This window comes from Amblyomma maculatum, chromosome 4, assembly GCF_055883805.1.
Source record: "Amblyomma maculatum isolate TAMU_Amacu chromosome 4, ASM5588380v1, whole genome shotgun sequence".
Taxonomy (NCBI): Eukaryota; Metazoa; Arthropoda; class Arachnida; order Ixodida; family Ixodidae; genus Amblyomma; species Amblyomma maculatum.
Window position 1 is genome coordinate 94,553,561 of NC_139347.1, and position 72,089 is coordinate 94,625,649.

General features: G+C 45.2%; 1 long non-coding RNA gene across 1 annotated transcript; it reads right to left on the reverse strand.

Annotated features, from left to right (window-relative positions):
• Positions 1-15,210: 15,210 nt before the first annotated feature.
• LOC146191687 (uncharacterized) lies at positions 15,211-52,826 on the reverse strand. Its single transcript, XR_014706362.1, has 4 exons — positions 52,643-52,826; positions 52,316-52,394; positions 25,265-25,346; positions 15,211-15,512 (listed from the first exon to the last, which is right to left on the reverse strand). It is a non-coding gene; the product is annotated as an uncharacterized LOC146191687 (long non-coding RNA).
• Positions 52,827-72,089: the final 19,263 nt, after the last annotated feature.

Below are 72,089 nucleotides of genomic sequence, written 5' to 3' on the forward strand. Positions count from 1 at the left end.
TTCACCGAAGAATATCGGCATCTCAACAAGGGCACGACGATCGCCTTTCTCGACGAATTAGCGGACCTCAAAGATGTATTCACCCTCCACGACCAAACGCTGGAAGACGCACCGGACCTATTCCGTCAGCTCACGTTGACATCAACCCGGCATTGACCCACAACAGGAAAGACCAGATTCTCAGTCTGCTTCGAAGCTACGGGGAGTGCTTCTCATCGTCATCGAAGGTACGACAAACACCACTGGCCAAGCATCGCATAATAACGGACGAACACGCCCGACCTCTGCGCCAGAGCCCTTATCGTGTATTGCCGCGAGAACGCCAGGCCATTCGCGATCAAGTTCAGGAAATGCTGCGTGATGACGTAATCCAGCCATCGAACAGCCCCTGGGCGGCACCAGTCGTTTTGGTCAAGAAAAAAGACAGCACACTTCGCTTCTGCGTTGATTATCGCCGCTTGAATAGCATAACGAAGAAGGACGTCTACCCGCTTCCCCGCATCGACGACACTCTCGACCGGCTCTGCAATGCAAGGTATTTCTCATCGATGGACCTGAAGAGCGGATATTGGCAAATTGAGGTCGACGAAAGAGATCGCGAGAAGACCGCATTCATCACACCGGACGGCCTTTATGAATTTAAGGTGATGCCATTTGGCCTCTGCTCCGCACCAGCCACCTTTCAACGAGTAATGGACACAGTCCTGGCAGGCTTGAAGTGGCAAATTTGTTTGGTATATTTGGACGACGTTGTTGTCTTCTCGTCAAACTTTGAAGACCACCTAAAACGACTACAGACAGTGCTGGAAGCCATCAAGTCATCGGGGTAACGCTAAAAGCAGAGAAATGTCACTTCGCCTACGAAGAACTCCGATTGCTAGGTCACATCGTTAGCAAGGACGGTATTCGCCCAGACCCGGAGAAAACAGCTGCAATCGCACAATTCCCACCGCCTGCCGACAAGAAAGCTGTGCGCCGATTCCTTGGGCTGTGCGCTTATTATTGACGATTTGTCAGAAACTTTTCGCGGATCGCCGAACCGTTGACGTAGCTTACAAAGGCTGACGTACCTTTTAAATGGGAAGCGCCGCAAGGAGAAGCCTTCGACGAACTTAAGCGCCGCCTGCAATGCCCTCCTGTACTTGGCCACTTTGATGAAAACGCCGAGACCGAAATTCACACAGACGCGAGCAGTGTAGGCCTAGGAGCCATTCTCGTCCAGAAGACTGCCGGACAGGAAAAAGTAATCGCCTACGCTAGCAGGTCTCTCACAAAAGCCGAAGTCAATTACTCGACGACCGAGAAGGAGTGCCTTGCGATCATCTGGGCTACTTCTAAGTTTCGTCCATACCTATACGGCCGACCATTCAAGGTGGTAAGCGACCATCACGCGCTCTGCTGGCTGGCTAATTTGAAAGATCCTTCCGACCGCCTTGCCAGATGGAGCCTACGACTTCAAGAATTTGACATGACTGTAGTCTATAAGTCGGGCAGGAAGCATTCCGACGCAGACTGCTTATCCCGCGCTCCCGTCGATTCTCCACCGAAGGACGATGACGATGACGCCTTTTTGGGACCGGTAAGCGCCAGCAGTTTCGCAGAACAACAGAGATCAGACCCTGAGCTGAAAGCGCTAGCCGATTACTTGGAAGGAAAGACCGCTTCCCCTCCTGGTGTGTTCAGGCGAAATTTATCATCCTTCACGTTAAGCAATGGCCTCCTCGTGAAGAAGAACTTTGCACCCAACAAGACCGCGCAGCTTCTCGTAGTGCCTAAAACCCTTCGGCAAGAAATTCTGCAGGCGTTGCACGATGAGCCCACAGCAGGCCACCTCGGATTTGCGCGCACGTTGCGTCGAATCCAGGAGAAGTATTACTGGCCGCGACTGCCTGCCGAAGTTTCCCACTATGTGAAGACGTGTCGTGAGTGCCAACGACGCAAGACGCCGCCGATCAGACCAGCGGGACTACTAAACCCGATTCCGCCCCCAATCCTGCCCTTTCAACAAATTGGGATGGATCTCCTCGGCCCCTTTCCATCTTCTATGGGTAACAAGTGGATCATCGTGGCCACTGACTACCTCACCCGTTACGCCGAAGCAAGAGCACTACCAAATGGTACCGCGGCAGAAGTCGCCAAATTTTTTTGTCGAACAAATTCTCTTGCGACACGGCGCCCCAGAAGTGCTCATCATGGACAGGGGAACGGCGTTTACGGCAGAGTTGACGCAAGCCATCCTGGAATACAGTCACACAAGCCATCGACGAACAACTGCGTACCATCCCCAGACCAATGGCCTTACGGAGCGCCTGAACAAAACGATCGCGGACATGATCGCTATGTACGCCGACGCTGAACACAAGACCTGGGACAACATCTTGCCGTACGTGATCTTCGCGTATAACACGGCAGTCCAGGAGACGACTAGAGCGACCCCGTTTAAGCTTGTGTACGGCAGGGAGCCCACGACGACGCTCGACGCAATGCTGCCGCACGTAACCAACGAGGACAACCTTGACGTCGCCGCCTACCTGCAGCGTGCAGAGGAAGCTCAACAACTCGCACGGCTGCGTATTAAAGACCAACAGCGCACCGACAGCCGACGATACAATTTACGACGACGTCACACAGAGTACAATCCAGGAGACCAAGTGTGGGTTTGGACACCAATTCGCCGTCGCGGATTAAGTGAAAAGTTGTTGCGTCGATACTTTGGACCATACAAAATACTTCGCCGCGTCGGACCACTGGACTATGAAGTCATTCCCGACGGAACGTCAGCATCACAACGGCGACGCGCACGCCCAGAAATTGTACATGTTGTGCGACTGAAGCCATATTACGCGCGTTAAAGAATCTGTGGTGTTTATGTTTAAGTTGCTTCGTTTTGGAACATCGAGCCGATGTTTTTTTTTAAGGGGGGAGTAATGCCGCGAAACCTTCAAAACAGTATTTGTTGTTTTTTAACAGCCACCGGCATACAGGCTTATCACTCTGATTCTGGACCGCGTATCAGTTCCGTAATCTTTGTTTGTTAATGCTCGATGTCGCGAGTCACACCTTTATCAGTTTTGTTGTAGCGCAAGATGCACCGAGATCTGTCTTGAAGGTTCCGGCCACTTGGGTGTCTTTCCACAATGTTACAGCCCGTGCTGGTAGCTGTTTGCGACGTTATCTAAATTGTTCTGTGCAGCCTTTAAATTGAGCGTTGCCGAGTGTGACGAGCAATCTTTGTCCGACGACCGACGAGCACGTTTGTTGCTATCGCAGCCGCCGAGTTGCTTAGTTCTTTTGCGGGCGCAAGTCAGCCCCAATAAAGAGTTATCTGAGTACCATCACGCCTGTGTTTTCTTTTGGCGTGTACGACCTTGTCACCACTACGTGACGATATATTTCGGGCAGATTGCAACCAACACCGCTTAGAATATTTTTTGTCGTCTGAATGAACAATGACTCACGACAGAGCTGCGACGCTCTTTTCTTTTGCAACCACGCTTGCCTGTTACCAGTCAGCGTTGCGGATAGCAGATACCGAATGTATGGCAAACGCGCTCCAAGCCACCTACAGATTCCTCACGTCATCCTGTTGTGCTCGAAGCCTTCATTCAAAATCTCTTGTCTCTTCTGACTAGCCGATGAACACAGCTGTGCAATCTGAACGTGGGATTCGTATAGACGCTTGCAGAGTTTGCCCTTTTGAGTTGTCCCCTTCACAAGCACCAATTCACCTCTCTGTTTCCACGCTGACACATGCGCAGCCTGCACGTCGTAGCAACGTAATAAACACACCAGCGTTTCACTTCCAGTTGGAACATATGGAATCGCAGCCCGGTTTTCGGGTGCCTGCGGTCAGCTTCAGCGCAGGACGGGAAAGTTAGAGCTTGACGCAGTCAATAAAAAGTCGAGGTGGCCCAAACAAATAAATCCTGGCGTACGTGTGTGCAACAATTTGCCAGTGTTCTTTTCTCGCATATACTTTCTTTTCGATGCAGGATAGAGGCACCCAGGGAACGCTCTTGAGAAACAGAGTGAATGAAAGCGAAATGAAGGTGGTAGTGGCTTTTGTTGGTTTCTGGGGAGGATTCTTCGGAGGCGAGTACATCCAGGAATAAAAGATGACCACCGACTTGTTGAGCAGTAATGTGTATCGCTGGTTTTACTCTTCAAGTGTAGAGTGAAGACATCCAGTGCTTCTTAATCTTCAGGGAACAAGATAATCGTGCCTTTTTTTGAGTAAAGCTGGGGGGATGAGTGAACGGTGATATTTCACAAAAACTGAGATCTTCCATTGTTTACAAAAAAAAAAAAAAAAAAAAAAAACAGTGCGCAAACGAGATGACACGGAGGGAAGAAAGACGAACACAAGCGCACTTGTGTTTCGCTTGCTCGTGCTTGTGTTCTTATTTCTTCCCTCCATGTCGTCTCGTTTGCGCCCTGTGTTTTCTTTTTTTTTTTTTAAATCATGCATCAACTAGCTCTCCAGAGCGTATTATTCCGTTGTTTAATTTGCCTAATTTGCTACAGTGACAGAATGCTGCTTTGTGCACCTGCTTGAAAGCACAAGCAGCTAGCTTAAAAGTAAAGTAAGTGCTTGAAAGGCAGGAACAAAAAATTCGAGCCATATTTTGTACGTCTGCTACAGACCGCTCTGGCAGCGTAGGGTCATTTTCAAGGGCGGAAGTCAGCAATCCACGGCAAGGTGTATAGGCACGCTTGTAACACCTCATTCTATGCAACCCCGTGCACGCTGAATCTCATGTGCGGAGTGAAAAAAAAAAAATGAAGTTTCATTATGAAATGAAATGTGCGGCAAAATTGAGTACTTGTCGCTTATGAAGAGATTTCAAGCCGAGTAGAAACTTTGATATTTGAATCGAATTTGCTGTTCTGATTACGCAAGGTGACGCAGGTATTTATACAATATTGTTACTGTCATTGTGCAGGTACCCGGGCCTTGTAGGTGTGCGGCGATGTTGAAAACGTTTCGACAGAGTGGTTTATGTAGCCTTACCCAGCACTTGTGTCTTCAAGAAAAAATGCCAGGTAGTACAAAATCTCAAAACATTTCTACTCTACTTTTGGTTTCTGTTCTATTGTAAAAGTTGGTAACGAGCCTTTGATTTTGTCCCAAATTTTCATGCACCGAGTTGCTAGTATGTATAGCCCTTGCGTAATGCGGTTTTCACACTGTACTGTCACGTGTTCGTGGCAATGCCGAAGGTAACAAAGAGACTGTGGTTGTAGAGGAGCTCTTTACTGTGTTGACTAGCGCCCAAAAATAATTCCGTAACTCGATGATGGCGATATAAGCAAGCGCGCTCGGCAGTTTTCAACTACGTATGGCATTCGCCCTCTGCTCCGCTTAGGTTTAAATTCAGCGAAGAAATGTATAAATAAATCAGCATAATGGGGGGTGGACTAGAAGGATCAATATCTACCTGTGAACATACGAGAGTGGCCGCAAACATTAGCCTTAAATCATAGTGCATCTTGCTTTGTAAAGAACGTGATAAAGCTGCGTATCGACAATAGAGAGCACAATATTCTTTCAAGCGCTAGCTACAAGAGAAATCATAAAATCATAAAGCAGATCAGTCAGTCAATCAATCAATAAATCAATTTATCAATTATTCAATCAATCAAAGAACCACCAATCGATCAATCAATCAATCAATTATTCAATCAATCAATCGGCAAGCTTTATGGGCCATTTTAATCCGAATACACTTTTTTTATTTCAAAAATGGCATCACCAGAGTGTGCCGGCAGAGCTTGTCACTAGAGCGTGTCCACACGAGCTGACACTTGACATAAAAAATATTCGCGCCAGGAATCGAACCGCCGCCCTTTCTAAACTGTCCCAGCCGAGCGAGCAAACCACTACTCTGAGCCAAATTTTTGCGAGCACACGCATAATTGTCATGTCTAGCTTTCGGACGCTGAAAAGCATTGAGGGAACTAAACAAATAAAATATCTAAAAACCAAATAAAAGAATGAATAGAAATAAAATATATTATAACAGTAGATACAATTATTAATATAGAACAATTAAAAGATATTTAAAATTGAACAATGATGATGTACAAATTCTTTCGCGTTTCTCCATCTACAAAGACTAAAGTCCACGCCTGGAATTTTTGTCCTGAAGATACAAATTGATGGGTTAGGAACAAAAAGCTACTAACGCGGTAGCTTGGTGAGGCCAAGTGTGGTAGTGATGATGTGGCAGTTTTCGGTGCTTCGTAGGTCCCAGTCGAGTGTGGTGGCGCGTTCATCTCTCAGGGTGCATTTCTAGTCGAATTCGCGAAAGCTTATCGTTGATTTCTTTCTCACTTTTGGTCAAGCTGTTCCCTTTCGCATTAAATATATCATTGACTAAAAAGTGGCCAATACTCTCTTCCCTGATAAGAGTTCGGGCTGCCTCCAAAGAGGAAATGGGGGTGGGCTGCTAGGTGGTGAAATGTTGCTGTTTCTGAGTCAATGTAACAAACGCATACTCGTAGCTCTTAAGGCTGAGAACTCTTCTTAAGTATATAAATTCCTCCCCCTCCCCCTTCTCTCAAAAGAAAAGGATAGCGAAACTCTTTGTCATAGTGTAATTCACTCGGGAGAACGCCATTGCCATGTCACATAGTACGAGTGTCTCAAATTCCCCGAGAGGCAGCAGTTTACGGCCTGCTTGAACAACTGGCTATAAGCTTCTCTCTCTCCCTTAAAAACGTTCCGCAGGGGCAGCACCGATAGCACGCGATATTAGGGAGTGAGTGGTTTTCCTATGGTACCTACTTGCTGACCTCAAGGTAACGCTTTACGAGAAAACAACGAAGGAATCCCGGCCGGCGGAGACATGGACGACGCCAGTTAGAGGCTTCCGTTGTATTGGTACAGCTAGGTGCGCATGGTAAGCATGTTTATGATCAGACAGTGCTCTGTTTTCTGTGAAAAATAACCTGGTGTTTGTTATCAAGGGATGCTAATCTGTTAGCTTGAAAGAGTATTAAACTTTACGGCGCCTCTAACAAAAATTCAAAAATTTGCTACCATATTCTCAACATGAGTATATATTTATCCCTGAACGTGCATGTTTTCTTCTTTCTCAAAAATTAGATGGCATTGTGCCCCTACACTCTACATTCTGTTGAAACCCTGCTGCATATTTGTCACTGTTACCAAGTGCATTTAGCGCTCAAGAATATCCTATATTGAAGTGTGCTTGTAGTTCTTGCATGTGTGAATAAATTCAGAAACATGTTGTTTTGGCATATTATCTTATTCTTCGGACTTATGGTGTACATTATGTGTTTAAAATTTATAAGAACTTTTACATTTTTACCACCTTTTTTTGTGCTGCACCAATGATTGCCAACTTCATGTTTCTATACTTTCTTTCTACTTCTTTGCTTTTCTACTTCTCTTTATTTAGCATCTTCTAATATTACTCGCTCTGTTTAGAGTTTGAAAATATTGTTTTCCTACGTGCGTTACGAGTAGGTAACTTATGTAAAAGTAATGCGGTAAATTGCTGCTACTAGAGAAATGCAGCCTAAATACGGAAACACATAATTAATGTGTCAGACGCAGTATATGTTTGCGGAAATCGCATTGTCTTACACGTCACAGAAACGTGTCTAACATGTTTCAAATGCTACGTTGTGAAAGAAGGAAAACAGAAATATTCTCTTTCAAGAACACGGAGAGATTTCTAAGGTTCTTATACGTAACGATTGTGGGCACATGTTTTTGATTACCCGAAAGAATTGGCTTCGAAGCGCGCCCTCATTTTCGTAACAGCTGCTGAAAGGCTAACATTACAGCTGTCTGTATTCTCATCGCCTTTTATGTGGCACGCTCTGGGCCAATGTAGGGAGAAATCGAATGAGATTGACGAAATTCAGAGAGCAAATACAATTTTTTTAGGAAAAGGACCGACGTACGTCATTTTCAGCGTGGTCGAAGGAGCGCATACAGAAACTCTGCGCAAAGGCAGTGATTTACATTGAACTACATTTCACATTTTGATTGAAGTGCAGTGTGTAAAGGCCCATGTGATGGGCTTTACGTGGGTGCCATTTTTTATAAACGAAGTACCACCCAAAGCTAGACCGGTCCATTCTATTCAATATTTGCTGAATTTGCTGGAGTATATTCCTTATTCAGTATTTGCTGAAGTCAATATTTTGTGGACCCCGTTTCAAAGACAACACTGATACTAAGAAATGTTTGGACAAAGGAATCGTAAGCTGTTGTTTGAGGTCATGAAATGCAATTTTCAGATTCCATTCAATAAAATTTCGCGTTCTGGATAATGTTTTGGTTGGAGCACTTGAATAGAGATTTTATGAACAAAGAATTTAAAACAGAACATCCAAATATTCCTGTATAAGCTGCTGCCTAGCGAACTAGGCTTATTGGTGATTCATGTTAGGTTATCTGCGCAAACACCGGTTAAGAGAATGTGTTACTGGTGTGTTGCTCGTTGTGTCGTCCTCTTCTCCTGTGTTCCCGTCACGTTGTTTACGCTGTTGTTGACATAATGCCTACCGAAGTCATTGTCCAATAAATATTGCCTATATTTTTTGTTGTGCCTGAAGAACTGCAGGACATATTAACAGATTATTTTTCTATTTATACATCAGGTAAAAATGCTCCTTAGGTGCATCAAAAATGTGATCGTGTTCAGTCTTTCTTTCATTGTACTCCGCACAGCTTGCGGTGAACCAAAATACAACACAATAAATTCCGACATCACTATCAATTAAAAAGCTTAAATATCAGCCTTCCGTTAACTGACGAAACCCGACGCCACATTTTTATAACTCTTATTAATCCGCAAGATATGGTTACGCCTCTAGGTGATAGCGGTCGGTAAAGTATAATTTTTTTTTCTTGCCTCATGCCAAAATGAAGCGCGTTATGTGAAAGGCTAAAAGAAAGCTACAATTCAACAAAGAACCAAAAGTGATAAAGGTGCACATACCTGAGTAAGTAATACATGCAAGAGGCAAAATAGCAACCGGCCACTGGACAGACGCAAGCTAGCTGCTCGTGCGTATATATACAACAGGGCGTCATGCTGTGCAGCTGAAATCATAAGCATCTTCTCAAGTATCCCATGACCAAGAGAAGCCGGAAGCAGACTGCAGTTTTTCTGCAGGTTATTCTTTTTTTTTTTTGTTGGCTGGCTTGGCTTGGTATCCACTTGCCTTTTTTCACTGCTTTCTAAGCGTGAGATTTCTTCCAGCGGTTTGCACGAGCTCGTTATGTTAATAGCGCCGCTGATTACAAGAAGCCTTGGGCCGAGACGATCGCAAACGAGCAAACGAGGTATTTCTTTGTGTACACTAAGGAACGCTAGTTACACCCAGCTATTTTTGTGATTCGGTTGTGGTCGTTTTTACACCCCAGTACGCCTTCATATAGCACCATTAAAAAACGCGCAGAAGAACGAAATCGTTTCATGAAATGCAAAAAAAAAACGTTATTCATAGTTATTTTATTTTCGCATTCATGACGAAAAAGGTATATTAATAAAGAACTGTTTCACAAAATGTAAAAAAAAAAATGGTTATTGCACTATTCTTTCTTTTTCCCATTTATGACGGAAAATTTATATTATTCAATCAAAGCTCGGAAAAATGGTGATCAGCCTAAGGTTTAATATTAGAGTAGCAAAAACCTGAATAGGAATTGGAAACTAAAACTCTAAGAGGTAGATTGAAAACAAAAGTTTGTAAAAGTTTCTCTTTGTTGAACTTCAAGCAAGAAAAGGAGTTGACCACATTCGGACCGGTGATACCTGGAAGACATTCGTATCAACGCCTCCGGGAACGGATGCAAAGCATCGGATGTCTCGAAGAGAGTGAGAGGGGTCTTTTTCGTGATATGGTAGAATGCGGCGCCAGTACGTACGGCTTGGTGCGTTATAGTACGATGCGACATGATAGGACACCAAGGTGCTGTGGCGTATTTTAAGTTAGCGTATGTTTAGGTACGCTGCAGTTTGCTGGGTTAGTTTCAGGTGTGCAAAATGTGTAAGGAAAATAATAAAAAAAGATGGGTTTCTTAATGAACTGCACGAAAAAGATGGGGACATTAAGGCCTGTAATGACCCACCTACATTGAATAATTATGACTTCGACCTTTGTTGCACTACTGAAAGAAGCTGCTTCACAACTTTTCATAAAAACCTCTAACGTTTGTCTAATATGTGCATAGTGAATTTCTCATATGATACATTATTTTCAACTTCATTTACAGTTTTATAGTTTATTACACACGCACATTAAGCTTTGCTTGTACAGCATACCTCAATTTGCGAGCGTCCTATATTTCGCGTGCACTTTTTTGTGTACGTTTTCGTAACTAAATATTTTCTGGCTTTCTTGTTTTGTGAAACAAGCGTTTTGTTGTGTTTTCTTAATAGTACTAATATTCACATTTAACGATATTGATTGCTACTATTTATATATTCTTGTGAATTGTCGATTGCACTTACACTTTGTTAAGTAATGTTGCAAATCTGTACAACTGTAGCAAAGTGCTAAATGAACATCGTCATTAATCCTTTTCAACCCTTTATCCTCTGTGGCTGAAGCTGAGAGTAGAGATTTTGTATTTGGTCTGGCCTCTTGCCTTATGAGCTAACGGTCCAAGCAGTGTTCGTACATATAATTTGGATTTGGTCAATAATGTTCTTTGGAGATATGGTGTATCCATAATATTTGCTCTGTGATAATTTTGATCTCTGCGTTAGTTTCAATGGGATTAAGCTTTTAATGCATAGACGATAGATGTTACACTATACGAATTTAAGATCAGTAAAGAAACAGTGGAATTAGAGATGACTGATTACTTTCTTTATGGTTGGAAAACCATGTTGTGTGGTGAAGTGTTGCGTAGAATGGCAGGGTACAATAAGGCACCATAAATGCAGTATGGTGTATTATGGTCTGGTATAGTACAGCATGGTACGATCACATGCGAAGATTTTTACACTGACATTGTGATCCAGTGCTCTAACTGAGATATGTTTTTAGAGTGCTGCTTCTAGCTCCTGCAACAAGCATATATTGCTGCATATACAGGGGATAACGAGGGGAAGGAGCTTGTCGCCCATTATGAAAGAAAACCGAACAAGGGTCGAGAACGTCAGTTCGGAAGTCAACGTTTTGAAAAGGTCACTTAGTTTTAATTTTAACGTCCGAACTAAGGCTCCCGTTCATGATTTGTTCGATTATATTTCTGTAGAATTGTATTATGGTACGCGTGCTTTACAGGTTTACTGTGTTCTACAGCACCGTACCAAATATTCCACTCTAAGCCCAAAGCCATAATGTGGTCTGGGAAAAAAAGGGTAGGTTTTATTTTATGATAATTTTCACTTTATCTCGTCTCTGGATACTTGCTCCTGCGGTTCCCTGAAGTAGAATTTTTTTTTTGTTTCGCTCCCATCTGAGAGCACCGTTCGAGCTCGTGTTCCAGGAACACCTTCTCAAAATGTGGCCCCCCTGGTGCTGGAAATACCTCACAAGAGTTACGGCCCACTCCCGAAGCAATGGCCACCATGTGATATTTATGGTTTCGCGGAATTATTCACTCGATCAGTAAATAGCATCTCTCCCACCGTACGTGCGAGACAGAGCGAGCAATCCTCTAAACGTAAGATTCGCTGCACAGTTTCTCCTGTGCAGGGAACATTTTTGTAATTTGTCGATATAGCTTTGAAAACTCATCTAAAGATATGGTGTAGAAGAGCGTTTTGCGCAGTTTTGAGTCTGAAACTGGGCGAAATACATCAGCTTTCATTTGCGGTGCAAAAGATGACACTCCGTGGATGGCAAACTTTTCCTGGCTACAAAGAGCTTTCTTTTTTATTTCAAAGGAAGTGGTTACAAGCGTATCAATTCCTAGTGTAGTACATTGGGAGATTTAAATAATTATTGTTTCGGGAGCTAACCTTTTTTTATATGCTGCCTGATCCACCTAAAATCTACAGAAAGTAGGAATCCTAAAAAGTGCTGTCGAACTGTTGATTGTGCTTGGTGTACGAGCGAGGGAATCCTGTTTCTGGAGCATGGAACGCTTCACATTGTGATGCTGACGGCGGTCCCATGCACTCACACTGCCGTGCCTTTTGTTCAAGCTGACTGAAGTTGAAGCAAAGTGCACCTTTTTAAGGCCCAAATGAGCATCCTGGTAAGAATAAGGTTCACACGTCAGAATGAAAATGAAAGAAATCACTTTTTATCTTCGACATCGCTTATTGTACATTACAAAAGAATGCGACGAATACCAAAGATAATAGCGACTACAAAAACTGGAAGACCGCAAAAAGCGCAAGAGTTGTACTCTGCTCTCAAAGTTAGTGGTTAACTGTGTAAACAAAATCGTCACAGGTATTCTATTCCGCTATGAGTCGCTGAATGGCCGTGGGTTTTAATATGATATGCATATCCTTCGAGTGAAAAACGGATAACCACCATGCTTTTTACCTGCGTCCGAAAACAGAGCCTACGAATGCATTGCAGCAAAATACTTTTATCGAACAGAACAACGTTATGCTGAAAAACGCGTGGAGAAAAATATATACCAAAAGTGACTGGAGTCTGTAAAAAAAAAGGTCCCCCCCCCCCCCCCCCCCCCCATGGAATTGCACAATATAAAGAAGTAACAACTTGATCTCCATTCACTATCTTCTTGCTTCAGCAGGCTCAACGTTCATATTTGCTGTATTCTTTCTTTCGTCTGACTGCGGCGTGTTTATTTGAGGTTCAGGGAACCCAAGCTTAAGTTTCTTCGCGCGATGCCAGCGCCGCACCTCCCCTGGCGGCAAGCGTGGAGGCTACTGCGCAGAAGCCCGTCGGGCGCTGCGGTGGCGGCTGCAGTACGTAGGAGCAGTAGTACGAGCGCGTACGCACCCTTCAGTCCGAGCGGGGAGTAGGAGGAGAGTTGCGTCGAGCGCGCGAAATCTCAGTTCGTGGATCCCCTTGTCCGGACAGTGAGAAAGATTTGATTTAGTAGGTCTCGGATGAAGAATATTATCATCCTTGCCTGCTATGAAGAATTAGCTGAGAGGTGGACCTGTTAATGATTCATTCAAAGCTGCCCGTGCACGGCCACCGCAGCTTCGTACCTGCATGAGTGCAAGTTCCAGATTTGCAAGGGCGTCTTCCATCTCACAGGAAAATCTTTTCATGAGGTGGTCATGCCTGCTATCAAGTAAAAAAATGTGTGAGCAAGCATAGATTTTTAACTTAAATATGTTTCTCGGCTCATGCTAAATTTGTTTGTACCGCTATAAAGTAAACAGGAAGTGAGATGAAGGCAGCAATAAAGCATAAAACTTCTTTGAAAGAGTCTTAACATCATTTCACGTGTGTTTGCGCCTTAGTTATTTACGTGTGCATTGCATAGATTGGCACTAATCGAACTAAACACTTCGTTTACAGAGAAGTTGTGCGTCTTCAAAAGCCCATATTCTCACAATTTGGATGAGATTCAACTCGGCTGGATTTGATTATACGGAGCGAAAAATCGGTTTAACATGTTTGGAGGCAGTTTAAAAGTTTAACTGTCTCCAAACATGTTCAGCCGATTTTTCGCTTCATATTTTTTAGATTACATGTATCGTTCAGGCCTTGTTTAACCTTTAATGTTGAAGACTGGGTAAAGTTGATCTTTGTGCGTATCGTGGTGTTTATAGAGCGTTCGGTAATTTGAACATACAACAAAATAGCTAGCTAACACGACGGACGTTTCGTATGCGTCGGAATCGCTTACTTCCGAAGCCCTCTGCGCGTCCAGTTGCGTATCACCGTTGTTGACCGTTTGCTTCACAGAGTACACGTTATCAACTACCTTTTACCCCTTAGTAATATTGAATTAAAGGAAAATAAAAGTCAGGGAAACAGATCTTTTTGAAGTTGCGCCCAGATGGTGCGCTCCGACACGCCACAGATGTAGAGCCTCGGTAGTCGATGGCCGAGGGGCGCCGGTATCCGTGGCAGCCATTAGAGGCCGCAATATAGAGGCTGCGGAGGAAGTTGCGGTAGCGATAGCTTGCGTAGGAGCGGAAGCCAAGTTCGTAATTAGCGACAGCAATGGAAAGGGGACAATATCGCGGGAGGCAGCCAAAATCCTCACCCAAAGAACGCTGAATAGGAAAATTCAGTTATTTTTTACACCCGCTCACGCTGCCGTCCCTGGTAACGAGGCGGCTCATGAGCTAGCCCGAGCTCTCTACTTCCGGTATCCGTAAGCCCCCCGAACACTGGGCGTACGACGAGCGTCTGCAAAATTGCGGGAAAATTATAAATTGGGACGTAGACTGGTACCCCCTCCAGATGTTAGCCTAAATAATAGAGAAGCTGTCGCGTAGAGGCGGCTACAAACTAATACCTTCAAGAACCCAGTCCGGGCGTTTCACGCGCTACCAGACCTTAGGGGCAATGATCAATGCAAACACTGTGGAGCGAGAGGAATCCTCGACCACATAATTTGGGAGAGCCACAATCCCCAGGGATAGGACAAAATATAACAAGTAGAGAAGCCTGGCATACCCTGCTGCGAAACGCGGACCCTGTGATACAGCTACGTACCGTCCATCTGACGGAAGAGGCCGCAACAAGTCAAGGGCTACCTGCCAGCCTCTTATCCGCGGGCGTACGACTCCCCGTCTTCTCTCGCACGCGTGCCGGGGGCGGGGAAGTGTACGCTCTTTTCCAATGGGAATAAAACTTGTCCAACCAACAAACCGAGAGCTGTGCACGTGCACTGGTTTCTATTTTTCTGCCTAGAATGCGCTTCCCATCAGGAGCAGTAGTGTCACCGCACAACGCTTTCGAAGCCTATGCTTCCACTCCAACACGACTGACGCAACAATGGCGGCTGCTTAACGGATAATGCCTGAATACACTTTTCAGAACCCATGCATTGACAGTGCAGGTTCGACGTGAAAAGCAAGCGTAGTTTTGCTGGAAAATTTTTCCATTCTTTTGCTTCTGACCTTCGAGGCAAAACAGGAGAGCTAAAAATGCAAAGTAGAAGCTATATTGCACTGTGTTGAACTGAGTGCTCGCGACATGAAGCACGAGAATGCGATTTAAAGGAACGGTCATAGTTCTTTTTATGACTAAACTTTCGCATTGTTACATATCATTTTAGGCGGCTATATAAGAGCATTCGAAGCTGTAATTGAAATACATGATTAAACTTCATTTATTTTAAAGTTAACAGTTAATCAAACTGAGCGTAGCTTAGTTTCGATAAAAGTCCAACTTATAAACGGGCTTGTGATGCTCCTGTCAAGGAAGTTAGCTTTGTGACTCCCACTAGGGCCGTTGGGCGACCAGCTGCGCAGTTGTTTGTGAGATGAGATGCCCAGCTCAGTCATCAGCTTGAAATGCTCAATGGTAACGCGGCCTTTGAGACGTCCAAGAAGGCAGATACCTCTGAGGAGTCCAAACACGAAGTCGTCAGGCGGGCGCTCGCCCATGATACACCCATCCATGCCCTGGAATATAATTGCCGTTGTTTCAGGCAACCATCCTCTGGCCAGTACGGTAAGGAAGTCGACTTTTCTACGCCACATTATAAATACTGTGCATTGCAGCTACATCGATAGCATGTAATCGACATCAGCACTCATACATTCCACTCGTGTTATGCTTGGTCGAGCGCAATCCCACACTGGTGCCCATTAAATGAGGTACGCCACACAGCTGCCGCATGGTAGCCTCACCCGATTAGCTGCTGATTGTGCGCCGTGTCCTAAGAAAGGGCACACACAGAAGTGACGGCTCGCGCTTGAAGCCTTGCCCTAAGTGCCCATAATTTTTGCACTCGATAAGGTAAGCGTCCACCACTTTTTGTAAAGTGTCACTGCTATGAAACTTCCAGCTTACGGGTGTCTTTTTCTTTTTTTAAAACTATAAAGGTTCAATTCGTAATCACGTGACGGAAATAGTACTTGTTGAACCTAGTCGTCTTCTTGACAAGAGAAGAAAATGGCAATATCTTTATGAATCAAATAATCTATATTACGCTGTTTTGATCGTTCGAACAGATGAGCAGCTTAAAAAACGACAGAAAATTTTAGAATAAAAAAGGAATTTCTCTATAGACATTTGTGTCTTATAGGGTTAGAGCTTTAGGTAGTATTTATCTGCGTGTGCGCAATTGTGCAAATGAGATTAAATTTTTATACAGGTTTTCTAGTTTAATGGTTTCTAGGTTTTTCAATATATACCTATCTTAAAAGGCACATAAATGGTATCTTGAACAATACCTTCCAAAGCGAAATTCCTGAATGAAAGCAGCGCGACCAGAGCTGAAGATAAAACTCCCCACACGGGCAGCACAGGCGATATTTGTAAAACATGGTATTACAGCGAACAACATGGACAAAGAGCTAGAAAGTCGGCACAAACGGAAACATCATTAGGCTTTGCTGACAGAAATCATGCAACTTTGTGGGCAAAAGCGTACTTATTTATCAGCGTTTTTATCAACTAAATTATATGCGCTATGCTACCTTCCTCTACAGGAACTTCAATTGCTTGATGGAAATGTTTACGTCGATCTTTGATGAAGCATGCTGTTCTTTCTAGGTTCATAAGAAGGGCTTCCAAGATATCGTGCTTTTTCCGGTAGGTACTGAAATCACACGTGTTTGTTCATAAGAGGGGCACACTTTATGTCGTAGTGTTCGCAACGATTGTATTGTGCCTCCAAACGTACGGATCACGATGTTGCTCCAACATTGACTTTTGGTCCTACAACATGCAACAGAGAATTTTTAAACCTTGAATTAATAAAAAAAGGCCCCATCAACTGAAGAACACAAGGAGATTTGTAACAATATTTTCACTTCGATGTTCCGACTAAGCACATATGGCGCGCAATACGTACGGCCTTGTACCACACTAGAGTGGTCAAAGGGAAAGCAATATGCTTAATGAGCTCGGTTTCGCCATGCCAGTCTATTCTTGCCTTTTCATGTTGCAGGTACAGTATTGGAATAATGGCTGTCAGGTTTTTATCAAGAAAACGCGATGCAAAACTGGTAGGTATACACGTATAGTCGAAGGCTTATAAATATAACTGATAATGCCTTGCGACAACGCAATTAAACGAAACAAGGCACGCATGTGTTGCCCCAAAAACATGCATTGTTAGAAAACAGAACTATAGCCATTACTTCTAGCCGCAGCCAACAGAATTACTTAAGGGCCGGCTATGTACCTGTAACTTCGAGCCCTAAATCCTCGAGACGTGTATCTTGGCCCTGTCGCGTTACCTATAGCCCGCGCCTTTGAGTGAATGGCGCTTGGAAGACTGTAGGGCAAGTGCGCGAGGCTTTTGGCAAGCAAATGTCGTTGGCATTTTGCAGCTGTTGTCGTTCTCAATGGTCTGGTTTTTCACTCGGTTTATATTCGAAGAAATTATTTTGCCTGGCCTTCAACTTTCGAATGATGGCTTAGATTCCAGTAATTATGACAGGCGGAATTAACTATGATATGTGCAATGTTAAAAGGAATTAAGACTGCAGGGTGGGTCATTGAACAAAAATGATATAGCGGCCGCCTAGTGGAAATAAGGAAGAAAAAATTTGCAGTCTTAAAATGGAACTGTTAAAGGTTCATTTCCGAGAGAAGGAAAGCGCAACAAGGGCAAGGGGCAACCTAAAATTAGTTGGGTGGATAATATAAGGAAGTTTGCATGAATAAGAAAACTACAGCGGGCACAGGACCGGGCTAATTAGGTGAACTTGGAAGAGGCTTTTGCTCAGTAGTGGGTGCTGTCAGGCGTATAATGATGAACTTCAACGAAGTTTTATTTAAAAGCTCACAGCGTTCTACGCCATTCTCTAACGCTTCATAGAACGAACATGACCTAACGCGAAATCTTTCTTTTTTCTTTCTCCCAGAAAAACGAATGTCTTCTGCGTAAGAATATTTTTTGCGCCCGAAAAGAACGGACAGTCAACAAGAACAACAACGAGACTGAAGAAAACAGGTGGAGATCAAATTAAACATTTTCACAGAAACATATTTGTCGCGTGTCAAACGCTGTAACCAATACTGGCTGTTTGAATTCACTTACACCATTCTCAAAATCAAGAAATCGCGAAAAACGATAAGTATGAGCGAGACGCTATGACGCACATTAGAAAAAAAAAGAAAAAAACGTTCATAGGAATATATGCACTCAGCAAATAATTTCCACTTTATATGGTGCAATATGTCTGTTACCACCTTGTGACATCTATGTAGACACTATTCCTCCTGTGCGACTCACCGCCTTCACATTTGCACACTTCGGTAAGTCGCGCATTCCTGCTGTTGACCGAATCACTATTCGTGTGCGTCTAATCCAGACTCCCCGCGATTCGGCTGGGGACGCGAACAGACGGTTCTGACCCGATGACAAGCGATACCCGCTGTCCGGCAACGACCCTGCCGTTCTGACTCCTCCTGTGACCGGCTCCAGCCTCTTGCGTCATCGCTCCGGAATACAGACCGCGCATCGATTTCCTGTCATCTGGAATCTCCCCTTAGGAGACGATATCATGCGATCCGTACTTCCTCTCTTTTTCCCAGAATTAATGAGCATGGCGTGCATTGCTCCACTCTTGCCACCCCCTTCCTCTTTCTCTTTTGTGGTTGTGCGCTGCATCCTTCTCGTACGTTTGAAATCTCTCATGCAGCCACCTTAGGATGCCCTCCACGTCACGCCAATTTCTCGCATTTAACAAAACCTCTCATCGTGAGTTTTGCTCGGAACCAAAGAATGTGAGTCCTGCTTGCGCTTCGCCCTTAAAACAGATGAAATATACCCACTCGATAGCGCCTCTAACAACGCGTTTTCATTCCGCGAGTTTTAAGGCAGTAACTTTACAGGCCCCCTTCACCAAAAATTCGGTGTCGGTGCCGGCGTCGGCGCTGGCGTTGTGAGCGAAGAAGCACGATCATGGAGCTGGCAGGCGGTAGCTGACAGCTGACATGGCCGTGCACTGACTGGACGCAGATTTTCCTGACGTCATGTTCAGCAAAAACCGCCAGCTCGTGTTTTTTCTTTCATATCGGTGGGTGACATCAGAATCAGCCTTCCAGTAGGCTTGCATTCAGGTTACCCATAGGCCCCGCAGCCAGGTTCATAACTGCGGCTCTTTAAAACTGTGCTTTACATGGGGGCTGGTAGCCTACGCTGTCGCGTCGTACTCTTAAAGAAGGAGCTTAAGTGTCCCCAATAGTTGTATTTTTGTATGCTTCAGTTGCTGTAATAGAAGAGACATCTGGGCGAGTTAGTACGGTGACATGATGAATAAACAGCGCTACAGACTAGGACGAAGGTCAAGAATAAGTTCAGTTGCTGGGAAAAGGAAGACGCAGTATCTGACTTCTCGCTGGATACCCTACACTTACGGCTCCCAATCGAATGTACATATGCCGTCGGTTCGAATTCCTTTCGCAATATAGCTTAGAACTTTACTAAGAGATAGATGCTAATGGGAAGTGAAATCGTATGGCACCGCCAAGAGCATCGCACAGAGAAAGGTTACATCATACATTTGATACAAAATCATGTGCGTATTTCCGCGTCACAACCAAGTCAATACAGAGTTTTATCTTACCGTGATCCGCGCTCCGCTACCGTGATCCGCTACCGTGATCCGCCACCGTGCGTTCCACTGCGCATGCCCAGACCCCCCTTGGCGCCGATAGATGGCGCCACTTACTGGATGTCTGCACACAGACCTGCCGCGTCGGGACCAATCGGCTTGTTCGCCCCGCCCACGCACGGTAGAGGGTCACCGTGGCGGATCGCGGAACACGGTAAGCTAAATCTCTCTAATGTCAACGCCTCTTATCCTGCTGCACGGGGCCCTTACGCTGTAGCGCAAAAAGCAGGTCCTTTTCTCCTTGGCATTGGCTGGGATCGATGGCACGAAACGTCAAGTATCTGGGTGCGGTTTTTCGTCTAGCTTTGTTCGTGTCGGGTACATTCGAAAACCAACAACTTTATATCCGACCTGACGAGTTTATCTAACAACTATTTATTATATTACGCGACATTTATTTAGTTGTACCAAATTATGAAATTAATTGGCACCTCGGCGGCAATTTTGCACCTATGTTCTGCACACGTAGAAGGATACTACTAATTAAAGCATAGAACTAAGGTGCTATCAAAATACACTATGGTAGCTGGCGTTTTCACCGCCTTTGTGCCATTTGAAAGGGCACCATTGAAATGCCGTTTGCTTTTGTTTTGGAGAACTGCTTTTGAGTGATTAGATTTTGAATATTAGTAGAAGTTTGTATTTTAAAGGGAAATCGCTTTTGCTTCATGCTAATATTACTGGGTTTCATGGGAAACGTCGTAAACATCAGTTAGCACGAATAATCTCTTCCTACAGCTTTACTAGAACTCAGAAGAATTTACCAGACAATCCATGAGTGGTTGAAAAGAGCGACAGAGCCATTGTGAAGCATGCGACAAGAATTTGTGTCGTGATGGTGCAACAAACACTCTTGTTACCATAATTCAGTAATGCAGGCTCAACAGTCAAAGAGGCCTAATTGTCTATTTCATAGCTGCAGGAATTTAGCTGTCGGAGGAGAGTCGTTCATTTTAACGTTACAGATCAGTGATCAAGCATTGCCCCAGTTTCAATACTCATGTCAGTACTGCTACACATTTAAAATCGAAGAATAAATGGCATTGTATCTAAATAAATTCTCTCCTTCCCCAACACAGTGCCAAGTTGCACTACTGTGGCTAGCTATAGCTTCTTACATAAGATACACGGAACGCAAGCATCGCGTTCAAGACGGCGAGCCGTAGAGAGAAGGGCATAATGATTAAAGGGATGTAGGGTTTCCTGGGAACAAGGAGCGGGGATCAAGATCCCAAGCACGTACTCCTTACACTACGCCTCAACCGGAGATAGATCGAGAGATGGCTGAGCTGCGTTCCCTGTGTGAAGCCTAGATCAGGCCTTGTATTGTTCTTTCCTCTACGCAAGGCTGGCTGGCAATAGGCAGAGAGTGCCCTTCTGAAGCAATATTCGGTGCATCTTTCGTGGAAGTCAGCTCACATGCGGCCTTTGCGCTTCAGTGTCCTCTCTCCTTCGGCAATCGTTCGTTATATGACAGCATGTTAACCCTTCCGAAGGATGACCGTTATGCTTCTTAGGTGGCTTTGCCCCTCCTGTGCTGTACTTGGCGCTGTTCACTGGCAGTCATCCTAATGCGTCCCATCAGAGCCGGTGAGAACACCTATGTTATGCGCCTTACTACCAGGGATGGGCTTTGAAATTCTTAGATGTTTGTGTCTCGTCTCTTGTTGCTTGCCCTTTTCTGTTGACATTCATCACGTTTCCTTTCAGGCGCCTCTGGAGTTCCAGGGTGTCGTCGCTCGACAGGTCGCCCTCGTTTGCCGGGCGTATGTTCGATGACATAAATGAGTCTGCTTTGTTTCGACGAGTGCGTGGACAACGCTCAGTTTCAGTGCTGCGCTAGCCACTTATTGCGCTGTAACAAAAGCGGAATCTCTTTGCTGCTTTGCGCTGGATGTTACCTTTAAAAAAAAAAGATATGACGCAGAATGCTCGGCGAATAAATTGTTTCAATAACCCTTCAATAATGGAGAAGTTGAGCGGGATTATCTAACTGTACTGTTTAAGACACAAAACGGCAATTTAATGCACGTACTCAACTTATTGCCTCCTTATCAAGTTGAAAATTGACATAGGCCACAATATCGTTGCATATGTATTTTACACAGGTCTCAGAAAGTGAACCTACAGGAGTGGTACATTTTTGTTTGTTAGTTTCCCTTCGCGATCCAAGCAACAGTAAAATAATATCTCTTTAAAGCAGCGAGACACAGCCGGCTACCACCTAATCTTTTAGCTTCGCAAGGCTTTGTCTGTAAAATGGCGTACGAAAAATTCACAACTTCGGAAAGGCCTGTCAGTATGCCTTTCTGATATATTTGAGCTAAGTGGCCCGGCTTCGAAGTATGGCCCTATCCCAACGCAACAGACGACTGTAACTTCATCCTTCCACACATAACTTCAGGTATTAACCATAATAAAAAAATGGCAAGCTCGATGGGAGGATCACCAGTTGCAAGGATTACAGTTGTATACGAACGCCGCTAATGTACGCTCACTCGCTCACAGAAGTCTGTATGCGCTCCCAATGCGGCATCTCCGGAAGTTTCTCAAAGCTCTTAGCTCAGATCACACAGCCGGTGGCGTCTTAGTGCAGACGCGACGCCGACACTCTGAGGACAGCTAAAAATGAAGGCCGCAGAAAAGAAACAATAGCTGAAGAAATTCTCGAGGGGGTGCCCCAGACGCTGCTCATTCCCAAACTTATTCCCGTCAGCTCCGAGCATTAGGGTCTATTTCCTGGCACAGCTGGTGTGGGCGTTTCACTCTCCAGCTACAGACCTCGCCTGAAAGCGGCGAAATCGGGGCAAAAGGTAAAACCGTCACCGCCGTACCTGCAATCCCTGCCCCGCTGACTGGCTTAAGCATGCGCTGCAATTAGACGCAGCAGCTCGTCTGTCGCGGAAGTGGCAGTCTTGGTTGGCGATTAGGCAAGTTCTACCGCCTGCAGAGCACATGCGCGGAAGAAAGCGTATACGGTTCAGTAAAGGTATTAAGCGCTAAACTCAACATAGGTGGGTCATATGTTCCCTTAGTTTTGGCGAAATTAACAGAACGAAAACGCTGCCTTGAAGCTTTGCCAGAGATAACAGAGATACAGCGACGGTAACTATAGAAGTAGAAATATGCATCTTTCTTTCGCAAACTGCTTGTTACACCACTTATCTTTTTCTAGGTACATTAACGTCAGCTATTCAATCCTCGACATATACTATTAAGTATAGGCACATTTTGCTGCAATTTATCAAAATATATTAGGCTTTGCTTCTTTCGCCAATTTAGTGCTACCTACGTCAGACGAAGAACACACAGCAACTATAGGATGCCCGGCTTTTTTTTATCTTTGCGGCTTCATTCAAAATATCTGTAGATATGTTAAAGCTGGGCGACGACACATCATTAAGAAGTAATTACTTTACAATTTAGCAGGTTTAATATTTCAAAAAAGATCCTTGCTCAAACTGGTTTGGTTTGGTTTGTGGGGTTTAACATCCCAAACCAACTCAGGCTATGAGAGACGCCGTAGTGAAGAGCTCTCAAATTGCGACAACCTGAGGTTATTTAACGTGCATGGGCATCGCACAGCACACGGGCACCTGTCTTTTTTTTTTTTCACTGAAAAACGACTGCCCTAAATAGTTTTGTTTCCATCTTTTACTTAATCAACATGCAGGCACAATTAATGTTTTGTATTGTTAACTAATCGAAGAAAACAATTGATGCAATTCAACAATATATAGTTTCGTCTGTAAACTCTCTATATGCCAGCAGCTATGAAAACGAAAGCTTTTCTGCCATTCGTCCGACTTGCTATAGTCTGGGTTTTCTGCACCTCGAACCTGTGCTATTTGCCGTAGCTTTTTCTTGACCCTCTTTTCTTAAAATTTTGTGCATGCGAAGCCAGTTTCTGTGCTAAACTTGAATTTGCGAGTGCCATTTTTATTCCGATCCTTACAGCAATTTTATGTTGTTGTTGTTTTCCTCCAGAGGGGCTTCGACCAATCCAAACTTGGTTACCCAGCGGTGATGAAAGAGAAAGCTGGCGACGATCAGATGATAAAAAAAATACAATTCCAGGAACATACAACAGAAAACTGTAGGCTACAGCAGCAAAATGTCACAGGCAATAATATGTCAAACTAAGTTAATTAAGAACTACCTCAAGCAGTGATGCAATTCTATATGACGTCACTCATCGACTGAACGTTACTGGTACTTAGGTACTTGTATAGGTGCTTGCTAAGCACGAAGCACTCACCTAGATGGTTGTTGTTTTCTGTTTCTTCTGTTATTAGAGCCTTACGAAAATAAGGATGTTTGGGCACTCGTTCTTTATGGCCTGCCCTGATTTTTTTATACATCCCCTGTTGGTTGGGCACATGTCTAGAAACCAGTCTTATACCGGAGAAAAAAAAAATAAATTAGCCAAGAAACGTTCATAACACCCTCTCCAAGCGATGCCTTCTTCCTTCCCACTTCTTTGCACCGACGACTCTCCGCTGACGCTGCAGCACCACGGCTGGAGGGGTCTTTCACAGGCAACACCTCATTTTCCATAATTTATGCGGTTAGTTAGGGATTACTGTCAATTTCCCGCTGTCATTAGTCGGGCGTTAGTCTAATGACATCGGTGGCAACATGGCGGAACTGGCCTGCGTGTTGTTCCGTTGGTGTGGAGGCGCACCTATAGCCGGAAGGTGACGGCCTTTGTCACGCATCATGCGCGTTTTAGGAAGAAAGCCTTTAATGGATCATACTATCGTGAACAAAATGTGTCATGCTTTTGCGGCGGCTCTGATTGGCCGAGGTGAGATGACGTCATAGATGTCTCGACCAATCACAGAGCGCCACCACCGTATGCGCGAATACGTGCCTTATATGGCCATATGCTCAACAATGATTTATGCCTAATTAGTTAATCATTTACGTAATTAATTAACTATTGAGTAATTATAATTTGATAATAATCTAATTAACTACAGAACTCATTCTTTAAAAATTAACACCTAAATAATTAAATAATTATTCACTAATTAGTGCCAGATGCGTAGCAGAATGCAGCACTCAGGCTTTCGCCTTTCACTACTTGAGTCGCTAAATTCACTCGTAATTTTTTCAATCGCGCCACCCTTCTTTTAGCGTCCATTCCAAGTGTGGAGGAGGAGGACAAAACATCTTTATTGTCGTCTTGCTTATGGCGTCTCAGTGACTTCATTTCAGTATGCACTCCTGGCTGGTTATGGGAACAGCAAGACGACTTTGCGGAAATTATCGTGACGTTCAAAGAAGCTACGCTAACTTCCAGCAAGTCTAATTAAGATGACAACGAAATAGAAGCCAGTGACATAATCGATTGAGACGCCCGTAGAGAATCACTCTGTTATCATGCATCAACCCCATTTCATCCGTCAGGCGAGTCTTCCCGATCTATACAGAGTTATATCATTACGCGATCCGCTATTCGCTACTGTGAGTTTCAAAACGCATGCGCAGATTATATTGAGGGCACCAGGTGGCGGTACATTCTGATCAGCAGCTCGTATGCTTGCACCGTAACGACCAAACAGCATGCACGCACTTACGCCGCATGGCAACGGATCCTGGCAGCGGATCTCGGATACTGTTGTGTTCTTCTGCCTGTGCTCTTTTCATCGACGGCCGTCTCTGGGTAGAGATCAAAATTCGGGAAAAATTATACACCGAGCAGTTTATTATTTTTATTTGTAATTACTTATTTTTTGTGCATACTGTCAGTCTCATGTACCAGGCTATTGCAGGGTAGAGCGAATAAGTACTTTAGTCATGGCAAGTTGGTTCATAGCTGATGTTGATACTGAGGACGGCGCGAAAGGGAGGAGGACAAAGACGAAACACTGGAATAAACCTCAGTTGAAAGCTGGCGCCTGCTGTTGTTGTTGTTGTTCTCCTCTAATTTGATGGCACATGGCACATGGCGCCTGTTCTGTTGTTTTCGTGTTCTTTCTTTGTCCTCGTCCTTTGCGCCGTTCTCAGAATCAACATCGGAGTGAATGAACGTACAGAAACACATTAAGGATCATATTATACATGAATGAAAAACACGAATCGATAAGGATAACAGCAATCTTGATATACTTATTAGCAGAAAACAGCAAAATAAATAAAATTCAGGGCAAAAGCAATGACTTCGAAAATAGCGCTATGTTTTCAGCAAGGGATAGACAACTGCAAAGCAAATGTATTCAAGATGTGCAATTAACAATATGATCTCACAATGAATTTCAATCTTGAACTGCTTTTGGAAAAAGAAAAGCAGAGCTTAAACGTATGCTGTGTGTTCGATATTTTGTTACGTGTTAAGAATATTTTGTCCCAGAATGTTTTCGAAAACGACTGGTTTGTAGCAATGATTAGTGCTCCAGACAAAACAGCCTCAATAAATTTTAGACGGGCATTTTTTGCACGAGAAGTAATAGTGCAAAGTTCAGCCCATTTTCGAAGTTCATATAGGGAATCGTGGCGACAATACTTAATAAAGACAAAAGCCTGGCGTTGCACTCCTTCCAATTCAGATAAAAAATGTTTTGTTATAGAAAACCAGCATAGTATGTTGTATTTAATGACAGTAAAGGGATGTATGTGCAAGCTATTTGGTCTCAGATGAGGTGAATCCAATGGAGCGTCTTAGTGAACAAAAGGCGCTACGTGACTTTGTTCTTACAGGTGATACGTGTTTGTCCTATCTTAAAACCCAGGCAATAATTATTCCGACGTGCATGAACTCGTTAAAAGTCAGTAATGTCGTGTCTCAAAATTTGAAGTGAAACTCAGACTATTTTTTTTTCTTCTTGATACTATCATCTCTACTAAATTTTCCAAATTTAGTAGCATTTGCCAATCGTCGCACCAAGGTCCTATTTCTTCAAGGACATTATTTACCCGAGGTTGGTGTTGTTGAGTGCTAATTTGTTTATAAATTATAATATTGTCGGCGAACATGCGGGTTTTGACGTCTGTATCGGGCGTACTGTTCAGAGACGGCTCGACCTCTTCTTCACCGGTACTGTATTACGGGAAAGCAAAAATAGGTAGCGGCTTCCGCTTACCTTTTGTTCCCACTCCGCGCAGGTCGTTCACCTATCCGTGGGTGAGAGTAATGGATCCCGGTTCATGCTAACCTTGGTATGCAGGTCACACGGCGACTCGATGTGACACCGCTAAAATGAGATGGGGTATAATCTATAGACGACTATAGTGCGCTTTCCTAATCGGCCAGGAGCATTTTTCTTTCTTAACGATGTAGGCAGTCACTTCGGTATGGCTCGCTCTTTTGTTAAGACCTGTGCGGCTGGCTAAGGAATTTTGCGGAAGACCTGCGAAGTTTGAATGAGTACAGTGGCTTAATCTCGAGTCACTAATAAGCTAACGAGGTGACAATAGGCCTTACACTATACCTATCTAGATGCCTGAAAGTGAGTACAATTTAATGTGATTATTCTTTGGCGGGTAGAGCGTTGAAATTCATGCATCTTTTTTTATTACGGAACTCACTCTCTTAATGAAAGCGCAACATGAGCGCAACATACTTCTGGCACGAGCAATTTGAAGTCTGGGATCACACTTATCACCTAAGTATCTGGTTGGTCCTCCTCGGACGAAAGCAGGTGTGCAATATAATAAGGCCCAATTTCTCATTATGTTAATCGGCACTTGGCCATTTGCCAAAGTGAGCGTATCCTTTTCAAGTAAAGGTTATCGCAGTATCTTGTTCTGGGATAGAAATCTCCTCTATTTCGCCACTTGTCCATCCAAGACAGCAATAAAATTTCCATCATGCTGTTCAAGTGGCATGTAAGAATTCAAGCCATTTACTTAACCGTTGCACATTCTATTCGCTAATATTCTACGTATATCATATTGCTTCATTGAATATGAAACGCCCTCTCCTTAGAAAGCACTAAAACCAAGCACTTACAAGCATGCATGATTATCATCAGCCGGATTCTACCAACTGCACAGCTAAGGCCTCTCAAATATTGCTCCAACTACTCCGGTCCTGGACTGCCTGCAGCCATGTGACCCCTGCGAACCTCTTAACCTTATCCGCCCACCTAACTTCCTGCCTCCCCCTGCTACACTTTCTCTACTTTGGAATTGAATTTGTTATCCTTACGACCTTTATTGCTGGGACATTACAATGCAAGTTGAATAGATTTCTTTTTCCAGCCGCTGCGATTTAAATTGGTTTCCCCATCTACGGAACGGGATGAAATGATTCAGTCTATGAGGTAAAGCGGACGTCGTGACTGCGGGCGCGCACAGAGTGGTGCGCTCTAGCAGCTGCCGACTTACCGCTGGCCGGAACAGCCGCTTCTTAGCACCAGTAACAGATCCCACTTCCCCCAACAGCAAAGTTCAGCAAGGTTATTCTTGCCTAAATGACAGCATTTGCTAATTTCGGTAAAGTCTCAAGCGTAAAAAGAAAGGGATGTGTCCTGTGTATATATAACATTCTCAAACACAGCGCAAGGTAAGACACACAGACACATCCCTCGCATCGCTGTCTGTATATGTCACATCCCTGGCTCTTTTGCACTTCAGACTTCGCCAAAATGAACCAACAATGAAGTTCTCACGGAGAACGGTGGCTTGCTCTAAAGCGACATCAGTTCCCACAAAGCATGCTATGCTTTCTTAAAGTGGGGAGCCTCGACTAGTACGACATCAGGAATGCCAAATTATCGACGGAGAGACAATGTCGGCAGCCAGCGAAGCTTTGCTTGCGGCTGCGGACATCGCCTAGGCACCGTCACGACTGTGCAGCAAAGACGTGTTCTAATTACTTCCATTGTTTTCCCTGCTGTGTTAATATCAACCAGCCGAGCTGCGCTTCGTTGAACATTCCATGGATTCTGACACCACGAATGACTTACTCAAAATTCGCGAGAGCCCCTGCTCCGCAGGGTAAATGTAAAGCTTGTCTACTTGTTATGCCACAAACTGATGCACCAGATAACGCTCTTCGTGCTGAGAAGAGAACAGAACAACGAACGTTGAGAAATTAAAATATTTAGGGATAGATAAGCAAACTCCAATATTTCTTATAGATTCGAGACATCGGTGACACCACCAGAAAGCCAGCCAAAAATTCCGCATGCTGAGACGGCAACCGTTCAATGGCAATGGCAATTTCAACACTTAAGAAAAATATCTGCAAAAAAAGTGCAGTTATGCTGGACGTGTAATAATACCGTAAAACGTCTTAAACAAAACGTAGTCGGAATAGCGCACTGGTGAAGGCACTTGCGTAAAGAGGCGGTGTTGAGACCCTGCTTTATGCAGTTATATTTTCTCACTTTTGCTTTTAGTTTCCTTCTTAGAGCTGTTTTTCCAGGTATTTTATTTTCATCCCAGCAACTAGGACCGGCTAGTCATATAGGGCCAGCCTGCTGGACGACACCTCTTCCCGGTTTCGCAGGTTATTTTGCAGAAAAACTTTGAGAGCACTGCAGAGATGTCATTGCAGAAATGCAGAAGTATGTACGTTGGCGGCTCTTTAGTAATTCCTTGAGTGTCATGGCACACCACTTTTAAGATTCATGAATAGACACTAGTGCATGGCTCAAGTCATGACATTTCTTGACTTACACAAGTCATGAACTCCGTAGTTATGCGCGGTGTATCTCCGATATGATTGACTCATGTCTTGTGACTATGAGTGAAGAATAAACTATAAGCGTTCACTGGCATCATGCCACGACATTTATAAACCGCTTGTCATTATACATACACAATCATAAATACCAGTCCAATCTTAATGCACGTTACATTTTGCTCTCACATTTTTCTTCCATGCTCTGATTCCAATTTTTGCTTCCACGTTTCGCGGACACGTTTTTACAAACATAGCCGAGTAAGGTTTTCGTATTATTAAATCGATACGCACAATTCGTACAAATTCTATAACTGATTTTGCCATAACGAAGCAGTTGGCGAGGCATGTACTTCGTCTGAGGAAAGCTTGTACTTAAATACCGACCGGCGCTTGTAAACTGAAGCACGTCAGAAGCGAAACCACGTGAGCATGAAAAAGTGCATAGCTTTAGGTGCGAAGCGCTGAAACAGAAGCATACCGGAACGAAAATGGCCACATGTGGCGCCAGCAAGCGCTAGTTTTCTTTCCCTTTCAACATTTAGGCATCCTTTATGCCGTTTTCTTTGCCTGCACTAAGTGCGCTGACAATTTCGAAGCAAAACATGCATTACAATTCAGACATGTAACCGTGAAGCCCTTACAGTCTCCGGCACCTCTGCGAGTCATGACGCCAGTACTTGTGAGAATAGGCTCTTGCAGCGATAGCCGTACTTTAAGGCGAAAGCCTTTAATGGCCAATGACTCGCCACCGTGCCGGTACGTGCATGCGTCCGCGAGAAATGTCCCACTTCGCGAGATTCCGTCAGATGCCGCAATATTGTGACGTCATTAGGTGTTGGCGTCATCGGCAATGACCAGATGTGACGTCACGCCTGGTCATGATCGACATACATTACAGTTCAGACATGTAACCGTAATGCCCTTACAGTCTCCGGGACCTCTGCGAGTCATGACCCCGGTGCTTGCGAGAATAGGGTCTGGCGGCGATAGCCGTATTTTAAGGCGAAAGCCTTTAATGGCTCATGACTCCCCACCGTGCCCGTACGTGCATGCGTGTGCATGCGTCTGCAAGAAGTGTCCCACTTCTTCGCGAGATTTCGTTGGATGCCGCGATATTGTGGCGTCATTAGGTGTTGGCGTTATCAATGACCGGATGTGACGTCACGTCTGGTCATGATCGACATACATTAGAGTTCAGACATGTAACCGTAATGGCATTACAGTCTCCGGGACCTCTGCGAGTCATGACGCCGGTGCTTAAGAGAATAGGGTCTGGCGGCGATAGCCGTATGTTAAGGCGAAAGCCTTTAATGGCCAATGACTCGCCACCGTGTCCGTACATGCATGCGTCCGCGAGAAGTGTCTCATTTCTTCGCGAGATTCCGCCGGATACCGCGAGATGGTGACATCATTACGTGTTGGCGTCACCGGCGATGACCGGATGTGACGTCACGTCCGGTCATGACCGATAACATCGCCAGGCTAATCGCAAATGCGAGGCTGACCCCGCCGGGCGTCCGATCCAGGCGCCTGTGCTGCTCCTTTCATTTAGCGCTTCCTGAAATCAGCGAAAGTTCAAATAAAGGCTTTCTCCTCATTGCACTTTAGTTGCCCAAAGTGCCCCCCGCAACTTTTTATTCTCCCTGTTTTCTTAATTAGAAGAACTTTGCTTTCAGTAAGAGCACTGTTTTTGTGATTTGCAGCTGGTATTCTATCGCTACACGGCACCTTCATTTTCTCTAATGTGTCCTTTTAAGGTTTTTTATTACCAGCCGTTTTGTGAAATGTGATCGTTATTCGCGTTATTTAATACCCAATTTTTGTATAACAGATGAAAACATTTATCATGCCCAGAGTCTAACAAAATGGTATATATTTAACGCGAGGCCGTTAGAGGCCCCGTTACTCAGGGGATCTGGTGTAGGCGTCAGCGCTCTGAGCAGAAAATCACGGATAATGCTCTGACAGGAGGGTGTTGCAGCTGTAATGGACGGGAACTGGTTCTTACAAGGTTTGTGCGACTGAACTACATGATGGCATTAAGTTAGTTGAAGCTGTCAACTAGGGTTGCTCATCTGAAGTGAGACCATGGAATAAAAATCACCCTTCCAGTACACTTGGACGCTGAGTCATTCCCAGAACTGCGCTTCGCCTTCTGTGCGGGCACTTTGTTTCAGAACGATTACAATCTGTTTAAAAAGTTACATGCCTATGTAGAGTTGGGGAGAGGACCATTAAGGTCGCTCATTGGTCAAACAAGTCTCCCTTATATTTTTTTTTAGTGAGAGAACTACAGTTTTTATGGCCCAGAAAAAGAAATATAATATAATATAACGTCCTCTTATACTCGTTCACAGGTTAGAAGTTGAGGCATTATAGAGTGGATTACAATTAGCAATAATATCGGCGAATAGGTTGTTCACCACAATACGAGAATACAACCAATACTACCGCGTCCCACCATGAGTGCGTTTGAGAAAAATTTGGTGACTGACAACTGGGCAATTCGGAAAGCAATACTGAACTTTCACAATTGACACCAACCTAAACGAAGTCCGTGAAGCTCAATACACTTTGAAATATGCCGCCGTCTACAACAAATGCTCGACCATTGCACCAGTCAGTGATGTTTCGCCTTCTATGCGGGCACTTTGTTTAAGAACGATTACAATCTGTTTAAAAAGTTACATGCCTATGTAGAGTTGGGGAGAGGGCCATTAAAGTTGCTCCTTTCTCAAACATTAGAAAGGAACAGCAAGCAGTAACTAACGATCCATTAAGGTCTAAGCAAAAAATAGTCGGCCTTCAGCCCGGCGAAGCCATGTAACGTTGAGCAAGGCACGCTCAATTTTATGAACCCTTGCGTAAAAGAATGATGGCACGTGTCGTCAGTTGGAAGGAGAGCAACGATCTGTATGTTCGTTACTACAACTAAGTAACTGTGGTTTCTCTCCGGAAGCTGATAACGATATTCTGTTCTCTGTGTCGAGAATATACTCTACCGTTTCACGTCCAAATCTGTATAACGGGCTCCTACCATTTTCTTTTGTCTTGTATATAATTCCACATTCTTGAGGCAGAATGAGAAACCTGCGCTAGCCGACGTGACAAGCTTCTCTTTAGCCCTGTATACATGGACTCGACAGCACCGGGTCAGGTAAGCGTCGAGTAAGCGAGGTCACCATTACTCGACCCGATTGGTGTCTACAAGAACTCGCCATCTAGCGAATAAGTATCGCAGCGGCGCGTAGCGTCGAGATTTGAAGTTATTGTGCAAGTTTCTTACTCGTAATTGATTCCGTTGCCTTTTAATATCGAGAGCTTCGATTATTATTTTTTATCGTTGATGCGGGCTAAAAAGCATTAAACTTCGCTGACGCTCCTCGCCGTTCCGGTTGCATTTTAATCCCAGAGTTCGCCATAACTCGACGCCCTCACTGGACAGCGTCTACATGCTTTTAGACAAGCGGGTCAAGCGAGTTAACCTACCCCCTGCAAGCGAGTTAACGCGACCCGCTCCGCGGCTATTTTACTCAACCCGACTGCGTATACATGAACCCGACAACTGGTTTTTTACTCAACAGGCTTACTCGACCCGACTCTGTCGAGTCCATGTATACAGGGCTTTTGCAGCTGCGCAGCTACGACTAGGAGGAGGGATGAATTCTATTTTGTAATCACCCCCCTCCATCACCTTTAATACTGGTGTCACAGCTTTAATGCGCCATTTTATAAGGGCATGTTCCACGGAAATCTGGCGCCGGCGCTGAGCGCGGATTATCTGGCTTGTGGTAGAGGGCAGACTACATGACGAGGCACTGATTGGTCGACGGGTTGTACAATATCACAAGACCACAACAATGCCGATTTCGCAGGCGCTCCCAACTAGAGCTTCTTCCTTAAAGTGGAAGCGTAAGATGGGAGTCGAACCGTCTAGTATTTTGGGTCCCGAGTCAGACAGGCTAACCTAGACCACGCGGTTGTAATCCTACATGAATATAAAGAGTGGCTTTATATCTGTATTAAGCGTTTTTTGAACTATTCTAGTAACTTATAACAGACTTGAAAATGAACCGAATAGTGTAAAAGCGAGTCGAAAAGCACATGTACGGAAACGTATATCTGCAGCGGGCGCCGGCAAACGGATGCCTTAGAGCTATTTTGCTAATGTACGCGTATGCAGCGTAAATAGACTTCTTGCAAGAATACTAAGAACTCAGTTTGTGTCTAGCTAGCAAGGAAAGCCCCCCCCCCCCCTTCCCCCCCCCCCAATCCCCTTGATAGTAGCGACTGTACATTTATTGTAGCATTGTGAAGAAGTTTCGCGGTTATGAACTCCATCTATACACGCTGCATACGAGACGGACGTTATATAAAAAATCCAATTGCTGGGCATCGGAGGCAATAGAGGAACACTGCTGCTACAATATATCATGTTGTGGGTTTGTACTATACCACATATACTTCAAACATTTTAATATTACCAAGTGCACAGAGCTTGTTTATAACAAACCCCTGTATCACTTAACTACCTTTGAATCTTGAGCATTAGTATAAAGTTGTAACGAATTAAATAATTTTTCTGGAACTTGCACTATAATTTTCCTTCGCGGCTACTAGGACGGGATACAAGAATCTCGTGGAAGCGATTTTTTTATGTTTAAATTAAAATTTCCCTTTTGTGCGTTTCCAGGAAATATATGCTGCACGGCTTCTGTTTCAGAGAAACTGAGCTATGCATTCCATCGCCTGAATTGCTTTGGGACATTAACCCCACAAACCAAACCATCTCGGTGTCACCCTACAACTTTACCAAGTATCATGAACGCATCACAAAGCAAATAAAGCAGTCGCTTTTCTGTCAGGTACGCGAAAAGTATTTAGGGTCCTCACTGGAGGCGAAATTGGGGTAACGATGAACAGATGCTACGTACACGCGTTCATACCATTCCAAAGGCTTGTTGCATAAGGTGTTAACTACAAAGCTCTGTCGAATAGCCGCCATTGCTAAACCGTACGTATTTTTTAAAAGGTCGTGTGAGCCTGTCGAAGAATAAGGTTGACGAGAAAAAACAATTCCCTCCTATCGAGTGGGTCGCAAGATACATGCAATGGAAAAGAAGAGTACTTTCAGTTACCTATGCGAATGTAGCACTGCGGAAAGTTCGTGCATCTTATGCGACGGAAATATTGAAGGCTTCTGCCGGCTGACTGCTTCAAGCACATTTGCGAAATCACTGCGACAGTCATTTAACAATGTGAATTTGGTCGCCATTATCATACTGCACACCCACGTGGCTACACTACTGGCCTTGATTTTCTTGATACTCGCACGCTTCGAGCATCGGCTAATATTTAAATTCAAAGGTGTCGCGATCTTCCTGTGTGTCATCAAACTGTGTTCTTTAATAGGGCACCTTTAAACTGAAAACGACAGTGGAATTTTTTTTTATTGCAATCATTCAGCTTCTTAAGCACTGAATCAGTTGAAGGAAATGCGTTTTATTCAGTATTCAAAAAAAAAAAAAAGAGATAAGAAAAACCTTAAAGTCTGCATATACGATCAGCGTACCGAGAGGAGGAGGAGAAGAGGAGGGCGGAAGGCAGGGATATTAACCAGAAAATATGAATTCCGGTTGGCTACACTGCCAGATTCTATAAAAGAATATTAGCACAAAAGAAGCAGTGATGGACACGAGCTGATAATTAAATCAGCCAGTGACAATTACGAGTTCAATTGACATGTAGATCGCGGCTGCGAAAACGAGGGAAACTGTGCATTAGCGGCCGGCGCCTTCTCCCAGTGTTTACCGTTATTTTTTAAGACGGACGTAGCAGCCGACCTCGTTTTGATTCCATCGAGCACCAGCTCCAACTTGGGAGCTGTACTGCGCAAAGTCGACGATACAAGAGCGCTGGATTCATACTTTTAATTTCAGCGCTCGTAAATCAATGAAGAGGTCGTGAAATTTATACAAGGTTATTCTAGGTTTATCAAGTGATTTACCAAGACGTATGAGATGACGATCGCCCGCATGAAGCTTTCATTGCAGCGCCTGCAAATGCCTCCTAGAACCTAAACTACCGCTCACGGGCCTACTGGAATGTAAGAAATGCATAAATCAAGCAAAACAAAACTCGTTAAGCCAGGTGCTTAGATAAAGAAGAAAGAATCTCTGTGCAATCTGCTGCTCGATTTGTGGCGTTGGAAAACAGGAGTGAAAGATAGTCTGTGTTCGCTGCGGTGTCATAAAACCACGCAAATGTTTGGAGCATCCATTTCTGTTACAATCCGAAAATACGCATGCGCACTGAGGCTTTTTCATGGTAAAGGCAGTCGTGGCACGCGATGATCCATTCTCGCAAAGAACGGTAAGCTTGGATAATGAGAATATTTGAGATTAACTCGGATATATTAACGGCAGATCACAGTGCAGCAAATGTGAAGCACTCTTCACGCAGTGGGTTTTGCTTTGGGGGGCATTAAAAAAGATATAGGCTATATGTTGTACGCTCGAAATTGAATCATGGCTAAGCATCAGGAATAACTTATCAGAATCATGACAATCATATTCAGTTCACTTATAGGTTGCAATCGGTATGAACCGCACTATACCTGGAACTGAAAAGAAGGTATAGCAAAGCTAATGGCAATAATTAAGATTACAATGAATCTTATTATGTGAGTATATATAGTGGAGTAATAGTTTGATAATTTTGCAAAGCACTGTTTTTAACATGTACGATTGCATTATTGCACAGTGCTAGAGATTCGTCCTTGTAAAGACGGAGACACAGTGGCAAAAAGAAAATCAAACGCCTTTAAAAGTTATATTGGAACCAGCAATGTGTGTCATTAGCGCGATTGGGTTGCATGCATTTCCTTTACATTAAAACAAGAAATGAGGCGTAGCTTCTGATCTTATTTACCTTTTTGAAACATGAGCTCTTATCTTCGCATAAAAAAAAATTCATTTCTTCTTTTGCCGGGACGTTAGAACAACGGCGGAGTGCAGTTCCTGTCCGTTTCCAAACGCAGGAAACCCCAGTGTAAAATTAAAAAGAAAATAACTTGTCCATAAGGAAAACGCTAAATTTCGAAGTCAGAACATCGCAATGTAAAAGGCTCAAATGAGGGCAGAGGTGGAGGTAAAGACGAGCCTGAGCACATAGCCAGCAGCGCTATAGTTCCTTCTGCAAAGCGTTGCGAGAACAATTGGAGCCTTTTTGGCTCGTCGGCCGCTGTTCATGACATCCATGAATAGAGCCACGCTTCGACAAAGCAATGTCTGCTCCCTTGTGCTACGGAAACAGCGGGACGCGAACTGCGCAGATTTTCAGCCTGCTCTTCTATTGTGCTCGCGGGTTTAATGATTTCCTTGAACGCATTCACAGCGCGCCCAGCGAAACGAACTTGTGAACAACGATGAAAGCTGGAAATGAAAACCGAGAGCAATGCACACGGTGGACCGAAACGAAAGAAGTGCTTTCAGCTGGTTGGCTGCTCAAACAGAGGAGAGATAAATCCTGAGATGGGCTTACGCTGTTATTAAAATCCCATATAAAGAATAAACGCGAATTAAAGGCCATTTATCACTTACCAGATTGGTAGAGCTGGCATAACATTCTGCATCTCAGCTCAACATCGCGAGTTCTGCTATCGGGTTTGGTGAGGGCAGGCCATTGTCGGTGCATTTTTTAAATGCAAGTTGCCTCAGGTCCCGCAGCTAAATTAACATATTCACAAAACTTCTGGCCCGAGGACATGCCTGAGTCGATTGTGGTACAGAGATGTACACATATCGAGTGTTTTAGCGAGTAATTTCAAAAATACTTAAAACAGGTAGCTTTAAATAGAAAAAAAATTTAATAGTGAGAAGAAACTCTCAGGCGCGAAAGACATATTTTTCTGCAAAAGTTGGTTAATTCTACAGACAGATTAAATAGATTTCCTAATTAAGTTATTTAACTATCGCAGTTGTACGCAGTAATCCTAATGCGGAGTGTGCAGCCATGAGCAAGAAATGCTGTCAGTTTTGAAATAAAAAATTAGTCATTTACTAAAGCCATGCAGCGATTTTTATATCAGGCGCTTTGTGCGTACAAAACCGAAGCCGAGTCTTAGATACGTAAAAGAAGCTCGGTACAGACGCGACGTCCGGTGCGGAAGTGTGCAGTGGCTACGGCGCCAAATTTGAGCTAAATGTACAATAATGACGTGCCATGCACTTTGTTTCGTTTCACCGCTTTTAGTGATCACGCATTTGGCAGTCCCTAGCTTTCCCTTGCACCAAGAGGCGAGGCCAAATAAAGTATATGACGTGGCGTAAAGCCATCTGTAGTTGGAACTGAGTACAGTACCCACTACACACGTCATTCCAAGGCATCGCGATTGTAACGACATTTCTACGCGCCTATTGCTCTCAGGCGCGGTCTCGCACGGAAAGAGTGTCGGAGTTCCTCCCATTGCAGGGCTCCATAACATTAGTTCTTCTTCTTGAAAACTGATATAGCACTGTCTTGTTCATGCTCCCAAGCTCCCCTTTCAAAATAACCACCTAACTACCATAATTGAAAAGTTAAGAATTTTATAAATACTCGAAATATCAGCAGAAAAATTTTAGCATGGTGTGTACGCCGCGGCAAAGAAAATTTTCGCTCAAATATTTTTTTTTTTTCAATTTTGAGCTCACTCTATGCAGGAATTTTTAAAATGTTCATTGAAACACCTGTTTCTCTAATAAATGTAGCGTTATTCCATAGTGTGTGAAAAATGCTTATGAAACTCATTCTCGTCGGTAGTATTTAAATATTTTGTATTTTTTCGCTGAAATAGCGTTGATGCCGTCTTATACAGTGCATATATATGCAGCCACCTGTGGTGATAGGGATATATGTATATGTTGTCACGCACTTCGCGCGGTCCTGTATTGGAGGAAGAAGAGAAGAGGCAGAAGAGGAAGAGGAAGCTGAGACTGTCTGCTGTGGCGTGCTAACAATCAGACTCAAACTTGTAAATAAACGTCGTAACAACTATGGTGGAGGTGCGGGGTAATACACGACGGAAACTCTCCTACATCAACGAAGTAGAACAATAGCTGGGCTACACACCTACGGACGGAGATGGTGCAAGTAGACGTTCCAACGCAACCAATTCCCGCAGCTCAACCGACCACCACACAGCCGTATCGGTAACCCTGGCACTTTTATGGCAAGCATGGGGAAGACTTGTATGACTGGCTCACCCACTACAATCAGGTGAACAAATACAACTGCTAAGATGCGAAAACTAAGTTCGCGAATGTGGTCTTTCTTGATTAAACGGCACAAATGTTGTTTGAAAATCGTGAAGTATCCCTAAACATCTAAGATTGCTTCAAGAATGAAATGAGAGCGGGATTTGGTGATGCCGATGCTCGAAAAAAAAGCACCAAATAGAATCTGGTTCAGCGAACGCGAGTACCGGGAGGTCCCTGCCCAACTTACATAGACGTCCTCAAGCTGTGCAGAATGGTTACGGATGGCTGAGGGAGACAAAGTGGGCCACCCCCTCAAGGGAATAGCGGAAGATGTGTGCAGCGTTCTTATCAGCAAGGACGATTTGAATACCACCGCTGATAACACGACACTGCCGCACGTTTGAAGCTTTGAAGCTACGCCGCATCATCTCGAAGTTTGGTCGGTTGACCAATCTCACAACTGTCGCCAGTGTGGATGTGCCTGAAGCGACGAGCATTGCAGATATAATTCAACAGATAGTTCGCGAAGAGCTTCGGAGACATAAAATATCGGGGACCACGTCAGAACCGTTTACAGTGGCCCTTCCTTGGCATACAATAGTCCATCTTCTGTCTGCTATGCTCCCTCTGTTAGATCTCCTTGGGACATCCGATGCTCTGCTACTCACCGCCCGAACATCAAAACTCTCGCTATCAACGCCTACAACAGTGAGCACTCTCGTCCTCCTCATCGACTACATCCAGACCTTGAAGCGTTTAACTCAAGCGACGATGAGCTTTAATCATCGCGTGAACGTGAGCCGCCGGTTTGTTATGCCTGTGTAATTATGGGCCACAATTCGCGTTTTTACTGCAATCTTCGTCCATACCAGCACTATCACCGAAAGTGGGTGACCTCCCACTCAAGATTTCCTGCTGATAATGATGATCCTTATAGAAGAACTCCTGGCCGGAATGAATACGGAGCAACACCTAGCCGACAGAAGCACAGAGAGCCCTTAACTGAAATGAATCAGAATCACCGGCCTCTGACACCTCGGCGTCTGCGACGCTCCCCTTCTCCCTGTCGACGGTCGCCACCTCCGGGAAACTAGTCAGTGTGACCGATGGAGGTGACGTCGCAAGAGATTCAAGCTTACCTATACCTCTGCCCGTTTCGATGCTAAAAAATCGAATTGAACGGCTTGTGGGCGGCGTACGTGCTATGGCGTAGGTGGACACAGGTGCAACCATTTCTATTATAAGCCTCGCTTTTAAAAACTGCCTTGGTCGTAAAATTATGTTTGGTTGCGATAGTGCGGCGACATTGTGTGGTGTTGGTGGCCAACCGCTTCACCCACTTGGAATCTGTTCTGTGAACCTTGTAATCGCCGGCCACACATTTCGAACTGAATTCTTAGTACTTGCTCGATCAACACATGACGTCATTCTTGGTCTCGATTTTCTGCAACAATGTGGGGTCACTCTAGACTTTCGCAACGGTGACATTTCTGTGAGTACTCGTGTTGAATCTGCTTGATGAGAGAATTCAACGACCAATCCTAGCACGCTTTCTGTTTCGGAGAACATAGTCATTCCTGCAATGTCAGCAGAAATACAAGTGGTTAGTTCAAGTTGTGCTAGTGATGCATTCTACGCTGTAGTTGAGCCACTCACCCTCAACTGCGCGAAGAAAAGTGCTCTGATTCCCCGTTGCATCATATGTCAGGAATAGCCATTCTTCTTTGTGGACGAGTAACTGCTCTAATGAACCTCTTGTATTACCACGTGGCCTAAAATTTGCCAACTTTAACGAAGACGCCGTTGAATCAGGGGCAGTGCTCAGCACACACAATTCTCAGCCTAGCAAATACTCAGAAGTATATAAGACAAAATTTCTTGCATTGGTTAACAAATCCCTGCCAACAAGTGACCGTCGCAGTTTAGTGAAGGTCTGTCGAAATATGTTGCGGCTTTCGATTTCTCTCGAAACTCGCCACCACGAATTCCCATTTCCCGTACTCATCACAGAATCAATACTGGAAGTGCTGATCTAATCTCCCAGAAGCCTTATCGTGTATCCCCATCACAGCGCCAGACGATCGAAGAACAAGTTCGTGATATCCTGCATAAGCGCATCATTCAGGAATTGTCTAGTCCGTGGGCTGCCCCTGGGATACTAGTCAGAAAGAAAGATGGCACATGGCGATTTTGTGTCGATTGTCGACGGCTGAATTCTGTTACCAAGAAGGACGTGTATCCCCTGCCACGTATTGATGACGCCATTGATTATGTACAATATGCGTCCTATTTTTCCTCAGTTGACATGTGATCAGGCTATTGGCAGATTCCTATGCACCCAAAAGATAAAGAAAATACGGCATTTTTCATATGATGTCGTTTGGATTATGTAACGCTCCAGCCACCTTCAAAAGATTCATGGATACAGTTTTGCGCGGACTGAAGTGGCATATTTGTGTGTGTTATTTGAACGATCTAGTAATATTCGTAACTACCTTTCGTGAACACAACCGTCGATTAGAGATTGTCTTGGAGTATATCGAGAAAGCTGGTCTGGTACTCAATTCCAAGAAATGTCGTTCCAGAAAACGCCAGACAGTGGTACTTGGACATCTCGTAGACAAGGATGGGGTCAGGCCTGATCCGAAAAAATATTGAAGCTGTCACTTGTTTGAAACCCTCCGAAATCGTCAAAACAGCTCAGGAGTTTTTTGCAGCTTTGCTCCGATTTCCGGCCTTCGTTCCTAAGTTTGCTGACCTAGCATACTCACTTATTTGTCTTCTACAAAAAGATGTGCCTTTAAAGTGGACTGCCTGTGAAGAGAGGTTCCAAGAATGGCGATAAAATAAAACACACTATGTGGCGGTGGCCCCTGGGAAAAAACAACTTTCATTTAACAATGAAGGAAAAAACACATACAAGCCAGAAAAGGCAAAGAAACATGTGCAATGAACAGGACAACAATTTACGCAATAAAAGTAAAGGCGCACTCATGTGTTCGTGTCCGGGGTGGTGGTGCGTCCGTCGGAATGGTCCGTCTGGGCGTCGGTGGAGGCGGTGGCCCTGGGTGCGTCCCACATCGACGAGTCGGGTCAACGGTCGCTCTACAGCAGGCCTCTACGCTGTAGCCTGGGTCCAACTATTACACGTCACATACGCGTACTTCATACGGCCGAAGCAGCGTCTGGTGGATGCGCGGTTCACTTGCGTTCGGCCGCCCGGCTGGTGGCCACCTCATCAAAGCTGCTGGGAAGGTCCAAGTCCAGGTGCGCTTGAGTCCTGTAGCTCAGGCAGATGCCTCTGGAGTCAGAATCGGGCCAATCTGAGTCTGGAATCCCGGACGTCTGTGGCGAAAGCCCAATCCTGGTCACTTGGGGCGCTAGCAAACAGGCACAGCCTAGACACCTCTGTCCCTAACCGCTTTCTTCCTGGTCGTAAGCATAGTGATGCTTACTGCCTGTCACAGTTGCCGCTTGAAACTACTTATTGCGACATTGAGCTCTTGGATGATTATATAGCTGCTATTTCTCCAAGCTTACCTCATGTTTATGAATTCAAAGATTAGGCTCCGCTTTTTAATGTAGCAAGTTCCTGGAACCCAGCGATCTCAATCTGCATTCGTGACGGTTTACTATACAGGACGAACTACTCGTCAGTAGGTGCACGGTTTTTTCTTGTAGTTCCTACAAGTCTTCAGTGTGAGGTTCTTCGGGCAATGTACGACGATGCGACGGCTGGACACTTGTGTTTTGCAAGGAGTCTACACAGGACTAAGGAATGCTTTAATTGACCGAAGATGCGTCAGACGACTCAACGTTATGCGGCCAGCTACCTACAGTGCCAGCGTTTCAAGCACCCAACCTACTCTCCGCCGGGTCATCTGCAGCCTATAATGTCGCCACGAATCCTATTTTAAGAGGCCGGTATTAACCTTTTAGGACCGTTTCTCCGTTCCACCAATGAAAACCGCTGGGTCATTGTGTGCGTAGACTGTCTTACGCGGAACTGTGAAACTGTGTGGTACTGCTGCCATACCGTCAGCCACTGCTTCTGAAATCTCAGCCTTTCTTATACGTATTATCATACGTATGAGAAGGATGACCCCGTACGGGTCATCATTCTTCGACTTGGGCCTCCTCGTGTGTTAATAAGGAACCGTGGGCGACAGTTTACAGCAGAAGTTGTAGAGGAATTTCTTCGGCGCTGCTTATGGCATTTTCGCCATTCATCTTCCTACCATAACACACAAACAAACGGTGTTATCGAACGCACCAATTGTACCCTTAGCAATAAGCTCGCAATGTATGTCGACTTTCGCCACAAAAACTAGGATGAAGTCCTTCCATTATATAATATACGAATTTCACACTAGTAGGCACAAAACGACAGGCTACAGTTCGTTTTTTCGTCTTTACTCCCGACTTCTACGACGTACTCTGGACACGGTTTTACCTTTTTCACTTCCTGCTGAAACTTCATAAGCGCATACTCTATCTTTGGCTGAAAACGCTCATAAAGTTGCTAGACTTCGCAATCTTGCCTCCCAAAACCGTGTCTTAGTGTTATTATAGAGATATGTTAATAGTTTATTGAGTTTGCCAGTTTAATAAGACTATATATAAAGCAATAAGACTGCCGCAATAATTGACATACGTCAATTGCCTCATTCCGCTCGTTTACGAGGCGAGGGTAAAGACTGAACCGCAATAGACGTATACGCATTGATAGGGGCCGTATATAATAAACTAAAGAAGATAGAAAGTCTCATAGAGAATGTAGTGAGCATTGTGATTCATAGCAACGGTGACTACAGAGGAAATGTTCACTGCTCACGTGGCCCTTAAGATAACAACCGGCATTTTCTTTACACCGAACGAGCAAATAACATATTAGCTCATATTCCTGACTATTTGTTTCACTTATTCTAGATCTTCAGCCCCTTCTTGGCAAAACTGAGGTGTTTTACGTGTTTTAACAAAACTTTACCTTTCAGTTTATCGCTATATTGCTAAATAAAACTGGTGATTCTGAGTGTTCCACCTTGTCTGGTTAAGATCGTTTTTTTTTTTTTCTGAATCGCGTTAACACAAGTGGAGGTAGTATGCGTTTTTCGTTCGCAGCAGTTGGCGTTGTCGATATCTGTTGATCGTTTTATTGTTGTTACTGCTGATTGTGAAGGGTGTGCATGGAAAAGGGAAACTTGTTTTCATTGTGGTTTTTTGTTCTCTGGAAGGATATGTTGAGACATTTTTGAATTACATGGAATTAATATTTCAGTTTACGAGGGATAGCAGTTGTCATGCACTACTTGGTAGTGATTTCAATACTGATATTCAGGAGGTGTCAAAGAGGACTAATTAATTATTCGCTGTTCCTGAATTCTATCTACCATATTTAATGTGGTGAATGCGCTCACCCGCGTAACACCTTCAGCTACTTCAGTACTTGATCTTATAAAAGCTATAGCAATCTTGAGCTTTTTCCAGAGTTATTTTTAACTGTATTTTATTTTAACCTGCCTGTAGTTTTTACTGTGTAAAATCTCTGCCCAAATTATATATTAAAAAATGACTTCATGATAACACAACTCACCAGCTTCAAAAAGCATGACTCATTTAGCGCTAGGATCACTTACGTAATCTGGTTGTCAGCCACTGGGCGCCAGCCAACCAACCACTTTGCCGATCTTGCACGACGCGCGGTCTTCATGCCGACTCAGAAAAATAAATAGAGCTTTGCTTTAGAGGGTCTTGCTGTGATTAAATGATTAGCGAAATAAAGGGTCGGAAATTTGCATCCGCTGAACGCAACGCTAACAAGGAATAGCACTCGAGCATGCGCGCAACTTTCAGAAGTTAGCGCGTGTCTTTTGCGCATTTAGCATTGAACACATGACGGAGTCCTCCCGCCGTCCGCTTCAGACGAATAAAGAGACGTTGTAGTCCCCTTTGACCAGTTTATGGGCAACTACTGATACTGTCATCTTTCGCTTTCACTAATCTTGCTTCGACGAAGATGTGCAGTGTGTAAATAAGCTCTGTTGTTCAGATTCGGTCTCAAATCTGGTGCTCCTTAGCCTATTGCTGTCACCACTATTACACTGGTGCGAAATATGTTTCATAAAAGTTACGTAAACGTATTACAAACGGGTTGCGTCTTCAGTTCTGAAACATGTAGAGTCCCAAATAACACACTAATGCTACAATCGAGGTGTGCCCTCAACGATGGCGTATCATGGGCAAACGCTCGATATCTATTTTAGACATCAACAAATGGCTAAAGCGTATTATTGTGGCTTCTAGTTGCATCTTCATGAGAGCAAGGTGCAATGGTTCCGTTGCCATGACACAGTTCTCAAGCCACGTCTACGCCGGAAGTCCAAGGCGAATCTTCTGCCTCAATAACTCGGCCTGCCTTCAGTCTAACGCCATTCCGCATGGCAGACACTTGAAGTCTTGAACCCGCTGCGCATGCTCAATAGAGACGACCTGCCGGCTTCCCAGAAAAAACTGAGGATCCTGCATAGTTCCTTCCGATACTCCGTAACCTGGCATTGCGCTGTACAGACTTCTCCTCATAACACCGGCAACTCCAAGCGCACTGACAAATATTGAAGATGCAGCAGCTGCGGTTCGGTCCATCCTCGGATTCCACCTCAGCCACTCGGTGCCGTACGGTACGGGAGCTTCACGTTCACATCCCCTCCGCAGAGATAACGAAGAACCCAGCTGCATGCGTTGCTCCACCATCTAGATCATGTCAAGGGGACATGCAAAATAGCACCAAATACGACAAAGCGCAGCAGACCCTCAGCAACCCGTCCTTTGAAAACCTACTGCAGTCAGAACCATTCCAAACGAGGCAGGCTTCGTACTTGTTCTGTTAGTTTCGTAGACTCATTATCGCAGTCTCAGCACCTGGTCTATGTTTTGTACTTAGCAATGCTGCCCCTCCTGCGATACCACACTCCTATAGTTCTACAGACTACCAGCGGAGGCCCCCGAGACTGCATACTTTGATTCCTGACGACTGTTTTCAGTTCCGCCACCTAAGTGCACTCGACGCTGCTTGTGTGACTCCTGTTATGTGAGAAGGGAGCCCTGTAGCCATACGCACGCAGCTATCACGGTGACACATGTTAACTACGATGAAATCGGCTTTAGTGCACGCGATGTGAGTGGCGCTAATAAATTCCCAGTATTAAACTCAACATTGCTGAGGCTGGCTCCCTCCTCGACGTAGCTTCGTCAGTCAAGAGTTGCAAGTTCGTTTTGGCTCGAGAGAATATAGCGACGGCTAGAGCGAAATGATCACTGGTTTTAATTCAAAAGCACTCACTGGACGATCGAACCAAGTTGCGATCTTCTTTGTGCTTGACTCTTGAAGTCATTGGTAAATGATGTCGTGTCGTTTATTGATGGTATAGTGATGGTGTTCTCGTATTTCCGCGACGAGTTGCTAATGGGCTCCACTGCGAAGAGCAACTTGTAAGGCTTGAAGAGCTGCTTTGGAATCTGTGAAAATAGACCACTTCTGGGAGATGTGCTGACTGACATGCACAACGGCTACACGAAGCACGATTAGCTCTACGCCCGTCGAAGAAGCCTGGTGAGTTCTCCTAACTTTGATTTCTGTAGTCTTTGCGCGGACGATCATTGAGGCCCAAGAACTCACGCTGTTCACTGAGCCGTCAGTGCAGATGTGCAGACAGTACTGTCAGTGCAGATGTGCAGTATTCGAAAGTGATTTGGTTTAGTTCTGTCTTCGATAGCTCGACCTTCTTCCTGAATCCGGGTATTGAATCAAGCACACGGGTTTTGTGCAGGCTCCATAGTGCAGAGGACGGTCTAGAGGCGGGTGTAAAGTAGGACGGCATAATAGCGCGATGTGCATCAACGGTCTCTGTAAACGACGTATGCGGCCTGATTATGAGAAGACTGGCTAAATGGTGAGAGAAAACCGGGAGATGTGTCGAATATTTGCCCTCAGGGCCTCCAATGTTAGGTCGCTAGTGATGAAATGTTCCTGGGCAATTATTACGGTAGAGACTGTAGAGGCACATTTCGGTGAATCCAGGCAGGTTCGCAGAGGTTGAGGTTGAATGCTCTGTAGAATTCGTATGTTGTTGTCTTCTGATATTTGCCAGTGCAGGTAGGCTGTAGTGAAGGAATCCCATGAATAATATATTGTACAACTGGAGCATCGACCACATTGACGCTCCCCACAACATTCTCCCAAGAAAGGCGAGGACGTGAGCAATCGCATTCAGTCCCTTTTTTCATGAAAAAAATGATGAGGAGTCTACGAAAGTTTTCGGTCGATAACCACTCATAGAAAGGGAGCGCTGCTCTACCACTTGTACTTACTGTAAAATGAGACATTTTCTTCCATGTAAACCCAACGAGAGCACACGTTTCTATCCAAATTTGCTGACTTTGCAGGTGGAGGCTGGACGCAGCTATACTTGCCGCCTTTTGAAGCCTCGCTCAAACTTGTGGGCACGTACCTTCTGATGTTCAGAGACAGATGTCATCTGCATAGACTGAAAGTTGCGCTGACTATGGCATTAGGTTGGCAAGCCCGAAAAGTGTAAGAATGAAAAGCATTGGGCTTAGTTTTACATCCTGTTGAACTCCACGGGAACCGAAATGAGAAGATATTGAACCATCCTGAGTCCGTGTTGAACTTCGTATCCAGCAGAATACGCGACCACCACGTTCGGCAGCTTCCAGAGCATCCAAATGGCCTGGTGAATGGTGTCATTAGCGCCTTTTATATCCAGGAATAACGTAGCGGTAAGCGCTTCAAAAGGTTTTGACGCTGTACAGATGAAACAAGCTCCACCACGTTGTCAATTCAAGAGCGTCCATGTCGAAACCCGGACATTATATCCGTATAGATACTGCAGCGCTCCAGGTAACACTCAATATTCTAAGCAGCATTCTTTCCAGTACTTTGTCGACGCAGCTAGCCAGTGCAGTTTGACGGTATGACGTTAAGTTCAGAGGCGATTGGCCTTCTTTCAGGAGCGGCAATAAACGACTGCCAATCATTCATGTGGAACTGTACTCTCAATCCATGATTTATTGCAATATTCCAAAAGAACGCATCTAGCTTCTTATCCAACGTTTCCAAGCGCCAGGTTTTCCAAGCACCTATCGCACATTCTGTGCAGGTAGCATGTGGAGGCCAGATAGCACAGCGATGATGGCAGTCATCATGGACGTGAGAATAGCAATAATGTGCATGTCTTGGTCATGTCTCAGATCTTGATATTTCTCTTGTTCGACAGTAGGTTCAGGACATTGAGCATTTGGCACATTTCCTGGCAAAGTGGACGTGGAAGGTTTTGGTAGCGGTCTGAGGCAGCACGTCCGACTTCACTCCCCGTCAAGGTCCCTTGATGTAGTACAGCAGGTGTTAGAGGAGGTGCTCGAGGCATCGCTATCGAAAGTAACTGCTTTCTTAGAGGTCTTCGGCGACGCGAACGACCTCGTCGCACCTTAGCAGCGGCCTGTGTGTGTATAGTGATTACGCATCCTTTGCTTCAGTACTGCTCGTTCGGTCTTTAGGCGAAACCAGTCCTTAGAGGAAGACTCATGAGGGCCACGGCAGTTGGCACACTTCAAGGCAGTCCCGTGGCAAATGTCGCCACTATGTACTTCAGAGCATTTAGGGCATGCGATTGAATTTTTGTAGATGCCACTCCGATTCCCAATTTTTATGCACTTCCTTCCACCATTGAAGTGGCTTGGGTACGAAAGGCTGGACTGGATGGCTGAAATGCCCAACCATCACATGTGACTGTATGCACTCGCCGTTGAAAGTTAGCCAAGTGCATTTCAATCACCCTACGCGCTGCACTTGCAGTATGGAGATGTTCTAAGCGAAATCAAGAGCTCTAATCTTGGTACCAGTCCGGGCTCATGTCCAAAATTTCAATACGTCAATAATCTTGGGAAACGTTCACGAACGAACATGCGTGCAGGCCGCGCATCCATATCACAGTAATACCCGGTCATTTGGGAGTGCCATATAGAAGGAGGTCTACGGGTATAATTAAATCAAAAGGACAACCACCTTCATTATCTGTAAGTAGAAATATGGTTCCCATAAGAGGTGAGCGGTAACTCTTTTTATATAGTCATTTACAGCACTTCCCAGAAATAAACCCCTTCTTAACGCTGCCGCAGATGATTGCTTCGCGTGCCGACATTAACACATTCTCGTAATGCGCATTATACTTTGTAGTATCAACTTCTATCTGTGGGCGAAAGCTTTCGCCCGTCCTACTCGGTGTAAGTAAATAGCTCTTTTTCTTGGTACTATTTTCAAAAGATCTGATTTTTAATACAAGTCTTGACGCTTTGAACTTAACGAGAAACTGACATCGGTGCTCTTTTTGTTCTGGAAGTTTAAGACGTTCACGCTTCTTTTAAACCTCGGTTGAACCTTATCATCGTTCACGCTCGCACTCGCAGGGCCGGATACGTACCCCTCTCACTGGAGAACAAGTCTCAAAACGCTCGCACTGTTCTGCTCCAATTGACTAGCCCTGAGCGACGAAGAGGGCGACCAATAAGAGCGCATTGTAAGATTTTTGAGACTACATGCTTTTACACTAAGCGTGACACGTAATCTGGCCCCAGGTCAGTGATCCTTTCGGGAGTAAATTCCTGCGGCTGCTCAGAGGCACCATGACAGCGATACAAAAGTTTGGGGGGCATCTAATCTCCGCCTTTAAGGCTGTGACGAAAAATCGTTAACAGCTCCGGTCTGCAAGGGCCTTCGTTCGCGTACAGGGATTTCGCTACTCAAATGAATATTATTCCGTTCATTTGCACCTCTCATACCTGAAAATAATCCCTAGCATGTAGCCGTACTCTAATACTTTGTGTGCAGCACCCCCCGACGTAAATGTAAAGGCCTACTTTAACCATGCCGTGTGAACGTCCCTGCGCAGCCCAGAGGGAGTAGCTTGTCTTACTCGGGATTCAAAGGTCCTGTCTTCGACTTCAATCTCACCACACTTTCTAGAGTTGGCCTCTACGGTGATGTCACCTGACAAGTGCCACTTGCCGGAGGCATGCACATGATTTTTCGGTCCCAACACCACCGCCAGACTTGTTCGAGAACAGGATGTTGACGTGGTCGTATTAAAAGACATAAATATTCACTGCTAATTGCTCCCCGTGTATACATATGTAAAACAGCATGCAGCTCCACCAAAAAACTAATGCGGTATACGTAAAAACGAGGAGAGAGGAAAGAATGGCCGCTCAAGTCCGTAGCACACGAGCGCCGCAAGGCAGGGTCACGTGTCTAGTAGCGAAAAAAAAAAACAGTAGGGGAGGCTAGGGATCACGCTTTCAGAAGGAACAACAAACTAATCGACCTGAATTTGGTTGAAAAGCTCTATACATCTATTCACTGCAAAAAAGAAGGTGAAAGAAAACCATAGTATTCAGGGAATATCTCCGCGAAGAGGTCAGCAACATTAGGGCGGCCGCTTATCGACCCGACCAATTCGTTCCCTGGTTGTCATTCAAGTCAGCTCTGACACTGGCTTTCTGTCACAGTTTATTTCCAGCTCCTCTCTGTTTCTTTTCCTTTCATTCCAATGTATTCTTCTCTGACGTGCCGAATTTCGATCGCGACCCCAATCTATACTCACCCTCAAACTCATTTGAATTGCGGGGCAGAACATATGTATTGTGCTGGGAGAAAGGAAAGAATGGAAAGATTGAGTGCAGAGAAACGGGACAGCAATTAAATCTTCATTATAAGGTGCTTCCCCAACTATTCTGGGCTCGTCTTCCTGTTTTGACACCGTGGTCACCGCGCAAAAGTCATAAAAGAAACCAATTTGGTAGTAAAAAAGCTGCAAAAAGTAACTACATAACAATGTTTCTTTGTATAGCAACAATTTTCTCATACACGCCACTCGCTCACCTAAAGTCTCCTCTCGGCGGAGATGGCGAACAGTAGTGGTTGAATTGAAGTCATATGTCGTAGTCACCTGCGCAACAGATACCCACTATCCTGCTGCTGCAGTAGACAAAAACAATAGAGGTGTTTTAAGATTGCGATTACATCTAGATCTTCCATATTCAAGCAGTTTCCTGACCTGTTTTTCGCTTTCGCCACATGATTCGTGTTTAAGGACATCAACTGGATGAAAAATTCTAGGAGTACTGCGGAATATACACTGCACAAATGCGAAAGCCGGAGCGTTGCTGCTGCACACGGTACATCACGTTTTCTCTCATTATAAACTAAATGCACTGCCATTATCATTTCTTTTCTCATAATTGTCATTATCACTAACTGCAGCGTCACTGACAGCGCTGCTATCACCCTCACGGTAGACAAGGATAATTATGAAGTCCGTTTCACGATCTCGAGCGTGGCGCAACTTTTCTGGCACACCACACAATAACGTCACGCCCGAGATTGCAAAGAATTCTCTTTTGGGACGTGCTGCAAAAAACTGTAAAGAAAAACTTTATTCTAAATCCGTACAGTCTGCGGTATCTTGCTGTTGCACAATCTGATTACGAAACGAATGACATGCTTTCCTTATTCGACTTCACAGCTTGTGGAAGACACGCATGTTGGATCGCAACTGAACCTGTTGTTCCAACTAGAATCCATTTTTTTTGAAATGATGCTGCATCTGAAGGACGTTTATGAAGAAAATGAATTTTAACCTGACTGGTTTCCGCTGGTGACACGAAGTTTATCTTTGCCTGCATTTTAGTTGTGTTTTGTATTTGGCAGCTCAACAACGGTTGAGTGTTTTCTAAATAGTCCGTGTACATAGCCTTGCTGTACATAATCGCGAGTAATAATTACCATGTCTGAGAAAAATTTCTCGGGCGTGGCGCAGTTTGTTAAAGCGCTCGGCTGGAGATCCGAGCGATGGAAGTTCGATTCTGTCGGATCCCCAGTGGACAGGTGATTTTTATTTTTCTGGTGACTTCATCAGAATGATTGACAAATGGCACATCAGCGCATTGATCCGATGCACAGATCTCGCGCACATCTCACGCACAACTCTTGAGCACAGAATTTCGTTCCATGAGCCCAGAAGGGCTTTCGCCTTAAAAGTAAAAATCGGATGGCCATACTTGACAAGCAGTGTGCCTTCCTGCAGTAGAAAGTTTGCGAATGTAGCAAATGTCGCTGAGTTCGCGGACAAAGCGCTATCTACGCACTTTAAAATATTTACCGAACAATATATCAAAAGAGTGCCCATTTAAAATATTTTATACCGGGAGATTGTTTTTCCACTTGTTTTCTAACTAAAAGGCCAGAGGGGACGTCTGAAAAGTAAACATTACTCGAGGGTGCCCTGTTTCCACAAGATCTAACTTTAAGCAATGTTGACCGAAGGAATCCTGCTTGTAGCTTTATGCTCGGAGTCACATTTTTGCACGCTATTCTGGTAGGCCCTTGAAACCTTGAAACGTTTTCTGAACGTGAATTTAAATTTAATGGCGCTGCAAAAAAAAAAAAAAAAACAGCCAACATAAATCACGTTATCGTGATCTCTTTACCACTTAACTATACAATTATTATTAGAGCCACGCAAGATAATGTGTTCGTAGTCACCGTAAGCAAAAAACATTCTAATAATAGGCGAGTGGCCAATTCGCTTTGTGGAAAAGGCCAGACACTTTCTTCGTCTTTTTTTCTCTTACTCATGATGAAAACCCTCCCTTATCATAAGAGGAGACGTGTTTAGAATGTGGCTTACAGGCCTTTATGGTGATTGATTTCGATCACCTTGCTTGTCAGCCTCCACACGTCGAAAAGTGATCGCCCAGCAAATGTTCCTGCAATGAAAAAGAAAGTAATTACATGGAGACTGTGGGCAGCCTTTGCCAAATCACTAATTTTTCTCAGCATTTCTTTGAGAGCACACCTTTAGAAGCATTTAGGTATAATATTCCTTTGCTGTTTTTAATGTGTTAACTGAGTGACCGGTGCTTCGAAACATCCTTCCTTCCCTCAGCTCGGGGCAATGACGTTAGGAAGAAATGTCAGATAATCTAACGCGATAGAGTTCAAAAGGCCCACTTACTCAAAACATCGGGCCCCTGGAGTCATCGTTTGGAGCGAAACATCACGGGCATGGCGCTGGTAGGCGGTAGCGAGCAGCTGGTATGACAGAGACCTGATGTCTCAATGATTTATACGACTTGACGAGACCCCTATCTGATATCAGAAAGTTGAGAAGAGCTGCCGACTTGAGTTGCTCATTTCGGATGGGAAGGCTCAATAAGAATGAACATTCCTGCGCACTTGGGTGCATAATCAGGCACACTACACCTAGGTTACTGACGGTACGCCGACCTTCTTTCGAGCTTGATTTGCCTTTCGTGTCTCGATGCCTTACCAGCAGGGTTCAATGGCTTGGGGATATAGAAAGACACAGAGGCGAACACATCTCTACATATGTGATCATTATTACCCTTTCCACATGCACTTCTGCCACACGTATGCACCGCATCGATTGTTCGGTGTTTCAAACACTTATTAAAGATGCTTCTAGAGCAGGCCTCTCTGCTGGTTTGAAGAGAAAATTAATAAGGCCATGATAAACGCGACGTCTTTCTTCATCCCAATGCCTAACTACACAGAGTTTGATACGGCATCGACGGAGGGCAGATCGTATATACCGACGCACGAAGTCGCGCCTCGACCTCAGAGATGCGAGGCGCTTGCAAAAGAAAATTCAGCGCATACTTCAAGCCCTCCAGGCAGAACGTTGGAGGCCATTCTGTGAAACGCATGATACACGGAAGCCTTTATCACGCATTTGGAATGTTGTTCGTAGGCTTCGAACATCCCCTGAACAGCTTTACCCATTGAAATCTCTCGCACTCTGCCAAGGACGGGGTGAGGTCGAGATAGCTGAACAATTCTGCGCTAATCGACCCCAACGGCAACGCTACATTTGAGCGATGTTCCAGCTTCACGGGATTCACGAATCGCTTCTCCGTGGAAGAAGTTGACGCTGCGCTGGCTTCTTGCAGACGGTCATCATCACTGTGTCCCGACGATGTGACAAACTATGCGCTTGGAAATCTTGGACAAGAAGCTAGAAATGTTCTTTTGGAATATTACAACAAATCATGGAATCAGGGTACAGTTCCAGACTAGTGGAAGTGCATTCGTTTAGTTCCGCTCCTGGAAACTGGCAAATCGCCTCTGTACTTGACATCATACCGTCCGACAGCACTGGCTAGCTGCGTCGGTAAAGTACTGAAAATAATGCTGCTTAGACGTATTGACTGGCACCTGGAGCACTACCGCGTATATCCGGATATAATGTCCGGGTTTCGACATGGGCGCTGTTCAATTGACGACGTGGTGGACCTGGTATCATTTGTACGACGTGAAAACATTTTGAAGCTCTTACTAGCGGCGTTGTTTATTTATATAAAGGGCGGATATGAGAACGCCACTAACCAGACCATTTTGGACACTCTGGAAGCTGCGGAGCTTGGCGGTCGGGTTTTTTGCTGGATACGCAGTTATTCATCCATCAGATTTCACTTTATGCAGACTGAGGATGGCCCAACATCTTCTCATTTCACTTCCCGTGGAGTCCCACAGGGTGGAGTACTAAGCCCAACGCTCTTCAATCTTGCTCTTATCGGACTAGTCGACCTAATCCGAAAGTCAGCGCAACTTTCAACATATGCAGACGACATCTGTATCTGGGCATCAGGAGTTACGCGCCTACAAGTTAGAGCGAGGCTTTAAAAGGTGGCAAGCATAGTTGCGGCCTACCTCCTGCAAGGTCTACATCAACCGAAATGTTTTTGCTAGTTGCATTTACACGCAAGAAAATGGCACATTATACCGTACGCATTGATGGTAAAGTAATACCCTACGAAAGCAGCCATCGCTTTCTAGGAGTGATCATCGATCGAAATCTTTCGTGGACGTCCCATATTTCATTCATGAAAAAGAGGCTGACAGTGATTGCTCACGTGCTTGCCTGTATTTGTGGAAAGTCATAGGAAGCGTTAGTGCGGCCAATTGGTCCAGCTGTACAATGCATTATTTATGGGATTCTTTTGGTACAGCTTACCTGCACTTGAAAATATCAGGGAACGCGACTTAAGAACTCTACAGAGCGTTCAAGCTCAAGGTCTGCGAGCCTGCCTGGGATTGATTACCGAAATGTGCCTCTACGGCTGCTACCATATTAATTGCACAGGAGCATCTCATAACTACCTAGCCAATAGTTCACGCCCTGAGGGCACATCTCTGACAGATCTCCCGGGTTCCCACTCATCATTTCACCAGTCTTTCTATTACCAGGCCGTGTACATCGTATACAGAGACCGTTGATGCACATCGGGTTATTCTACCGTCCCAGTTTACACCCGCAACTAGCCCGTCCTCTCCACTATGGAGCCTGCATCAACCCCACGCGCTTCTTTCAATACCCGGCATCAGTAAGAAGGTCGAGCTATCGCCGACACAACTAAAACAAGGCACTCTTGAATACTTTCATGAGCACCATGCAAAGCGTTTGCACGTCTACACCGAAGGTTCAGTGACAGCCGTGAGTTCTTCAGGCTCCATAGTCGTTCCCGCATCTACTACAGAAATTAAAGTTAGGGCAATTCAACGGACTTCTTCAACAGCCGCAGAGCTAACCGCAGTTAGGCATATGAGTCAGCAGAGCCCTCAGCGGTGGTCTATTTTCACAGATTCAAAAGCAGCCCTGCAAGCCTTAAAAGCGGCTCTTCGCTGTGGAGCCCATGACCTACTTGTCACGGAAATACGAGAACTTCATCACTATGCCATAACTGGAGGGCATGACATCATCTACCAATGGCTTCCAGAACACAGCGGCATAGCGGGCAATCTCCGGGCGGACAAGGTCACGCGAACAGCCCACCAAGGCGGCGATTGTGTGTTGATCCCTTTTTCCATGGCAGATTCCTACGGGGCGCTCGCTTCTTAGGCGACTGGGGCTAGGTGCAACTGCGGAAATCGAGAACCGTACTGCGAGCATACCGGACGCAATTCGCCAGACGCTAAAGGTTAGCTCCCTTCCCCGGAACATGGACCCCAACTTGCATGTGGCCCGTAGAGCAGCCCGGGCGAAGTATGTACAACTAAATTTAACTACAAGATTCACAACGGTATACACGGACGCGGCTCCGTATACTGGAAGCTCACATAATAGCGCAGTGGCGGTAGCTATTGATTCCAACCTAAAGGAACTAGCTAGCGCCTCAGACAGGGAATGCACGGTAACCGAAGGGGAGGAGCTGGCCGTTGCTCTTGCGGTGGTAGCCGGGTATCGAAGCAACACGTCCCTTACCATTCTTACAGATTCGAGAGAAGCGTGCCGTAACTACATGAACGGCCGCATAGGTCGCGCCGCGCTCAGGCTCCTCCAGAGCGCGACCCCATCAAAAGTCAAACACAACATCTACTGATTGACAGGACACACCGACATAGCGGGGAACGCACGCGCCGATCAGGTAGCTCGAGGGTACACGAGCCGAGCTTCCTCCCAATCGGACGATCTACCCGAGCGAGTCGGCCCTACGTACTCAGACATTCTGAACTACTATAAGGGGGTACGGATCCGCTATCCGCCGCCTCATCGGGATCTAAAACAACAAGAGGCAGTGTACTGGCGAAGACTGCAGACAGGAACATTCCCTAACCTGCAGATCCTAAGCAAAATTTACCCGTCACAATATCGGGACACCTGCCCATGGTGTGGTAGCACACCTTCGTTATACCACATCACGTGGTAATGTAGAAATAACGATAGCTTTCGTAAAGACCCGAGTGCGGAACGGTGGGAGAGCTCTCCAGCGGCGATTTGGATTGCCAACTAGGTCTAATCCAGCACGCCCAGCGAGCAGCGAAGCTCAGCGGAGCCCTGGAATAGGGGCACCGACCCTGTGAGAAGACGGAAGATGGAACTCTTCTGCTACTAGCACAAGACCCTCCTAGAGAAACTAACGTATTTCCTATCCTATCCTATCCTATCCTATCCATGGCAGACGAAGCAAGCTTCGCGCACTTGCGCGAGAACACACGCTCGACTTGTGGAATTCTGACCAGTTTGCGAACTGCCGCTTAAAATCTCTGGATCCTGACCTGAAGCTCCGGCTTACACCTGGCCTACCCCTACGTGAAGAACCTTTGCTGTGCCGCCTGTGGTTCATGTAGCATCCACAAACTCTTATTCTTTGGTGATAGGTATGTAAAATAGCCCGGCATGTGCAAACTGCGGGTGCGGTTAGAATATATGTCACATTCTTGGTGAGTGCCCCATATATAGTGTGTAAAGAATGTCTCTGCCGTGCGCTGGAGCGTCTAGATGGACGCCCACTGACTGAAATCAAGATTCTAGGTCACTGGCCGCGGCGATCGTCGGCGGTGAAGTCCTCCCAGGCACTGATCCGCTTCATGAAAACTACGGGCCTTACGGTAGGCTGTGATTTTGCTATGTAACGTGATATGACTGTGACGTGTTGTGATGTGACGTGATATATGGCTTTGATGTGACTATACTGACTTCACACATCCCTCTCTTATCCACCACTTTATATCCACTCACCCCCTTCCCCCAGTGCAGGATAGCAAACCGAATTCTTTTACCAGTTAACTTCGCTGTCTTTCCTCCTCCTTCCTACACACAGGCACGCAGGCACGTTCATACTGCTTTGTCAAAGCCGGCCTTTATATGTCGTCTGGTAGCCCAGGTTATAGTGCCATACCCTTAAGGGCGGAGCTTAAGTGTCCCTCAATTTTTTTTTTAGCGCTAGCTACACCATGCTGCCCTTCAGCATTTCGTTAGTGCCTGAAAAAGAACGGCAGTATCTGAAAGAGCGTCCTGTTGCCTAGCAACCGCTTTGGCCAGCTCGGGTGGCTCCTTTCATTTGGAACTGTGAGATTAGAATCAGCCTACCATGAAATTTGAATTCACGTTAGCCGTACTGGATGCAGGCAAGTTTATACGGTTAGTTAAAGCGAGGCTTTATATGTGGGCTGGTAGCCCACGCTATCGCGTCATCCCATTAAAGGTGGAGCTTTAGTGTGTAGCGAAATGAACACTATATTACCCTTGAGCATTTTGCCAGTGTCATAAAGAGCGTAAGGTTTCCTAGTGACCGCTTTCGCCAACACAGGCCTCTCCTTTCATGCGGGAAGGTGACATTAAAATCATCCTGCTGATATATTTGAATACACGATACTCCTATGCCACACAGGCATGTTCATAACAGATATGAAAGTGTATTCTGCATAGAAGGCGGTTAACTTTGAGGTTGTGTTCAATGCAACGTGCAGTCGCCCGCAGCCAAAGCTTTCGCTCCACATTCGGTTCAGCAGCGTTAAACTCCTATAATTTTTGCTTGCTTCATATGAGAGGGCTGGATACTATATTTGTAATAACATCGCGTTGTCGATTCAGTAACGACACAGAAAGTTTTAATATTTTTTTGAGAATGACGTTATGCCAGTAATTGTTTCTCATTCTGTGTAGCAATGCATAAATATAAACAAATCTGCAGATATTCATGAAGAAAAGATCACTACCTGGTGCCACTTCGGGAGTTTTGTGGGCATCAAAGAGCATCTTTCACCAGCTGCCAACACATTGAACCAGTACGCTAAAAATAGAGGTCTTCGGTGCGGCGGAAAAGTCAGAGTTGCTTGTCCTGAAGTACCCAATGAGGGATTTAGCGCAGAACACCACACTACGCTGCTTACAAACAGCCATCCATTCCAGAAATCAACGTGCAGGTCAAGATCCCGGTGCAGGACATCCCGCAAACACAACAAGACGTCACAAATCTCTATTATAGAATTGCTATATACACCTAGAGAATGCACCTAGTGATACATTCGATCAGAAATAAACACCAAGACATGAAAGAAAGGCACTTCATCCCCTTAGTGCAAAATTCCGTGCTCCTGCGGGTAATATAAGGGGCTGCATTCCTTAACCTCTCCATGACTGAAATTAAAAACCGTGAGTGACTGATCAGGAAAGTCTGCAACACAATCCTGGGGCTACCAAACTCCACGCCTCGGTAAGTCTCATGGCTCTAGAAGTACACAATCTCTGCAAAAAGATTGGAAGGCACAAGTTTCGGAAGCACAATAGCACTCAACTCAACAAGCTCGCTCTCGCAAAGCCAGGCAGAGACCTGGTCTATAGAATCTATACTAACCTGTCCTATCCGCTCAAATATAGGGAAGAGATACCACGCAATTTGAGGAAACGCATCAACTTGTATTTGATGACATTGAATACGCATCCGGCATTTAAAACTGAAAGGAGAAAAGGAACGCTTCGTCGTCGTCGGCACCAAGCACGGCGGCCGCGCGGCGCTAGGCAGTGGCAATATGATCCAGAATTTCGTGTATGACTATTTTCATAATTAGCACTTGTCTAGTTCATCTTGCACTGAAGGTGTGTCATCATTTATTAACAATACAAACCATAATATTTACTAGAAATAAGCCATACCACTCACGTAAACCTTATATGCGAAGTGTCAAGAATTCTTCGTTTTCTCTGTAACATCCCATAGAACATGTATGAAAAGAATTTAGTCAACACATATAGTCATGGTAAAAAAGGTACTCCCTCTTCCGACTAGTATATTTTCAACCCTGCTTCACCGCATTTGGACGGAATCTGGTAACGTGCTCTTACAGGCAAGGCACTGTGTCGGTCTAGTGTCCTTTAATTTGGCGCTTCCTAAGTCGCGGTGCCTGAGTGTATGTGTGGCTTCCAGGCAGCACTCAGAAGTCTCTAATTTCTTCGTTTCAAGCAAACGTTCCTGGGATAATAAAAAGACAATCACATAATAAAACAGCCATTATCATCTTTATGGTTTCAAACTGCTTCGAAGTCTTTGATTCGGTACTTTACATGACTGCTAGTAGCTACATAAAATTAAACAGTTCGTAATTTCTTCAAGTTACAAACTTACTCCTTTCAGAAATTTCAGCTGTGTACTGAGAGGTTTTTGATACTAGAGCGTAAGCTCCTCTACTGGTGCCACTTCTAATTTCCTCTGACAAGGTCTGAAATGACCTTAACCTCATTTCCTGTAGGTTTCCATCGAAAACTGAGGCGGGTACGAGGCCACCCTCTCCCTCAAATCATTAAAGGCATCTTAAAATAAAATATGTAAAAATGAGTGGTCTAATTTGTGCTACGCCTGGATTATCCCGCTGTGGGAATGCATTTGATTGCCATAAACAAAGTACCAAAATGAAAATGACCTCCAGCTCGTGCGCCGGTTCAACTGAGCAGCACTGTGAGCAGCCGAGCCCCTTTGTACCAAGATGACGGACTTTGGAGCGGAAATGTGGAGCCATCTGGTTCCATCATAGCGAATCTTATTAGACCGGCAGTGTACCGCGCAGCGGCGGCAATACTTACGCCAGGGAGCATGCGCTAAAAAATTCTCAAATAAAAATTCTCTTCCAAGCTAATAATCTTGTGCCTTCGCATTGTTGTTTAGCCACGAAACTTACAATTACTAGCTTACAAGTCACTGTCCGGTAGAAGATGGAGCATGCCTCACCCATCTTAAGCCCTAACCAAATATACATAGCAAATTCCTTAAAATATGTTCCGAATTGAGGCACCATATTCATTTAATTATGCTACTGTATAGCACCAGTATATCATGATTAAAAGAAGGATATGGTCTAGTAACCCTAGTTAGTCTCCGTCGAATTGCAAGTACGTGCTTATTTCACAAGTTTGTTACAGTTCACTCCATTTCGCGTCTTACATCAACTCTCCAGGACTCATTTTACTGCGCATTGCTCATCCCCTAAAGTTGCCCGGCTCCGTTCCTGCACTACAACATTTGGCTCATCGTTCCTACCTCGATCAGCCCTGGACTGGGACTGCCTGCCACACGACATCGCCGCAATCACTTGCCCATCCATATTTTACAACCCTGTTGATTCCTTCATTAAGGGCAATAATTTTAGCGTTTTCTGCTCATGTAATAATTTTTTGTTCTTACATTATCCACTCTTTATTCAGTACCCCCAATCAGTGAAGCGAAGTATTACAGTATTACAGTGAGGCGAAGTGAAGTGAAGCATGCAGTAATTAAACAAACCTTTCGCAAATAGTACTCCTTCACTTGGCAGTACTTGAATGCTTACAACAATACCATAGGAAAATTTTAGAAACCCCTCTTAGGCTCACTAAGGTACCTATGGGTATTCAATAGCCTAGGTGAACGAAGCCTGGCGGAAAATGAGAATTGCGAATGTGGCCGGTAAATGCACACCTACACTAAGAACTGTGCAATGTTAAGTTGCTGTGATTTTCACTCAATTAGGTGTAAGTGTGGGCCAAAAAGTAAGACGTACTGCATCTTACGTTTCCCACAAACCAACTTAAACCAAAAAAAAAAAATCCGCCGAATGAAAATGTGGTGTTAAAGGCTTCATTTGGAATGCAGCTTTTAACGTCCCAAGGAGGCTTGGGATATCAAGGAGGCCATACAAGAGGTCTCCGAAAACTTTGGGCCACCTGGGTTCATTAACTGGACAAATCACAGCCTATAGGTGCATTTGCGTTTCACCTCCATCGAGGTGCGGCCGCCACAGTTGGACGACGTTAAAGGTCCTACCGCGTCTACTCATAAGGCGGGCTTGAGCTTCCTTCTAATTCAAACGGTCGAATCGTGTATAACGTTGCTAAATCAAGCAAAACGATGCTTAAAACCCCCTTGCCCTATATTTGACATTTTAATAATGGCACACTATTTAACCTGCGATCAACGCAATGTGCTCTTTGTACGATTTCTTCGCAAAATAGGCATTAGGACCGTTTTTGGAACTATTGAACTGGAAACAATTCACACACTTGGCTAAGCGCACGAAGAAATTTCTGCAAACGAAGATTTGAGTTGAAATTACGGGGAAAAATGTATTCGCGAAATAGCAGTTTTAAAATCGTTCGACAATGCGTGCTTGTCAGTAACTTTAAGGATCACATTGTGTCTTACAGGGTTGTGCGCATTGCCTGCATCTGCAGGCTGCCTGTTATTCTTCCCTTGTTGGCTGGCGATATTTTAGAGCTTAATAATTATTTTATGCGCAGGAACAACGACGTTCTTTCATTAGAAATGCTTTTATTTATTCAAGTACATCATAGAGTAGTTATGCTCTCCCCTTAAAGCCATTTTCTAGTATGTATAGGAGCGACAGATATTTTGTCAGCTTTAGAGAGCTAGGCAAAAGCAATCAAAAATAGTAAAGGACATTAGATTCATACATACGCTCGCGTCTAACTTGATGCCAAGCGCAAAACAGACAATGAAAAGAAAGAAGTTTGAGACACAGCATTCTTAGAAGAAACAAATCTTCCAAAAGTATGAAAAGAAGGCAGTGCTGAACAGTTCCAGGTAAGAAACGAAGGCAACTCAGATCCTTAATACTCCATTTGCCACCTCGCTGCAAAAGAACGAAAACCTGGCCGATATTTTGCCTATGGATCAGCCGCCAGACGGCACAGATATCTCCCACAAATCAGCACCTGCCCAAAACGAAATGAGATGGGTTGCTCGGAAATATAAAGCGCGGAAAAAGGAACCGCGATACTATGAAAGAAGGAAGGAGTGTAGGCGGCTCCGGATCCTGTGAGAAATACGAGTTAATCAAAGGCCATCTCTTTGCCCTTAATCACTAGAGTGCCAACTCTCTCGGATTGGACGTGACCGAAAGAATGTTATTCAATTCCATACCTCGCGAAATTGAGTTCTCCTTTGCATACAGCACTCCGGGATTTATGACTTCTATTGATCGACGGAAGACCGGAAAGCGTGAATCCTGAAACTAGGCACGTACTCCTGCTACGCAGACGTCCTTCCTATTCGGGTCGCGTTCCTCGAATAAAACACACGGTTTCAATAAAAAAAAGCATTACATGTCGCTTTATATTACCTTTAATAAACAGATTAATTCTAGATTAAAGAAAATTGAAACGGACGTTTTATTATGACACCCACTTGGTTATCAGAGTAATTGCGATGTCCTATGCAATCGGATCAAACATGCTCGTTTCGGGGCATCTATAACCCAACGATGATATCACAAAAGTGTAATAAAAGTGTCAATGAGCCCCGCGCTTATTGGTCGACATGCCCGCCCATCAATAGCAACGAGTAAGAGCGGGACTAACCGGTCGGTGTTAGGCAGATTTGTGAGAGTTTTTTGATGTGGTGGTTGCGTAGACGGAATAAATATGTGACGCCCTCTTTCAGCTTTTATTTACAAGGTATTGAAACTAATAAATTCCTTAGAGAGGAAAAGTTGCTATTTATTAGAATAAACAAATCACGGATATAAAGTTCGCAAACAATGAATAAGATTTGTGTTGCGTATAGTCGTGAGCGTTAGTTTCCTATGGCATGCTGTATGATTGTTTTACCGACCACATCAACGCTCGTTACAAAATAACTTACTGCGAAGGACCAATTTTGTTTCGGAAACCTCCTACCGATCGGCGCCCAGCTATGTTGCCTGCCAATTGTCACCCGCCACAGGTGTGCCGATTAGTCTACCACGTTGCGAAACTTCAAACCGGGTACACGAAAAGTCTCAATGGTGTGCCCGAATAACACCTCACCCTCCCATATGAAAGCAGCTCAGCAAGTTGGTAGCTTGATCCGGTTGAACCACGTCATCTAGTCTCGTGACTTTACACAACCAGCTTACGAATCACTGCCCGGCCATGTCATCTACCAACCAACTGCCAGCTGCCAGCTGCGTGCAGGTCATCCTATGTGGCCTTCAAAGCCAACGCTAATGGACAACTATTTTCGACATGAGAGTACTAACGCTCTCTTATTACAAATTTATGTGTTCTCATGACAGTAGCCTTGCAAGTAGTCAAAAGAATATTACTTCTTCCCACCGAACTGCAAAAACGCCCATAAAGCGCATCCGGCACAGAAGGCAGGCCAACGTTACAGATTTGACTTGGATGCACAGTGTACAACTCGGATCTTTGGTCAAACTCAGAATCTGTCGCTTGGAATTTGAAGATCATCGTCTCACGCCACGCGCTTTTCCTCTTCCTCCACATCATTGCACTCCTTTGCAGACTGGTTTATGCTGACAGCAATACTTCTTGAAACTGCGAAACAGGTTTAAAAAACCAGCCTCGACATTTGTCCGTGCACCACCTATCGGCATCGCCCGCTCGCCGCGTAGCCAGACGGAGGTGATGACGGCTGCTTTGCTGCCACTGCCTGGCTTATATCCTGTGCTTCTTCTGCTTCGAGAACGGTTAGCCACGATACAGTTCATTGCATTATCGCCACCTTCCGCTGTAGCACACTGCACAAATCCTGCCTCCCAAGCCGCCATGCAGCCAGACATTTTACCCCAACTGATTTGTCCTCCGAAAAACAAAACAAATAAAAAATAAAAAATAGGCAGACTGAACCACCAATAGTTTTACAAGACTTAAAGGCAATAGAGAAAGATGGCATCATGAAGGACAGAAAGCAATAAGAAATCAAAAATAAAGAGAAAAGAAAATGCAGCAGAGACAAAAATAAACAGATAGAAAACTAGATAACATGGACAAGCGGAGTAGATGTTCATCACTACATCGGGCTTATACCATACCCCAGGAGACGCGGTAAGCTGAGAAACTTGATAATGATGCAGGAATAATAGCTAAATCGCCACTATACCTAAGAGGAGCAGCATAAGACAAGTAAAAGAAGAGACCCATAATATTTAAAAGACTGCAGAACAATAAATAACATGTGCATATTTTTTATTTGTTTGTTTATTTATTCAGCATATACTGTCAATCCCTTCCCCCCTCCCCTCCTGGGGATTGTTACAGGAGTGGGTGCATATAAAAGGGGTAAAGAGGTGTACCTTCAAACGAGCTCAACTACTATATCATAGTCAGGAAATGTACAATCAAGTATAAAATGAAAAGAGTTGCAAAACGATTTGTTATTGGCGTGTGCATAAAAAAATATTTACATACTGACCGTCAAAGTGCGCTCTCGTGCAAGGGCTATCCAGTACCCTTAAGAATACATGCAACAGTTAAGAATACATGCAACATGCAAATGCATGCGCATTTGGTTCCATCATATTTTACAGGATATACATTTATTTATTCAAGCTGGCCCTTTTAAGCGCATATAGGGATAGTCGTTCTAGAACTAATTTTAGTCACATCATCTAAGAATCAAGTGTATACCAGTATACAATGAAAACAAATTTGCTTATAATCAAGAAAAGCAAACACAAAACTATGAGGAAGATCTACAAGAAGGCGGCATCAACTATGGTTTGTTGACAGCAGCGACTCCTTAGCGAGCCTAACAAACTTTTCCAGCGTATCCTGAGATACTACAAAGCTGTCCAGCGCATTCCATTCACTCCACAGCTCGAGGGAAAAATAATCATGGTATATATTTTTGGTGCAAGAGTACTTTTCGAGCTTATAGTCATGCTTGTGTATTGTTGCTCTAGACCCGCTGAAGTTGACACAAGTGAGAGGATTTAATTTCAGCGCATAATGAATTAGCAGATATAAGAATTTTCGTCTATGTAGGGTTGCGCGGTTTGATAGTGAGGTCAGGCCTTCTCATGAAAGCAGCTCCGTGGGAGAGTCGGTGCGCCAATACTTGTTGTAGATAAAGCGAACTGTTTTCCATTGTACGGACTCGAGCATGACTATATCTTATTGTAAAAATGGGTAAGAGACGATGCATGGGGTTAAGGATCTCACAGGGGTCAAGTGGATGCAGCTAGCACCGGATCGTGTTAGTTGGAGGAAAATGGGAGAGACCTTCGCCCTGCGGGCAGTATAGTCCGGCTGTTGATGATGATGGCATGACAATGTCATTGACAAGCCATCCTTGCTTTCCTGAAAACTGCGTTAAATATCACGTGTTGCTAAGTAAACAGAAAACTCCAAGAAAACTTACGTCTATTCCATAATAAATCGTACGGCATATGAAGCTGATCAGCAAAGGAAACACAACCGCTGCTCCCATACAAAATAAAGCTTCATTCAGGAAATGAAGGCTGGCGACCATTATTGAAAGGTGTCGAATTACCCGCCGTGATGGTTCAGAGGTCACGACGCTCGGCTACTGAACCCAAGTACCTGGGTTCAAATCAAAAGCTCAAATCAAAACTGCCTCGAGGCAGTCACAATTCAATGAAAGTGAATCATTGAGAAATGCCAGTCGACTTTAAATATCCCCAGGCAATCTGAAATATATCCAGCATTGCCAGACTACTTTCAATTGTCAAACACTCCGACCGCGCCTTTACTGACGTTTTCTCCACTCCATTGCACTCCGCCAGATGGCAGAGCCGCTGCATCTCTCTCCACAGCTGCCGCTCCGCTGCAGCCTAGAGCACGTATGTATGGGTAGCTTATGTGCGTGTCATGCTCACTGTCTTTAATTTTTTTTTTAAATTTGCAATATCAGTCAAAAGTGGTATCCACGTACGGCGTCTTGCCACGTCTCCTCACTCCGTTTCCTTGGAGACTGCATTTTAGCCGTTGTTCCTGGAAGCTAACATAGAAGGGCACTCGTCATAAATAAAATTTAATTTTCTCACCCGCCTAGAATATGTGGGGCCCAGGCCGAGGGCATCCGAATCTCTCGCTTTTTCTGCACTCCCTATCGCAGACCCCGTTTACCCTTTCCAGATCCCTCGCGGGAGAGAGAATCGGTCTTTGAAGCCTCGTGATCCTTCGTTAGTCGGCTTGCGTCGTCCTTCCTGCTGCTGCCGCGATCCCCCTGACCTACGCCTCGGACGGCAGATATATGTAAGAAATAAACCACCGGTTTATTTTGTCTCGTTTAGGCCTCACCGTGTCTCTCGTGGGCAGAGGAATCGCCCACAGTATGCACACACACCAACCCAAGTGCAGCACAGGCCCAACCCCATCCATAAGTGCGGACATACAGGCGCATGCAAGCATATGTGCACATACATGCACTCACGCATGCCCACATCCACACGCGTACTGACAAACATGCACTCACCCACACATAGAAATCGCGCACACGTACTGCCCCCAAATGCATGCATGTATGCAAACACGCTGACAGGCGCACAAATGCTTTCCCATGCCCACACACACTCATAGCACATACGCATACGCTCACACTCACATAAGCACACGCACATCTCAATCTCTCATACTCACCAACACACACTTCCGCCCACACATATACAGATGCCTGCCCACATATACTTACGCACATATGAGTGCACGTGCCCATATACACACACGCTGCTCACTCTCGAGCGCGGACTTACCCACGAACACACGCACAAGCATCCACATCCACAAGCGCAAAACACACATGCGCGCACGGACACATACATACACACGCACACATGCGTACAGACACGCCCGACCAACCCTCACCCACGTGCGCACCACGCACACACGCACGCACGCACAGGCTGACTTATATACCCGCAAATTCACGCATACGTAATCACTCACGCGTGGATGGGGTATGCAGGCACTAACACTCACTCACCCTCATATACCCATGACACACAGCATGCATGCCCGCCGGGTTGTCGAAGTGGTTACGGCACTGTACTGTTCGCAAGCATGCGGGATCGAATCCCGGCATCGGCGGCAGCTTTTCGCTCGAGGCGAAAAGCAAGGCGCCCGTGTGCTGTGCGATGTCAGTGCGCGTAAAAGAACCCCAGGTGGTCCGCGTAAAAGAACTCCACTACGGCGTTTCTCATAGCCTGTGTTGCTTAGGGACGCTTAAACCCACAAACCAACACAGCACGCATCACACAGAGATGCGTTAAGAAGCGCGCGCTCACGCCCACATGCATTCACAGTCATGCACTCACACACGCAGATACTCACATACATGCACGCACGCCAAACACGTAAGCACGTACGCGCCTTTGCATGCTCACGCAAACACAACAAACAAGCAGCTTAATCCAATGCCGCACTGTGTATTCCAGCGTGCTAGAAGACTAGCGAGGGTGTGAAGTAAACTGCGAGTGCAGCGCCATGAAGGCGTGGACAGGCGGCGGTTCCGCGCAGCGCCGCTAAGTTTGGTAAATGACGCTACTCTAGTACCGCTGATTATCGTTTTTCTTTTTTTTTTTACGTAAAACTCAACCACGGCAACTCTTTCTCGCCTTCTTTCACTCCTACCTTCGTCTCTTCCCATATGGTGCGGTTCAGGCGTCCACTGTGGAGTGCGACAGATACTAAGCCTTGTTTTATTTAAACCAATTTGCAATTCTAGGTTTTACCGAACTCGTCGCGCCAAAGAAGGGGGTAGACACTTGGGTGTAAAGTAGTACTAAAGCTGAAATAAGAATCTGGTGGTCGATGACACATATTTTGATTATTTTGAGCAAAATGATATGATGCTGGTGTCATGAAATCGGCAAACATTTTTATTAAGCCGGCGAGCTGCGAAGCCGGAGCGTCGCCGCATCTAAAGTTCGACGACTTTCGAGAAACGCCTCCCTCTCTGCGCGAGAAGGCGTTTAGCCTTGTACGCATCGGCGTCATCCTCTTTCTCATCACCCGGCAGCGACGGTGACTCAACCGGCAAAAGCGCTAGTCTTCTCTAGATTTTTCGACGGCGCCTAGCCAATGACGACGCGCGGCTAGACGGGAGGAAAACGGAACGCTTCAACAAGCGAAGCTAAGCGTGTGTGCGCTAGCCTTGGCGCGTCTTAACACATAGACACGGCGCGCCCTATTTATGGAGGTCGCGTCGCTTTTGCGAGTCCGTCAACGTGTTCGCAAGTGCTACGTCTAGGGATGTAAAATTTCTGGAAATTTTGAAGGTTGGTAAAAAACAAAAAAAAAGAAAACAGTTTTTTTTCCTGAAATATTAGAAAACTTTGCAAAAATATCAAATATTTGTATTAATCAAGAAGTGTAGCTGCATTAAAACAGTAAACCAACTGTTTTTTTCGAGCCGAGTGCTGCTCAAAAAATGTCGCGCCCCTTTTAGACGGTTATAGAGAGACAAATGACCCCTTGGTTGGTTCTGTAAGATTGCTGACATGTGTGTTGCAGACATAGACCTACGGGACGTAGATTGCAGAAGCTGAGTTCATGCGTTCCAACATACAGCTAAAAGAGTCAAGTTTGATGAGGGGCGCCGGAAATGAGAGGAGCAGCAGTTCGTAGTTGTGCGGGTAGACAAAGTTCTGGGTGTTTCCGTGCTTCCTTTTCCTTAGCTCATTCTTTTTTTAAGTATCATATATATTGTCACGTACACGGTGACTAAGGATACCAATGATAGCAGGGGGTAGCCCAGACACAAGAACACAGCAGCACAGACGCAAAAGTGCAAGCGACGCTTTGTCGTCCTCTTCAACTTCGTCCTCCTTTAACACCTCACTCATGCGCCACCTGGCAACGCTAGGTGGCATTACCCCCTCCCTCCGAAAAAAAAAATGAGAAGGGCCGGTAAAAATGGTGTGAAAAGCAAGAGAGTGGTCACAGCGGGTGGCCATACGCTATCGGTGGTAGTACGGCTTCAGTCGCACAATGTGCACAATGTCCGAGCTGTGCTTTCGACGTTTTGGTTGTGTGGCACCGTCTGGGATAACTTCACAACTGAGGTCACTCACACGGCGCAACACTTTGTACGGCCCGAAGTAGCGGGAAAGGAGTTTCTCTGACAAGCCTGGGCGGCGAACTGGTGTCCATACCCAGACTTGGTCTCCAGGCTTGTAGTCAACCTGGCGGTGCCGGAGGTTGTAACGGTGCGCGTCAGTGGTCTGCTGCTGCCCAATGTGCACACGGGCGAGCTGGCGGGCTTCCTCAGCGCGGATGGCATATTGCTGGGCATCTGAGGATAGCTGGTCATCATCTGGGCACGGGAGCATGGAATCGAGCATGCTCTGAACTTCGCGTCCGTAAACAAGTCGAAATGGTGTGAAGCGCGTTGTCTCTTGTAAGGCTGTATTATACGCAAATGTAACGTACGGCAGCACCTCGTCCCAGGTCTTGTGCTGCACATCGACGTACATTGCCAACATGTCCGCAATCGTCTTATTCAATCTTTCTGTAAGGCCATTGCTTTGTGGATGGTACGTTGTGGTTTTGCGATGGGTCGTGCAACTCAGCTCAAATATGCGGTCGATCAGCTGTGAAGTGAAAGCTGTCCCTCTGTCGGTAATGACGTAGGAAGGGGCGCCATGCCGCAAGACTATGTTGTGCATGAAAAACTCTGCTACTTCGGAAGCTGTGGCATGAGGGATTGCCTTTGTCTCAGCGTATCGAGTCAGGTAGTCAGTAGCGACTACTATCCATTTGTTTCCGGCCTGCGACAAAGGGAAAGGGCCAAGCAGATCCATTCCAATTTGGTCGAACGGAATGCGGGGTACTTTAACGGGCTTGAGAAATCCGGAAGGCTTCTGGGGCGGTGTTTTACGGCGCTGGCATTCGCGACAGCTTCGTACATAGCGTTTCACAGCTGCGGAAAGTCCTGGCCAGTAATACATGTTGCGCACTCGAGCAAGAGTCCGTGAGCAACCCAAATGACCAGACGTTGGTTCATCATGGCAAGCAAGGAGAATATCCTCACGGAGCTCGCATGGCACTACCAGAAGGTAAGTTCTGTCTTGGCTTTGGGAGTTTCTTTTATACAAGACGCCTTGCCGTATGCGGAAGGAACCAAGATGCCGAGATAGGTGTCGAGGCAGGGTCGTATCACGCCCTTCCAGATAATCGATGAGTGGAAGAATGTCTGGATCAGCTCTTTGTCGATCCCTGAGCTCAGATGCGCTGAGGGCTCCTAGAAAACCGCTATCGTCATCGGGTGTAGTATCGCCAGTGTCAACGGGTGCTCGTGACAGCGTGTCGGCGTCGTCGTGTTTGCGGCCGGACTTGTAAACAATGGTTATGTCAAACTCCTGAAGCCGTAAACTCCAGCGTGCAAGTCGTCCAGATGGGTCTCGCAGATTTGCCAGCCAGCACAAACAATGATGGTCGGTGACGACTTTAAATGGCCGGCCGTAAAGATAGGGACGAAACTTCATAGTAGCCCATACAACCGCCAGGCATTCCTTTTCTGAGGTGGAATAGTTCATTTCGGCACGAGAGAGAGTGCGGCTAGCATAGGCTATTACTCGCTCAAACGCGTCTTGATGCTGAACAAGGACCGCGCCAAGACCGATACTACTGGCGTCAGTGTGTACCTCAGTGTCAGCCGCTTCATCGAAGTGCGCCAGAACAGGGGATGTTTGATGGCGCTCACGAAGCAAAGAGAAGGCCATCTGCTGCTCAGAGTTCCACACAAAGGAGGTGTCCTTCCTTGTAAGGCGCGTCAGAGGTTCTGCGATCTGAGAAAAGTCCGCAATGAAACGCCGATAATATGCGCACAGGCCGAGGAAGCGCTGAACAGCCTTCTTATTAGCTGGAACGAGAAATCGTGCAACGGCAGCAGTCTTATTGGGATCCGGGCGCACCCCATCAGCGCTTACAACATGGCCGAGGAACTTGAGTTCTGTATACCCGAAGTGGCATTTCTGGGGCTTCAGCGTGAGATCAGCAGAACGGAGGGCTTCCAGGACAGCTCGAAGGCGTTCGAGGTGTTGATCAAATGTTTCGGAAAAAACAACTACATCGTTCAAGTACACAAGACAGATCTGCCACTTGAGGCCAGTGAGGACGGTGTCCATCATCCTTTGGAATGTAGCTGGGGCAGAGCACAATCCAAATGGGAGTACTTTGAATTCATATAGGCCATCTAGAGTGACAAATGCGGTTTTTCTCGGTCTCTTTCGTCTACTTCGATTTGCCAATAGCCGCTTTTTAAATCAATAGATGAAAAATACTTCGCACGTCGCAATCTGTCCAGTGAGTCATAGATGCGCGGCAAAGGGTATACATCTTTCTTTGTCACATTATTCAATTTCCGATAGTCGACGCAAAATCGAAGAGTGCCGTCTTTCTTTTTGACAAGGACTACTGGTGAAGACCACGGACTTTGTGAAGGCTGCACGACACCATCATCCAGCATCTCCTGAAATTGCGTCTGGATCACTTCTCGTTCTTTGGCAGACACACGATAAGGCTGCTGTCGTATTGGGCGAGCGTCGTCATAAGTAATGATGCGATGTTGTGTGATGGGCGTTTGACGAACCTTCGAGGAAGAAGCAAAGCAGTGCTTGAAGTCTAGCAGCAGTTGCTCTAAAGCCCGCCGTTTCTCTTTGACAAGTGACAGTTAATGTCGTTGTCAAGAGATGGCTCGTCAGTTTCTACTGCCGTGGATGCAAAACAGACCGGATCGTGCGCAACATGGTCAGCAAAAGCGATAGCAGTCCCCGGGAACAAGTGTCGGTGCTCATTAGAAGAATTTGTGACAAGGAGTGCGGCCCGGCCATTGTGAAACGACAATAAACTTCGGGGAGCGCAAATGCCATGAGCAAGCAGGAGTGTATGGTTCGCCTCCGCTACAGCATCACCGGTACGGAAATCGTCA